Below are 71,143 nucleotides of genomic sequence, written 5' to 3' on the forward strand. Positions count from 1 at the left end.
TGTGATTCCACAACTGGACAACATTTGCTAAACAATCCTGAGTGCGCTAAGAATTACAGTGACAACCAATTTAAGATTATCAGTCATGCTCGCAGTGTGGTTCACATTCGTGTGCTAGAAGCTACATATATTAATGCACAGGATCCTGTCCTTTGCAAACAAAGAACATGTACATTTTTCAACTAAACAAAATAGGCAACAGCTATTCCCATGTACATCCCCCAGGGCAATGCCTTGACCAATTAGAGCCAACCTGTCTGGTTTGAATTAAAGTTTGAGTTAACTCTCAGTTATCAGTTAACTGGTTCATTCACCATGGCAACACCTCTACCAATCAGAATCCACTTGCCAAACAATTAGCACTCTCTTCTCACACAGTATGAATTGTTGTTCCCCTTACAATGTGGTATTCTTGCAAATTGTCTTGGGGAGTGCAAGACGAAAAGTTTCAATGTCTTTTTTCAGCGATACTCAATTCTATTTGTATGTCTTAATATTTAATTTACTTTCTGATTTAATCATGATTTATATTCCCTGCTTTTTACTTCCTGCTTTGCTGGCTGAGAATTGTTCTGTCTGATTGGATCATCAACCTGCCTGCTGTCTGCCCTGTTGCTGGATGGCACAGATCCCCTGTAGAAAGTGCCAAATTGAAACTGACAACTGACAGTGGAAAAGTGGAATTCTACACTCTAAAACCCAATTGATCTTCGTGGGCAGTTTTGTTTGAGGTCAGTAGCAAGTGTTGCCACAGGCCATTATTTCTGACAGTTGCCATAAAGACTGAAGTACTGGTACAGGGCCATCTGGAGGCTAGGGTTTGCGACTACAAACTAACACATTCTGAAGAAGGGTCTTACAGACTCGAAACGCTAACTCTGCTTTTCTCTCCACAGATGCTGTCAGACTTGCTGAGTTTTTCAGCATTTTCTGCTTTTCTTTCAAATTATCATACAGGATCAGCTATTGCTTTTGAAACTACGGCATTTACCAGAGAAATTGCTATTTCAACACCTCCCAAAGCATAATAGGTGATACATATTGGCATTTTTAAAATGGATGTTTCTATAGACAGACCCTGACATAGGAGTTTTCACAGTATTTTGAAATGAATGTTGTGACCCACTCAGCAATTTCATTATATAAAAGGGCTGAATTTTCATCTCAGGATGGAGGCAGGTTTGGAGAGGTGGGCGTGCTGGCAATTTCCTACCCCCAGCTGATGTGCCTGTCAGCCAGCAAAGAACCATAGAAAAGTTACGGCACAGAAAGAGGCCATTCAAGCGTTCATGTCTGCACTGGTCATTAAAAGAGTAAAGAAGAAGCTAGCTGTTCATTTTTAATCCCACTCTCCAGCACCTGGCCCATAGCCTTGAATGTTATGACGTGCCAAGTGCTCATCCAGGTACTTTTTAAAGGATGTGAGGCAACCCGCCTCCACCACCCTCCCAGGCAACGCATTCCAGACCGTCACCACCCTCTGGGTAAAAAAGTTTTTCCTCACATCCCTCCTAAACCTCCTGCCCCTCACCTTGAACTTATGCCCCCTTGTGACTGATCCTTCAACTAAGGGGAATAGCTGCTCCCTATCCACCCTGTCCATGCCCCTCATAATCTTGTACACCTTGATCAGGTTGCCCCCTCAGTCTTCTCTGCTCCAACGAAAACAACCCAAGTCTATCCAACCTCTCTTCATAATTTAAATGTTTCATCCCAGGCTACATCCTGGTGAATCTCCTCTGCACCCCCTCCAATGCAACATATCCTTCCTATAATGTGGCGACCAGAACTGCACACAGTACTCCAGCTGTGGCCTCACCAAGGTTCTATACAACTCCAACATGACCTCCCTACTTTTGTAATCTATGCCTCGATTGATAAAGGCAAGTGTCCCTTATGCCTTTTTCACCACCCCACTAACATGCCCCTCTGCCTTCAGAGATCTATGGACACACACGCCAAGATCCCTTTGTTCCTCAGAACTTCCTAGTGCCATGCCGTTCATTGAATACTTGTAAAATTACTCCTTCCAAAGTGTATTACCTCACACTTTTCAGGGTTAAATTCCATCTGCCACTTATCTGCCCATTTGACCATCCCATCTATATCTTCCTGTAGCCCAAGACACTCAACCTCACTGTTAACCACCCGGCCAATCTTTGTGTCATCCGCAAACTTACTAATCCTACCCCCACATGTCATCTATGTCGTTTATATAAATGACAAATAATAGGGGACCGAGCACAGATCCCTGTGGTGCACCACTGGACACTGGCTTCCAGTCACTAAAGCATCCTTCTGTCATCACCCTCTGCCTCCTACAACTAAGCCAATTTTGAATCCACCTTATCAAATTACCCTGTATCCCATGTGCCTCTGCCTTCTTTATAAGTCTCCCATGTGGGACCTTGTCAAAGGCTTTGCTGAAATCCATATAAACTACATCAACTGCACTACCCTCATCCACACACCTGGTCACCTCAAAAAAATTCAATCAAATTTGTTAGGCATGACCTCCCTCTGACAAAGCCATGCTGACTGTCCCTGATCAAACCTTGCCTCTCCAAGTGGAGATAGATACTCTCCTTCAGAAATTTCTCCAATAGTTTCCCTTTTCCGGCCACTTAACCAAGCTATTGATATAATTCTGGAGACAACAGCTATCCTCTTCACTATCAAAATTACTATCTAGCGTGTTCCCACTCTGACCCATGTTCAAGGTGGTGGCTTTTGGAGGTTACAGCTACCTGCTCACCAGCAGTGGGTAGCCAATTAGACCAATTAAGGGCACCCTTCACACGCTATCTGGATTTTCCTACAAAGCATATAGCCCCCCCACTACAATGTGGCTGGAGCCAATAGATGGAATGCTGGCCATCTCCCAGCTACAGGCTGGGGGAACCAGCAGCACATCCTGCAAAACAGCCAGCATGAACCCACTGGGCTGTGAGGGCCACAGCCAAGGTTGCAGGCCATCCTGTGGAGGGATTCCCCCTTGGCAATGATGGCCTGACAGCTGTGGCCAGAGTATAATTTGTACAGCTTGAGGCGTCCTCACAGTCCCCCACCTACAGCAGCCATGCCCATCTCTCTAGGGCCTCTAAATTAGCTACCTCCTTGAAAATCTCCTCCAGGGTCCCGTCACAGACACTTCCGGGTGCCTGACCCAGAGTTCATCCCAGTGTCAGGACCTGAACCCAGGAGCTAACATTCAGCCTAACATATATTCACGAAACTGGCATTTTAAATAGGCCTGCAGTTAGAAAGCACAATTGGGTCTTTCAGAATTAATGTAAATCAGCACGGAAACTAATAAAAAGGACAAGAAAATATACATACATTTGGCACACAAGTGGTTTTATTTCTATTTTGTTTCTTTTTCGTACGCTTGGGCCAAGCACTTTTTTTGTGATGTGGATTGAGATCTTGCACTCATTCCATATAGATTCTTACAGCAGGCAGAAAGGGAAAAGGACCAACTTCATCAACCAGAGTTACAAGAATAGTATACGAACCACCTCATCACACTGTTCAAAAATGCTACCATTTTCAAACAGATGTGCCATGTTCCATTATTGAAAAAATAAAGTTCTTGCATTTATATAGCACCTTTTATGCCTCAGGAATTCCCAATGTACATAGCACCCAATGAAGTATTTTTAATGAAGTAATTAATTCATAAATTAAATACAATACGATAGTGATGGCAGGACGTGTGTTTTGTTGCTGCTGCAGCATGTAGGTACTGCTGGACACCAAGATGATCCAGAGCGAACACATCTGTAGTAAGTGTTTGCAGCTTGAGGAACTTCAGATCTAGTTGAGGAGCTGGAGTCTGAGCTGCAGACATTGCGCCACATCAGGAAGGGGGTGCATTACCTGGACAATTTGATCCAGGAGGCAGTCACATCCCTCAGATTAGGTAATTCAAATTTGGACTGTGATCAGGGACAGGAGGGTGTGATTGCAGGTGAGGCAGGTATGGGGACCTAGGGGGTACATTCGAGGAGCCTCGGCCCCTGCAGTTGTGCAACAGTTACGAGGTTCTTGCAAGCTGTGTGGATGTGAGCAGGGACTGCAGGGAGGATGAGCGAACTGACGATGGCACCGTGGTATAGGGAGCCATTCAAGTAGGGGGAGGAAATAGGAATGTAGTAGTGGTAGGGGACATTATAATTAAAGGGATAGACACTGCTCTCTGCAACCGTGAGCATGAGTCCTGAAGGCTGTGTTGCCTGTCCAGTGCCAGGGTTAAGGACATCTCCTTAGGGCTAGAGAGGAACTTGTAGTGGGAGGGGAGGGATCCAGTTGTCGTTGTCCAAGTTGGTACAAATGACATTAATAGAAAGGAGGTTCTGCGGAAATAATTTGAACAGTTAGGAGCGAAATTAAAAAGCAGGACCTCCATGGTAATAATCTCGGGATTACTACCTGAGCCATGGGCAAACTGGCATAGGGTAAATAATGACAAGGAGTTAAATGTGTGGCTCAAAGATTGGTGTGGGATGAATGGGTTTCTGTTCATGGGGCACTGGCACCAGTACTGGGGTAGAAGGGAGCTGCTCCGGTGGGATAGTCTTCATTTGAACCGTGCTGGGACCAGTGTCCTGGTGAATCGAATAACTACAGCTGTAGAGAGGGCTTTAAACTAAATAGAGCAGGGGGATGGTCTGGAGAGGGGATACATGGGCTTACAAAGCAAAAGGATATGGCAGCTTTGCAGGGCAGCTATTTAGTTAATGATACCCAGAGTGTGACAGGAAGGGACAGAGTGTACAAACATAAAAAAAAAGCAGCAAATAGGATCAAAGAGGAAAAAAAGAGTGCCAAATGCAGTAGTTTAGGAGTGGTTTTTGATACCTTCATACCATGATGTAATTTCACAAATGAGACATGTTGATTGTGACAAGATAACAATAAGCTAGTTGCTGCTTGTATGATCTTGACTTGCGTGGCTGAGGAACTTACCTTGCTTATTTCTACACTGTGTTGCTGATCTTGGGGTTTTGAAGGATCACTAATAGCTTCAGCCACTTCCCTCACTGTGTCCTTGCTGTGGCACGGCTGCATCTATTGTAGTCTTTGTGAAGGTGTTCCCATCATGTGTTAGGTAGTGAATGCATGGAGATTGACCCAGCTTCTCTCAACAACTCTGGCACTGAGTTCCTGCTGCTTTGAGTTGAGAAGTTGTCTCCCCCAACAGTATCCAAAATGGTTTATCTATTAGAGAGGGGGATGGCCACAGGGTACTCCTGTACTACTCTACTCTGCCTGATGGTCACCCACTCCCTTTCTGCCTGTTCAGGCCTTACCTGCGGTGTGACCACCTCACTGAACGTGCTATCCATGATAATCTCAGCATCACGGATGCTCCACAGTGAATCCACCTGCAGTTCCAGCTCCGAAATGCAGTTAGCCAGTAGTGCAGCTGGACACACTTCTTGCACAAATGGTCACCAGGGTCACTAGAAGTGTCCATTACTTCCTACATAGCGCAGGAGGAGCATATCATGGATGTGAGCTCTGCTGCCGTGACTTCCCTTTAGATTAAGCTCCGTTATTCCCTTTAAAGAATACTAATTACGCTAGGGGCCTTATTCCACTCCAAACACTCCCACTACAGTCCAAAGTCCTCATCTTATTTTGTTTAAGCTAATGAACTGCAGCAGTTTAATTAATAGAAAAAATAGAAGTAGAAGTACTCACCTGACCCTGCTTACCAATCAGCTGCCTCCCCTGCATCAAGTTACTTTTTGAATCATGACATCCTCGCGCTGCTTTCAGCCCTGAGTCTGCCCGGAAATCTCACTCTGTCCTCGCCCCACTTTCAGCCCCGAGTCCAGTTCCCACTCTTTTTAAATCTCTGCTCTGACTCTCAGCTCCCGCTCCTTTAAAATCTTACTAAGGCTACCCGCCACTCTGGGGGACCACCAGCTGTTTTATCCGCTCCCTTCTCTCGCACTGTTTTATCTGCTCCCTCCTCTCATGCTGTTTTATCTGCTGCCTCCTGTTGCATTGTTTTATCTGCTCCGCCACTCTTGTGTGGCATATGCATCACGAGGAGGCCTCAAATTATACTGAAAATGGCACCGTGGTCATTATGGGTTGGAAATCGATCATGACAAGATCTGCCTTAACTTATGTGCCTCAAAAAGTAGAAAACCTATCCCAATTGTAATGATGTACTCGAAATGGTAACTAAACTCAAGGTCTCTACTTTTTCTATAATTCTATCACTGGATAGCTCTCTTTACAGCATATTTTGTTCAAAACAGCTGCTAGGTACGGCCTACGTACCTGGCACTACACCGGCATTGAAACTCATTTAGCACACTATTCATTTCTGTGGTAGGAAGAACATAATTTTGGATTGATGGCAGTATCCTGTTAGTGGAAAATACCACTGTGTCAATCCTGCATGGTAGCAGTGTGACATGGTCATACCTCCCAATGACTGGTGATCGTATCAAACAGCACACCCTTTCACCTGTTCACGACAGGCAGAATGCTGACTGTGCCCAAGCAGCCAGTGCTGGCAAGACTCAGAACATAATGTCTAATGCTAGATCTGATTCCGCGATTGTATAGCACATGCTGAACAAGCTCAAGGCCAGGATTTTGCCCTCGTCGGGTGGGCTCGGTGGGGGCGGGCAGGAGTGGTCGGGAAGCTGCCTGCCGCCCGTGATCAGGCTGCGACTACGATTTCATGTTGATGGGCCAATTAAGGCCCGCCCAGCGTGAAATGCATGCAGCAGCGCTCAGCGCTGTCTGTGGGTGGGGGGAGGAGGGTGAGCGGTACCTACACTACATGGACTGCAGCGGTTCAAGGAGGCAGCTCACCACCACCTTCTCAAGGGCAAATAGGGATGGGCAAAAAATGCTGGTCCAGTCAGCAAAGCCCACATCCCATGAATGAATAAAAAAAAAAACCCGCACTCCTCTGATCAAGGCTTGGAAGGCATCGTGTCTGAAGCAGGGTGCAGCCTTATTGTTGTGCATAAGGCCCAGGGATGGTTCCAGGAAGCACACCAGCCTCACCTCTCAGGTCTGGAAGGACATCACCAAGGAGGTCAGCGTGGCTAGCAGCCACGCCGGGAACGAGATCCAGTGCAAAAAGAGGATGAATGATCTCACCCGCTCCGCCAAGGTAAGTCACCCTTCAACTCCCTCTAATATCAAACTCTCATCATGCTCTCAAATGGTTACTCTCTTCAGGGGTCTCACACAACCATTACCAGGCAACACACATCAGCACTGATAGACTAAAGGAACCTTTTACATCACCCCGACCCCATCTATCATGCTGTGCACTCTCTATCCTCAGACCTGTTGGGGGCGTGAATCTTTGCTAACCTATGCCTTTCTTATGTCTTCATCAAGGCCAAGTTTGCCCACACCGGGTGGGAAAGTTCCCAGACATGGAGGGGGGGCGGTGGGGGAGCACGGCCAACATCATTGACTCACAGAGTTGGTGGAGGCTGCAGCCCAGATCGCTGGGGAGGACAGGGATCATTCCTGTGGGGAAGGGCAGATCAGATTGTCTCACCATCCCAGTACTGATCATACCTCCATGAGTTCATCATATCCTGACAATCAGTGAGTGACATGCAGTCTTATATTCTTCAAGCTCATCTACTAAAACTCCATTCTCTATCTGAAAGGCACCTGCAGATTGAGGCCCACAAGGGACACCACCAGGACTCCCAGCCCCCAGACCACGTTGAAGGTGGAAAATTATGAAGAACCGTCACAGCACTCACCCGTACCCTCCAGTAGCACATAGACACACACCTCGGTGGGGCACATCTCTAGATGAGGCTCGGGCTAACTTTCTGGAAGAATACTACACTAACACGTCCCCACAGAAGTCAGAGGCAATGACAGGCCAGGTCTCGGGGACTCAGATGGCTGCTGGACACCAGCCTCCCGCTCTGTCCAGGCCAGTTGATGAGCCTCTGGAAGTAGCCTTCCAACTCATGGTGGATAGTCAGCAAAAGGCGCGCGAACATCATGCCTTGAAGTCCTCAAAGAGGACGACTGCGAAGTTATCAAAGGAAAGAGGGTAAACAACTCTACAGACTGCCTCCACCCCTGCTGCGGATGTCAGGGCAGCACCTAGGAGTGGTAGACCTAGAAAATTCAAAAAACTTTGATCACAGCTTGTTGTATGGGTGAAGACAATATTTGTCACTAATTGAATGTCTGCAAATATATTCACTTTCACTGTATATTGTCCACTGTTTTCTTTCAGTGTCCTTCCACGCCCCCCCCCCACCCCCCCCTCTCCCCAAGCAGTTTTCTTGCACGCAGCCAATACTAAATCTGCAGGGTGAAGGATCTTTCAGAGCCTTATGCAAGGACTTTTAAAAAATTTGTTCATGGGATGTGGGTATTGCTGACTAGGCCAGCATTTATTGCCCATCCCTAACTGCCATTATTCAGAGGGCATTTAAGAGGCAACCACATTGCAGTGGGTCTGAAGTCACGTGTAGGCCAGACCAGGTAAGGACAGCCATGGTTTTGTGTTCATAATCAGATTTAATTCCAGATTTCAAATTTTATCATCTGCCAAGGTGAGATTCAAATCCAGGTCCCCAGAACATTACCCTGGCTCTCTGGGATGCTAGTCCAGTGACAATACCACTATGCCACTGCCTCCCCTATATTAGAGTTCTTTGAGTACAGTACATGTTACTTCTTCAGATTTCCAGAAGGCATTTGATAAGGCGCCACAAAGGTCATTGCAGAAAATAAAAGCTCATGGTTTAGAGGTTAACATATTGGTATGGATAGAAGATTGGTTAGCTAACAGGAAACAGTAGGCATAAATGGGTCATTTTCTGGTTGGCAAGATGTAACAAGTGGTGTGCCACAGGTACCAATGCTGATGAAGTGGTGAAGTTGCTAGATTTGCTGATGACACAAAGATAGGTAGGAAAGTAAGTTGTGAAGAGAACATAAGGAGGCTACAAGGGATCTGGATAGGTTGAGTGAGTGGGCAGGCAAGGATCTGGCAAATGGAGCATAATGTGGGAAAATTTGATATTGTCCATTTTGGCAGGAAGAATAAAAGGCATATTATCTAACTGGTGAAAGATTACAGAGCTCTGAGATGCAGAGGGACCTGGGTGTCCTAGTGTATGAATTGCAAAAGGTTAATATGAAGGTACAGCAGGTAATTAGGAAAGCTATTGGAATGTTATTATTTATTGCAAGAGGAATTGAATACAAAAGTAGACAGGTTATGTTTCAGTTCTACAGGGCATTGGTGAGACATCTGGAGTACTGTACTCATCTTATTTAAGAAAGGATGTAAATGCGTTCGAAGCAGTTCAGAGAAGGTTTACTAGGATAACACCTGGAATGGGCGGGTTGTCTTATGAGGAAAGATTGGACAGGCTCAGCTTATATCTGCTGGAATTTAGAAGAGTAAGAAGCAACTTTACTAAAACTTTTGATTTGGAGGGATCTTGACAGGTTAGACGTGGAAAGGATGTTTCCTCTTGTGGGAGAATCTAGAACTAGAGGTCACTGTTTAAACAGAGATGAGGAGAAACTTTTTCTCTGAGGGTTGAGTGTCTTTGGAACTCTTTTCCTCAAAAAGTGGTGGAACCAGTCTTTGAACATTTTTGAGGTAGATAGATTCTTGCTAAGGGGGTGAAAGGTTATCGGGGTAGGCAGAAATGTGGAGTTCAGGTTACAATCAGATCAGCCATGATTGTATTGAATGGTGGGGCAGGCTGGAAGGGGCCGAATGGCCTACTCTTGCTCCTAGGTCATATATCCATATGGTGGGATTTGAACCTGTGTTACTCGTCCAGTGACATTACCATCACCTCTCCAAATTATGCAGTTGGGTCGATTGAAGTCATCTATTACAATTTCCTGTTCTCAACTACCCTTTTTTTAAACTCCAATCTCTTTCTGGAGCAAAATACTTCCTTGTTATGCTTATTCAGTGCTATTTGAGAAAACCATGATTTTGTTTTTTATTCAAGTAGGACACCGAATTGACAAATGCTACATGCAAGATTACTCAGCATACATTTGCTGATCTTGTGATAATTCTTGTCAGTTTTGGTGTATTTAAATGTTGACAAAACAGTCACAGCTGGTGTTCACCAGTAATTGATAGAAATCAGAAGCGAAAATCACTTTTAAAAACAAATTTAAAATGGACAGTTGCAATAGCTGAGTTGAATCAAATTGTTGGTTTCAGCTGCTGTTTTGAATTTCTTTCCCCCGACCAATATAACATTTGCTAAAATAAATCAATTGTAATACAAGAACCAATATCCATCTCCCTCGATTAAATACAATGCTTATTTTGATTCTTGACCATTGCTTTTATGGTGTCCAAAAAACTTTTTCCTCAATGAGGCCTACCCCTATCTCAATTTGGAATAACAACTGGAATTTAAATTGATTGGGTTTTGCTAACTTTTTGTAAATGCCTCGATTCCTCCAGCATGGATACTAGCCCTGTCAAGTACAAATTACCGGCACTATTTCCTATTTTACAACAGTGACTACACTTCAAAACAAGTTTTCTTCTTTCCAAGATTAGCAACTTACAGTAAGAAAGAAAAAACACCAGAACTTTAACAAGGCCTATATGACACCTGACTAATAGTTAAGCACTTTCTTTAAGCTAGGAATAGTGCATTGCAAGATAAAAGGGGAATTAATAAATATATCTATTTTGCTACGCGTATCTCTGGATTTTTCCTTTTAAACATTAAATGTGTGAAATCTGGTTATCTTGTGTGATTCAATGTAGTGGTGGTGCTAGAGGATGCAAAATGCAAAAATGAGAAACTTAAGCAACACAATACATGAAAATATTATATCTTCTAAGTTTTATTGTGGTGGTATGAAGTGACAAAGTATACACCAGGGGGACAGTTCAACTTCAATTACAACAGAACTGTTCAACACATCAACTGCACACAAGCTTATAATTACTACATATTTAAACCATATAAAACAAACTACGCATCATCCTTACCACTGAAAACAAAACCAAAAAAACATGGAAACTGTTAGTTTTATAAAAGCATTTCTACAACACAAACCTCCAAAGCCATAGCTCAGTCATGCAAGCAGATTTACTAGGAATGACTGTAAAAGCACTGCATTAAAATTGCTGGCAAGCCCATACATAGAACTGCTTTTTTTGCTGATGCACAGCTGACAATGGACTAACTTTATATAAACCAAAGAAACCAATTCACATTCATCTTTATACTTGACAGACAAGTCACAGGTTCTGCAAAAGCACATGTTTAGTTGAAGTGAAGTTGCAGTATTGAGTTGCAAGTCCTTAGAAACACTGCTATCTATAGAATGTTGTAGGATCTACATGGCCCTCCAACCCTCAATGTTCCAAACTGGATGCAAGTTGAAAGTGATATCTGTTTACATTAGAATCTCTAAGTTTATAAAATTGGTTTTGTGCTAACGATTAAACAAAAGAAATGATGTAAAGGTTTAGTAGTTCTGGATAAATGCCACAAATGGGACCATTAACAATCAAATCAGTTTTAAATATGCTTAGACAACATGCCATTTGAGTGTAAAGCAGGTGAGTACTTTATTTACACTTACCATTAACTATATTTAAAATAAATTGAAACTTAGAAATCAGACATTGCTTTCTGCTAAGTCCACAGAAAGTCAACATTGTATTAACAATCTGGGGTACTATGCATAATGTTTTAAAATTCTCCACTGTCAAAATCTTTTTTATCCTTCTTTCCCTCTGCTTCCAATCCATCGGTGCCATCACTGTTGTCCCTCCTCCTCTTTCGGTTACGTACATTGAAACGTGGATTCATCTGAGGTAATGGATCCATTCCCAGGACTTTGTGAATCTGACGGAATGCTACTAATCTCAATGCAAACTGTAGAATGGAGAAAAAAAAATTATGGTTTTGATCTACTTTAATGTAAAGTTTTATACCTACACTGAAAAACAGATGTAGTACAGTACAAGATATGAATTCATCAACTTGCATTTATACAGAACCTTTAATGTAGATTCTTGAGCTTTCATAGAAGCAAAAGATGCAAAAAAAACCAAGGCAAAAGGAGATATTACGGGTGAAATTCATGAAACACGTTGTACAAACTTGTTTAAAATCCAAGATGATCTCAACATTTTGTTGAGCAGAAAAATGGCATGACGACAAAGCAACTTGGAGCAGCAGGAATGAAGGTTCATCCCATGCTGCACTGAATTCCACCTTAAGCAATGGTCTACAAAAAGAACATGCCCTTCCTCACGAGAAAAAAATGTGGATAAGGCAGAAGAGGTATCCTGGTCCGGTATTATTCACCAAACTAGCAAGGAGGCCATCAGTTACGCGCTTTCTCAAAAACAGAAGCAGAAGATTCAGTGATCAATGAGGGACGTCAGCAAGTATACAAGACAGGTTCTGAAGTATTACATGTAGTTCTCCTTTGGGCAATGACACAAAGGGCAATGACACAAAGTTTCTTATCAACCATTTACCTAATATAAAAGGCTATAGATTTCCCCAAATTGTCAATGATAAATTCTAAATTATAAAGCTTGAAGTTTGTTCTGATTGCAGCTTTGGATCATCAGGTTCCATGCACTTTTTTTCTAGTCGACAGATTGAACAAATATAGAAGTCCGAAGAATTCGTTCTTTTAGAATACTTAAATGTCACTCTCCCATTCTCTTGCTCCAAGTCAACAATTATCCAGAGTGATTTAATTATGCAGCTGAGAATGTCCACAAGCTGCACAAAACAGCCATTTTTCCATGATCAACAGTTACCTAATGTGCTCTGATGACATGGAGAACAGTGCAGTTATACTGAGAAATCAAGATGGAGGGACCAAAGCCATGGTAGGCATTTCCAAGTTTAATAAGAAAGCAAGAATGATACAGCACAGAAGATGGATAAATCAAGAAAATAATGGAGAACTGACAAAATTTGAATTTCACAAGCTTGAAGAAACCGGGGGCTAGGGGCAGGGAATAAATTTCTATATACCTTACTATAAAGTTGCTGGAAAGCAGAAGGGCAGAGCTGATAGGAAAGTAGAACCTGATACTGGACAGGATACAGGAGCAGAGTTTTGTGAGAGTGGTGACCAGAACATAGGTCTAGGAGGTGACTAAATCATTAATCAGAGTTTCAATAATAGATGGGCTGAGGTAGGGACGGGCAATGTTACAGGCAGAGTATTCAGTTTTTGAGATGGAGAGGATACGGAGTTGGAAGCTCATTGGAAAGACGGATGTTATGAACAGTCAAATTTAGCCCATAGCAGAGGCCACAAAGGCAGATAAAATAAACGATGATGGACAAACATGACACTTTGGTCCTCCAAATGTTTAGCTACAGGAAAAAGGTCATTTTTTTGGTGGCCTATTCAGATTTTAGAAGAAGTCTTTCCAAATATGGGTGCAGTACTCAAATCTTGGAGAGACTTGGGCCTTGTAGGGAGTTAAAGTAAAATAGCAGCATTCCAGGTGAATGATGAAACTAAACTTCAAGATGGAAAGGTGGAAATTCCAATTGAGCTCAAAAAGGAGACAGTGAGATCAATTATGTTAATTAAGTACAACCCAAAAGGTAAGATGTAGTGCTAATTAAGATTTGGGAGATGCAGAGAAATTGTATTTTAAGATATAAAAACAAGACTTTCACTACATTAACGAATAGCATGAAGAAAATGATGCTGAGATTCAAGCATCGCACTGCAAAAATAAAAATCTGTTCACCGAAGGCATGCAAAGCAAGTGTTTTCATTTTAGATTGATCAAAAAGTAGCCAGTTTTGGATAAATGGAAAAGGAAATTGATATTAAAAAAAGAGCGAATGGACTCGAAGTAGAAAACTGGTCCAACAATTAATCAACTACAGTACAGATAGAGCAACTGGAATGCAAATTACATGGTCATTAACTTAGCTTTGACAGAAGACAAATCGATGCTCATTGGGATTGCCAATTTTTGTCAGTAGCAGGTTAGTAAATTGGATAATTTTGTAATGAGAGTTGCAGCTCTCACTTGCAGATATAAAAAGATGTTACGCTTATTTATATCCATTGATACATATCATGTTAAGGCCCAGCACTGCTGTCCTTTATACAAATTAAAATTCAGTAAAGAACCTTTTTCAGCAAGGAGGACACTTTGTCAGACAATGGAATAGCTGTCTCCATCTATAATTTCTCAGTCCTGAGACAGACGCACTCTGGGACCAAAGGTTTAGTTGAAACATTTTCATGAGACTCTTGCATTCCTCATCGCAAGGACAGCTGACACCAAGTTCAGGAGCTTTAGATATAAGCTGTAAATAGAAACCTGCACCTGTTTAGGACAGTACATTTGAATAGCACAACTGTAAAAACTGACCGTTAAAATTACCAGAAGTAGTAGGATAGAATGACAGTGCAAATCCTGTTCTGGTTCTTCACCTTCTTCAAAAAAAAAAATCAAAACACCATACAAGCATTCCCGATATGTCTTCCTTTACCCTCAACCGAGGATTTCCATCGAAGTTGACAGCACCCTTGACCATGTCCGTTCCATTTCCCAAATTTCTGCTCACATCCCTCTCCTACCTCCCATAACCACAATAGGTTCCCTTGTCCTCACCTCACCAGCCCCCGTATTCAATGGATCATCATCCATTTCTGCCACCTCCAGTGTCATGTTTTCTGTCCCTCCTCTTAGTACTCCAAAAGGACTATACAAACTGCAACACCCTGGTCTACGCTTCAATTACCCTCAACATCCTTCTTCCTTTCCTATGGTATCTTTCCATGCAAATGCAGGAGATGCAACATCTGTTCTTTTACCCCCTCTGTTCTCACCATTCAAGACCCCAAACAATCCTTACAGGTGAAATAGCAGTTTACATGCACTTCAATTTACTATATTGTATTCACTACTCACAAAGTGATTTCCTCTTTATTGGGGAGACCTAATGCAGATTGAGTGACTGCTTTGTGGAACATGTACATTCAGCCAATAAGTGTGACTCTGGGCTACCAGTTGCCTGTTATTTTAATTCTCCACCTTGCTCTCACTGTCCTTTCTGCCCTCAACCTCCTACAGTATTACAATGAAGCTCAACATAAGCTTGAGGAACAGCACTTTATCTTTGACCTGGGAACTTTACAGTCTTGTGGACTCAACACTGAATTCAACAATTTAAGATTGTGATCCCTGCCCCATTGTGATTTATTTTTCATTGCTGGTTTGTTTTATTCCCATCTTGGTTTTTCTTTCACCCTTGCTTTGGCTTTCAGACAGCCATTATGCATGATCCTGCGATTCACATCTAAACACATATTTTGTTTCTTTACTTGTCTCATTAAGAACATAAATAGGTGCAGAAGCAGGCCATATGGCCCCTTGAGGCTGCTCAGCCATTCAGTATGATCAACTCCACTTTTCATACCCTTGATTTCCCTGAGAGATCAAATATCTATCTATCCCAGTCTTGAATATATTTAACAATGAAGCTTCCACAACTCTCTTGGGTAGAGAATTCCAAAAATTCAAAGCGTTTTGAGTGAAGAAATTTCTCATCCTCAGTCATAAAAGATCGATCCCTTATTGAGTCTGTGCCTGTGTCAATACCGCTATGCCATCACCTACTAGTCCAGTGACAATACCACTATGCCACCACCTCCCTTGAATTGCCCAGGTATGTCCTGTACACAAAAAGCAGGACAAATCTAATCTGGCCAGTTACCATTCCATCAGTCTACTCTCCATCATCAGTAAAGTGATGGAAGGGGCCATCAGAGCTATCAAGCAGCACCTGATTAGCAATAACTTGCTCACTGACACTGAGTTTGGGTTTCACTAGGGCCACTCAGCTCCTGACCTCATGACAACCTTAGTTCTAACATGCACAAAAGAGCTGAACTCCAGAGGTGACAGTGACTGCCCTTGCCATCAAGGCAGCATTTGACTGAGTGTGGCATCAATGAGTCCTAGCAAAACTGGACTCAATGGGAATCAGGGAAAAACTCTCCACTGGTTGGGAGTCATGCCTAGCACAAAAGATAATGGTTGTGGCTGCTGGAGGTCAGTCATCTCAGTTCCACGACATTACAGCAGGATTTCCTCAGGGTAGTGTTCTAGGCCCAACCATCTTCAGCTGCTTCATCAATGACCTTCCTTCCATCATTAGGTCAGAGTGGGGATGTTCACCGATGATGGCACAATGTTCAGCACCATTCGTGACTCCTCAGGTCCAAATGCAACAACACCCAGGCTTGGGCTGACAAGTGGCAAGGGACATTAATGCCAAATAAGTGCCAGACAATGCCCATCTCCAACAAGAGTGAATCTAACCATTGCCCCATGACATTCAATGGGATTACCATCGCTGAATCTCCCACTATTAACACCCTGGGGGTTACCATTGAGCAGAAACTGAACTGGACTAGCCATATAAATACTGTGGGTATGGAGGTGGTGGTGATGTAGTGGTATTGTCACTGGATTGGTAATCCAGAAACCCGGGTAATGCTCTGGGGACCTGGCTTTGAATCCGCTACCGCAGATGGTGGAATTTGAATTCAATAAAAATCTGGAATTAAACCATTGTCAATTGTTGTAAAAACCCATCTGGTTCACTAATGTCATTTAGGGAAGGAAATATGCCGTCCTCGCCTGGTCTGGCCTACACGTGACCCCAGACCCACAGAAATGCATTTGACTCTTAAAATGCCCTCTGAACAAAGGCAATTAGGGATAGGCAATAAATGCTGGCCTAGCCAACAACGAATAAAAATAGAGCAGGTCAAAGGATAGGAATCCTGCAGCAAGTATCTCACCTCCTGACACCACAAAGCCTGTCCACCATCTACAAGGCACAAGTATTACTCTCCATTTGCCTGGATGATTTTTTTTTTATATTCGTTCATGGGATGTGGGAGCCACTGGCTAGGCCAGCAGTTATTGCCCATCCCTAATTGCCCTTGTTTACAGAGCATTTAAGAGTCAACCACTCTGCTGTGGGTCTGGAGTCACATGAGGCCAGACCAGGCAAGGACAGCAGATTTCCTTCCCTAAAGGACATTAGTGAACCAGATGGATTTTTACAACAATCAGCAATGGTTTTGTGATTCCAGATTTTTGTTGAACTCAAATTTCACCAAATGCCATGGTGGGATTCGAATCTAGGTCCCAGAGAATTACTCTGGGTCTCTGGAATACTAGTCCAGTGACAATACCACTATGCCACCGCCTCCCCCAACACCACTCAAGGAGCTTGACACCATCCAGGACAAAGCAGCCTGCTTGTTTGGCACCCCATCCACAAACATTCACTCCATCAACCACCAACGCACAGTGGCAGCAGCGTGTACCATTTACAAGAGGCACTGCAGGAACTCATCAAGCCTTAGACACCACCTTTCAAACACACGACCACTATCATCCAGAAGAACACGGGCAGCAGACACATGGGAACACCACCACCTGGAAGTTGCCCTCCAAGCTACTCACCATCCTGATTTGGAAATATATTGCCACCGTTCCTTCACTGTCGCTGGGTCAAAACCCTGGAATTCCTTTCCTAACAACACTCTGGGTGTATCCACACCACATGGACTGCAGTGGTTCAAAAAGGCAGCTCATGACCACTTTGAGGGACAATAAATGCTGGCCTAGTCAGTGACACCCACATCCCAGGAATGAATAAAAAAGTAAAATACCAGAATCCATCCACACTAACACATCCACTTGCCCTCATAGCACTGATACCAGATCACTGAAGACAAAAATCCATGGTAAGTGGAGTTATCTCTGCAATTTATCAACTCTGCTTAGAGTTCAAATTGGAGACAACCACTGTTGAAGTTAACAACATCCAGTACCCATTTTGCAGCATAATTGCAACACTAAAGTTAAGCTTTAATGTGGCTATGTTCACATTTACAGAACCAGTGCCCTCTTTCCTCCCGAGATATACAGAAGCCAAAAACTTCAACTTATATAATTAGTTTTACTCAGTGAAGTGGATCTCAAGATTAAAAAAAAGAAACCAGTGTTGATTTTGACAGATATGTCTAACATCTTGTACCATATCAGTAGAAACACTTCTCAACAGTAAACAAAGAACATATGAAAATTAGCTAAAATAATAGCCAGAGTTTGCAGATCCTCATTACTCAAGTCATGGAGTTAAAGTGATCCTTCAAAAAAGGATATTTGGAGGGGATTTCTCATCTGTCACTTCTTCTGAGGGGTAGTAACTGCAGCTGTTAAATTCAGTTAAGATGAACAGGTGTGTTTTAGGAAAAGGAACCATGTCCAGTATCAAGAACTCAAAACACTGCTTTACTCAAACCTCAGTCAATGTGGGATTATAACTTGGTTACATTAAAATCTGGAGTGCAGATGAACAATGGCCCAGGTCTTCCTGTCTCCAGGTGGTCATACCCCAGAAGATCTGATGGGCAATTCCCCTCTGTCCGGAACCCTCCAAAAAAAGTCTCCAACTCTGAGTTATAGTTGGAGACATCAGAGGGTTCCAACTCACTTACCAGAGTGTTTACCCAAGAAATGTTAGATAGGAAAAAACATATCTAACTCCTGGGTAACTACACAACTGACACCCTATGCACAAACTACCCCTACCCACCCACCCCAGCACCATACCCCGCTAGCACCCTACCCACTTACTCATTCACTAACAGTGAAAAGCTATTTAAATGTCTGACCGCTATTCACTGCGCTAATGAAGACTTATCAAAGTATAGCAACTAGTGTCATAAAAAGGGGGCGTGACTTGGCTTCCCCTGACGATCCTACCCTACGAGGAAGGACTGCCAGACAGGTATGCTTTGCATTTCTGAAGAAGCCCAGTTTGGAAATCCGAACAAGAAATGCAAAGCTCCAGCTCTCTATAACAAAAAGAGAGGTGGTGTGGCAACCTGATGGTGATTCGTCCAAATCTTCTGAGGAGTGGCAATCTTTTCTTGATTCTTGGACTGAAAGTTGCGCTTTGAAAATAAACTGGGCTTCATAGGTCATTAACAGAAAATTGAGGATTCATTAATACTATTCTTACTCGCAGAATCATTCCCAACAGTTCTACTGTTCCCAGAAACACTTGGAAGTTGTTTCATCAAGCTGAATACACAAAGCTACTAAATATAAGAGATCCCAAGCACTAAGCACAGAGGTTAGTTACATTAAATAATTAGCAAAGATGCTAAAATTTGACCAGTGATATCAGCTGGTACCAACGTTTGAGTCCACTACTCAGACTACAATAAAAGCAATGACATTTTGTGATTCACTTCTCAATTTAGAACAAGTCACATTCCATTCCTCAAGTTCAGTATCAATGATGAAATAATGAAAAAGGTTATGATCACACATTAATTAAAAAGTATTATATGCAAAAGTCTATTAAAAGTGTAGGTTGTTATTAATTAACATAACTAGAAAACATGCAGCTATATTAGGGGATACAAACAGGTAAAAATGTGCAAATCCACATGGCTAAGGTCACATGGTTTTCAAAGCTATTACATGTTAAAGAGTCAAGAGGTCAATGATTTTCCTCACTTGGATGACTGCCATGTAGCCCTACACAGAGGTGGGGCAAACAAGAGAAAATTTGTTTAATTCTGAAAGAATTTCCCTTTAGTAAAGTCTCCATTAAATGGCATAAAGTAGGGTGACCACATAATTTAGAAACACATATTAAATCAATTGTGGGATGAAGTAAACATCCTCATCACACAGGAGCAGACAAGAATACACAATTTAATTATTTTAGTTAGTTACAGTCAAGTACAGGTTTTCACAAAAACTTTAAATTTTGTTTCTTATACTGGCCTACCCAATTACGGGAAACATACCTGTGCACTAGCCGTGATATCTTCCCGTTGTTGTCCAATCACTGAATTCAGTGTATCACTAGGGTTCTTTTCACAAGGATCATATAGTCCAGGACCTCCTAAAAGACAGTTAAGAAAATTGGCATCTTTCTAGCATTTAGAACCATTCCCAAATATCCTTTGCAGCTTCAGCATTTTATAGGATAGCCATTTACTTAATGGATTTACAAAACTGAAATCAAAACTAGCTAGATGCACAGGTGTGGCAACAATGGTAAAGAATAATTAGTGGGGTATCTCAACTATTTATGATCTATATTATTGACCTGGATGAAGGACAGAGTGTATTGTAGCCAGATTTGTTGAACAAAAATAGGTGGGAAAGCTAGATGTGAGGAAGCGAAAGTGTCTACAAAGAGTTATAGATTGGTTAACTGAGTGGGCAACAATTTGGCAGATGGAGTACAATGTGAGGTTAACCACTTTGGTAGTGAGAACAGAAATGCAGTATACTATTTAAATGGTAGAGATTGCAAAATGCTGCGATACAGAAGGATCAGAGTGTACTCGTACACGAATCACAACAAGTTTGCATGCAGGAACAGCAAGTAATTAGGAAGGCAAATGGTATGTTAGCTTTTATTGCATGGGGTGATGGAGTATGAAGTATGAAGTCTTATTACAACTATACAGGGAGACGATGAGAGCGCACCTAGAGTACAGTTTTGGTCTCCTTAGAGGAGGGATGTACTTGCATTGGAAGCAGTTCAGGGAAGGTTCACTTTTTTTTTTCAGCAATACTAAAGTAGTGACATTTTACTGAAGCTTTTCGTCTTGCACTCATCAGGACAATTCGCGAGAATATAATGCAAGAGAAAACAACAAATTTATGAAAAGAGTGCTGATTGATCGGCAAGTGGACTCCGATGGTAGAGGTGCTGCATGGAGGATGCACCAGTTGGTGGTGACTAACAGCTACCTATCAAGCATCATCTGAAATTTAAACTGGGCAGCTTGACTCTGATTGGTCAAGGCATTGCCCGGAGGAATGACCCAGCGAATGGTTGTCACTTATTTTGTTTAGCTGAAACAGGCGCAATGTGTGTACATATTCTTTCTACCTGCAAAAGAATAGGTCCCTACATACTAATAGCTTCCAGTACACTCAACCATGACTATGGCCATGAAACCATTGTCGATTGTCAGAAAAACCCATCTGGTTCACCATGTCCTTTAGGGAAGATAATCTGCTGTCTTTACCTGGTCTGGCCTACATGTGACTTCAGACCCACAGCAATGTGGTTAACACTTAAATGCCCTAGTAAGCCTCTCAGCTCTCAAGGGCAACTAGGGATGGGCAATAAATGTTGGCCCAGCCAGCGATGCCCACATCTCATGAACGAATAAAAAAAAATGCGCCAGACTGCGAGCCCAAGTGACAACCTTAAATTGGTTATCAGCATAATTCTTAGCACACTGAGGATTATTTAGCAAACGTTGTCTAATCGTGGAATCACATCGAACGTTGGACACTGTTTTGAGTTTTACAAGCATGGGCTGGTTAGGTATGGTCTGTACCTTGTCCACTGCGAACAATGGAAGGGATATGCTGTTTGATATGATCTGCCAGTCTTTGGGATATACAACCTACATACCTAGCATCGCACTGACACCGAAATTCGTATACCACATTATCTTGTGAATTGTCCTGATGAGTGCAAGATGAAAAGCTTTGACAAAATGTCCTTTTTTCTCAGCAATACTCAAGTTCTGTACTACCAAACGACCAAAACTGTACACAGTTCACTATGTTCATTCCTGGGATGATGGAACTGTCATATGAAGAGAGGTTGGGATTATATCCATTGGAGTTTAGAAGAATGAGAGGTGGTGATCTTATTGAAACATATCTTTTCTGAGGGGGTTTGATAGGGTCAGTGCTAAGAGGACGACGACTCTTGTGGGGAAATCTAAAAGTTAGGGGGCACTGTTTCATAAAAAGGGGTCTTCCTTTTAAGATGTAGATGAGGAGGAATTTTTTCGCTTGAGGGTTTTTAATCTTTAGAATTTTTTACCCCAGAGAGCAACTGAGGCTGGGTCATTGAATATATTGAAGGCCAAGCTGAACAGACTTTTGCTCTGCAAGGGATACATGGGTAATGGAGGGTTTGGGGGAGGGGGGCAGGCAGGAAAGATGAGGAGGAATTTCTTCACTTGAGGGTTTTTAAATCTTTGGAATTCTTTACCCCAGAGAGCAACTGAGGCTGGGTCATTGAATATATTGAAGGCCAAGTTGAACAGACTTTTGCTCTGCAAGGGATACATGGCTAATGGAGGGTTTGGGGGAGGGGGCAGGCAGGAAAGTGAAGTTGAGGCCACAATCTGATTTGCCACTATCTTACTGAATGGTGGAGCTGGCTCGAGGGGGCGAATGGTCTATTCCTGCTTCTAATTCTTATATTCTTAGAAATGAATAGAAGATACTATACCCTATTAAAAACATTTGTTTTAAGATTAACGAGCAACCTACTGCACATGATGTAACATAACACTACACGAGGCAGCATTTAGTCCATACAAGATAATCCGGTGTCATCAACTACAGAGTTACACTTACTCCTGAAGAATTGATTTATGCCTGCCTGAGCATGTTATTTAGTGATCACATTTCCTAAGCTTAATGTCAATGGTAAAATAATGAAAGTAAACATAGGAGATGGTGGAAGCAGATAGTGCTGATTAAATGCAAATTAGATATTCTGGCAAAATTTTATTTTTGATACACACCAAATGAATACTTGTTGAGACATCATTTCATCATATGTACTCAGTGCAGCATGCTTTTGGGGGGTGGGTGGGGGGTGCGTGGGGGGGCAAAGAAAGAACAGGACCTATGATTCCAAAACCTCTCCACCACTGAGATATTGCTCACCTCATGTCTGGTTCTGTTGTAGACTAATTGATAAGAGGTTGATTTTCATGATTAGACAACTTTTATTGTTGTATCATGTGACTATAGGATGGTTGAAGGCAGACTAGATGGACCTTGGGTCTTTTTATGTCCAGCAATTCCCATGTTTCTAGAATCCTCAAAGAATCCTCGAAGACGGAGACAAGAAAGATGGAGCCAATTACTGTAAACAGGGTTTAAATCTGAATTCCATGAAATAATTCAACCTCCAAAACTACCTTTTGACAGTTAAGACGAAGACTTATGAAAAATGTGCATTGTAGCATAAGGTCACAATTCAGTCTTGTGATACACCTGCACCACCTCTCCCTCACCCACCTCCAGGCACTTCTATGAGTTGTAAAGCGCCAGAATTAAATGTTCATGACTTAAAGGTCGTTACTCAAAAGGCTGATGGGAGTGTGGAATGTTTTGCCACATGTAGCAGTTGTGGCTGAAACCACTGCTGATTGTAAGGAACAGACAAATATATGCAGGTGAAGACTGAAGACTTTAGGAAAAGGGCATGATAGTGGGGTTGAAAGTTGGTAGAGACATTTGTTCTAATATCTACTGAACTAATTAATAACGAACTCTAGCACTTGGGGCGACTCTCTGATGTTTTGGGACCCATACAGATCTCACCTGGTAAGAGTATTCCAGAAGAGACACATTCAAAAACTCTCCGCATGGCATCACCAGGACTAAGAGGTCCAGAAGCACTGCTGATTACTTTTTCCACCAGCAACTCCATGGCCTATGTAAATTGCACAAGGATTAACAGAGAATAGCATAAAATAACCAATTCATATTGGGCTACTCACATAAAATAGCGTCTCAGAGCCTTTTACAAGGGGTGGGGGGGTGGCAGTTGCGGAGAAAGATGATATATGCTTGAGCATGAAGTAAAAGAATTTGAAGAGGAGATCAAACATATAATTGAAGAGATACGATTTTAAGAGAGAACCTGAAGAGACAGTAAGGCACAGTGATAAAAACTGTAAAGTGCTGGAAATACTCAGCAGGTCTGGCAGCATCTATGGACAGAGAAACAGTGTTAACGTTTTGAGTCGAGTGTGACTCTTCTTCTGTTGAGGTTGTCGAGCATGTCCAGCACTTCCTTTTTTTATTTCAGATTTCCAGCATTAGCAGTTATTTTATCAAGTAATAGTGCTTTTTTCTTAAAAAAGAGTTCCGTAGGAGACCAGTGGCTGCAAGAACAGCCTCAGATGATGTTGAAGAGAAATCAGAGGCATGGAGGGATGCAGGTTGAGGGCATACAGCTGGAGAAAGTTTCTCATTAGGACAGGGCAAGGTTGTGGCAGGATCTGCAAATATTAGACTTTTAAAGGTAATTCACTTGGCCATAGTAATGGGTGTGTGGCACCTGTACAGGAAAGGAAAGACCACAAATTAAGTGGAATTGGTAAAGGCAATAGGCAAGATCAATGAGGAAAGCGAAATCGATATTGGGGATACCAGAAATATCGTTCAAAATTTCAACAGCCGAACACTAACAGGGTATACTCCTTTCACAATTCAAAAAGTTACACTCAACTGAGAGTACCATTTCACAACATTCCAAATTGTCTGGGGTTAATGGACAGAAACACAATGCTCCCCCCACCCCCTTCCACTTTTTAAAAAGTACCATTTCAAAATACAGAACTGGTTAGCTGACCCGGTTAAAAACCTCTGCCTTTCGGCAATGGCTTTAAACCAAGACCCCATTTGTCTGCTCGATCGGATGCAAAAGATCTTATGGCACTATTTCAAGGAAGAATGAGGGAGTTATCCCTGATGTCCTGGCCAATATTTATCCCTCAATCAACATCATAAAAACAGATTATCTGGTCATTATCACATTGCTGTTTGTGGGAGTTTGCTCTGTGCAAATTAGCTGCCGCATTTCCAACATTACAACAATGACTACATTTCAAAAGTACTTCATTGGACTGTAAAGCACTTTCAGATGTTCAGTGATCATGAACAGTATTATTAAAACACAAGTTCTTCTTTTAACCCTTCAGATCCTTCCTCGCTGCAGGCTGAAAGCAAGATTTTTCCTTTAGTGTACAGCTAGTTTCATGACCTTGAACAGTTAATTCTGGTTACACCTGAATAGGCTAAAGAAGTTTATAACACTCCATGCTCAAGAGTAGTTTTTAAAAATGCTTTTATGGGATGTGGGCATCACTGGAAATCACTATTTGAAAAGCACATCTGCAAAAAAGTGTTAAGGAGTTTGCAAGCTACAAAGAAACTTTTGGTTTAATTAGGTCTTATTAAGATTTACAAAAACATTAAAACCACCAGCCAAGTACATCCTATACTCGGATAACCAATCATACAAAGGAGTTATGCTACCAGGCTGTTATTGTAAGTATTTTATGATATTCTTTCATTCCTACATCACAAATGGCTGCTATTCGGTGCTATTAGTATGTTCTCCTAAGCCCTGTTAAAGTTTGCCAGAGATGGTCATCAAGTATTTTTTATGCATCTAACTAAGTAAATGATAGGTGCACTCACCCAGCTTGGCAATGCTCCCCAGGTTGGTACACGCTGGCAGAGGTCGCGAAGGATGCGAATAATAATCACACAAGATTGCAAACCATTGGCTCTAGCCTAGAGCAGAAACAAAAATCTAAGTCATGTGAACGTTAACAAGTCTCCAGGCTAGAGACTAGATAATGGGAAAAACACTGCTGCTTCAAAACAAAAGCTTGTAAAGATGATGGATTAATTGAAAAAAATATATCCAGCACTTTACTCATGAGCCTACTCTCTACAGCAGAATTTTTCTGTTCTGTGGAAGAAATGGGGGTCAAAGTACACAGCAGAAACAGGAAGAAGCTGGCCTAGCTCATCTTCCTGGCCTCTTGAGAACTTCTTGTCCCTCACGTTCTTCCATTGTTGTATATCAAAAGAACATAGAATTTATACTGAAAAGTCCACAATTGCACAGAAGTTAAATTAAAAGGATCAATATAAATCACGGAACACAGAGTAGACTGCCTTTTCTTACTGCATATTTGCCACACTGCAAACTCACAGTAAGTTAGGGCAACTTCTCTGTCTCCCGCGCCACAACACAAGCATTAAATTTCCAAAATAAAATTATAAATGGAGCAGGTGAAGAAAAGTTTACAAAAGCTAAGCATAAAGCATTACAAATTCCCTTTCAAAAGCGGGTTAAAACTGCAGCCTTATGGAACAATTACATCAACACAATACTGATAAAGTGCAAACATTATGTAAAGCGACACAAGGATGCCTCATGCTACAGTCAATGACCAGAAAAAAAGTTAATGAACAATTGAAAAGTTTTAAACAATAGAAAATTAAATTTAAAAAACTGAAAAATAAAGTATAAATCAAAAATATTTTTCCTGGTCACTTAGGCAAAGGCACGATCAACGTAGGCAGCCTTGGGAATATTAGTTTTACTATGTAATAGCTCATTTTCATGGAAAAGTCATAAACTCAATTATCTCTCATAAGGCTACAAGAAGAAAGTAAAATGATGTTCCGAACCTGGAACCACTTAGCGTGGCGTAGAGCAGCCAGAGCGTCAAGGCATTTTTGCCTGTCCAAGACGTCCGGTGGATCTTTCACCATAACCGAGGTTACATCTAAAATGGATCGAATTGGCAAAGTGCAGTGAGGAATGGGTGTTTGACCAGGTAGGCATGTCATTTCAGAAACATAGCCATACTGCCACACATACTACCCAAAACTGACATTTCATGAGGGAATTATCGATACTTTTAAGAATCCAATAAATTCCAATTAAATGCATTATTATACTTTGAGTTTTTTGATGTCTCAAGTAACTCAACGAGCATGAAGTTGTGTTTTTAAAAAGACACATTAAAAACGGCCAGTGTAACCATACAAATAAAGACTCTGCTTCAAATATTAGTTTGTCCTAAAGTACAAAGGAGGACTAGTAGCCACACTTCACCAGCCATTTCAGAACATATAATAGAAGGGCCTCCAGAAATCCATGTAGAGAATTAAGAATGGAAGAATCTTGTAAACTTGAAATGGTCAATTGACAAGGTACGTATTTTAATTAGTTTAGTGGCATTTCATCTTTATTGCTTTGTTGGAAGGAATTTACTTTAAAGCCACTGTACATAAAAGTTTAAAATTTCATCTAAACTGGAGTTTCCATTCAATGCCAGTTACCATATATTGCAATAATCATGCAGTACATGATGGACGAGAAAAATGGCTAGGTAGCCAAGATAAAAAATAGGAATAGGAGGCCATTCAGCTCCTTGAGCCTGCACCCCATTCAATAAGATCAAGGGTGATCCAAATTGGGACCTTAACTACATTTTCCTGTCTGCCCCAATAACTCTCAACTCCCTTGATGATCAAAAATCTGTCTAACTCAGCCTTGAATATTCAATGACCCCGCCTCCACTGCTTTCTCAGGAAGAGAATGCCAAAGAATAACGGCCCTCAGAAAAAATGTCCTCCTTATCTCGGTCTTAAGTGGAAGACACTTTATTTTTAAACTGTGCCCCCTAGTTCTAGGCTCCCACACAAGGGGAAACATCCACCCAGTCAAGCCCTCTCAATCTTATATGCTTCAATAAGATCACCTCTCATTCTTCTAAACTCCAATGAGTATAGGCCTAACCTATTCAATCTTTTCTCATAACACAGCCCCTTCAACCCAGGAATCAGCCAAGTGATCCTTCTCTGAACTGCAATTTATATCCCTCAAGTAAGGAGGCCCAAACTGTACACAATACTCCAGATGCTCATGAATGCCCTGTACAGTTGTAGCAAGGCTTCCCTACTTTTATAATCCATTTCCCTTACAATAAATGCCAACATTCCATTTAACTTCCCAATCACTTGCTTTATCTGCATGCTAGTTTTTGTGACTGATGTACCAGGGCATGCAAATCCCTTCGTACCACAGGCTTCTACAGTCCCCCCCTCTCTCTCCATTTAAATAATATTTTGCTTTTCTTTCCTTCCAAGCTCACACTTTCCAACATTATACTCCATCTGCCAAATTTTTGCCTACTCACTAACGTAGTCATTAACGTAGACAGTAAACATTGGAGGTCCCAGCACTGATTCCTGTGGTGCTCCACTAATTAGTTTGCCAACCTGAAAATGACTCATTTATCCCGACTCTGCTTCCTGTTAGCTAACCAATTCTATATCTATGCTAACATGTTACCGCCAACACCACAAGCTCTTAGTTTGTATAATCTCTTATGTGCCACCTTATCAAATGTCTTTTGTAAACCCAAATACACAACTACTGGTTTCCCCTTTATCCACCCTGGGTTTGTTATAACTCTTAATAAGTTAGTCAAACACGATTTCTCTTTCACAAAACCATGTTGACTCTGCCTGATAGTATTACGAATTTCTAAATGTCCTGCTACCGCCTCATTAATAATGGATTCAATCATTTTCCCTATGATATCCAATAGGCTAACTGGCCTATAGTTTCCTGCTTTCCGTCTCCTTCCTTTCTTGAATACAGATGTTATGTTTGTGGTTTTCCAATCCACTGGGATCTTTCCAGAATCCAGGGTATTTTGTAAAATTACAATCAATGCATTTCCCCAGCCACTTCTTTTAAGACCCTAACATACAGACCATCAGGTCCAAGGGACGTGTCAGGCTTTAGTCCCAATAGTTTACCCAGTACATTTTCTCTAGTGATGTAATTGTTTTAAAGTTCCTCTCTCCCTTTTCCCTCTTGATTTTCTACTATTCTTGGGATACCTGGTGTCTTCTGCAGTGTAGACTGATGCAAAATACCTGTTCAATGCTTCTGCCACTTCTCCGTTTCCCCTTATAAATTCCCCAGTCTCCCCTTCTAAGGGACCAATGGTGACTTTAGCTACTCTTCTTTTTATATACTTGTAGAAACTCTTACTGTCCATTATATTTCCAGCTAGCTTTCTCATGATATATTACTTGATACATTTCAAAACAAATATCCCAAGATGAAAAAAAATTACAGTCAGCCTCATCAGTACCCTTGATTTTAAAAAGTTCTCTAAAATATCTTGCATTCAGAGAAAAGTGAAGCATCAAAATGAGGGAAATTTTAAACTGCACCCAACAAATACTACCAGAGCTGGAGATATGTACTGTCATTACCGAATATAATGCAGAGGCACGCTCATATTAAATCTCGAATGGTAAAACACTGGCATTGAAAGAGAACAACCTACCATGCCAGTTTCCAAACTATTTAGGTTTTATGATTTATGGCCTCAGATCCAAAAAGCGGTTTCAACTGTAAGATTTATCAACAATTGTTTTTGCTGGTTGATTTGAAAATTAGATTAAGCCTCTTCAGTTTGCTGACAGTTTTAGTTTAAGTACTGTACTTAGGAGAGCCATAAAGTCATCAGTAAGAGTTCGTAAGACATTTAGGTAACTTGCATAGTAAACATTTTATGCAGCATAATTTACCACATTTAAATACGCATTACTTGAATTACTAAAAAGGGATTCCAAAATTAAAATTTTGGAATTGGGTGATGGAGCTGTGCATTGGAATTAACTTGTTGCCTTATTGTAGATGAAGCATATCTGGCAAAAAAAATCACTAGTTAGGCAATTTAAACAGAAATTGTTCATGAATATACTGAAAATCTGGGTCAGTAATTAAGAACTCTTGAAAGCCCGGGAGGTAGATTATGGTAGTTTTATGCTAGCCTGAGATGATTTTGATCCTCGGTTCAAATGAAAGGGCAGTGATTTTACCCCAATACCATCCTGCAGCTCTGCAGCTACGTTTTATGTGCAAACTTGAGTTATTTTTCAATTTATTTAATTGACTGGCAGTTAAATTATCATTTTTTCATGCTACTAGGCAAGGGGAGGAAAGTAATACTCCAAGTTGGAGATATTACAATCCAGCATTTGGAAACTGTGGAACTGAAATTTTACCAGCTGGAATAATTGATAGTTACTGGACTGCTTTTCAAAAATGAATTTTTGTGGCCCTGCTAAAGTTTCATAGAAACAATTATCATGTGTATTTCAGCAGCGTCAAACTAAGTCAAAGAAAGCAGGAAAGGAAATGGAATTCTGCAAGAACATTTAAGAGATAGACCGATACCACATATCTGGCAGTGTATGTAATGCTGGCATAACATACCAGACATTTCCTTATAAACAAAATACAAAGTAATTTGGATGCCTTTAGTTTGAAAACTACACAATTATAGAAATTGAATTCTTACATTAGAACTTCAATTAAATGCAATTTTGCAGAAAAGGGCATTATGAAAGTGATTTACTTCATTTTAAAGAAAGCAAAAACATCTGATACCAACACTAAGTGGCATTGTTCGATCTCTAGATACATTTTATATATAAGCAAGGCTGGAGTGGCCCCAGTCCATCCAACAACTGTGTGGCAGGTGTGGCTAAGCTCTTACAAAAACCTTGGTCAAAAATCCTTCCGATGACGTGGCAGCAGCCCCTGAGAGGATTCGATTCTTGCTGTTGATGCTAGAAGGCTTTGGACTGAATCCATGAGCTATGGATAGATAAAAACAACCAACTTGCTGGAAATCTACATCCCAACAAAGGTCACAAGTAAGTTATTGCAGAGTCAACACCAGCAAAACACGCAGACTCAAACTGGCGGCAGTCTAACAATTAAGGGAATTTTTTCATTACACCCCTGTCCCTCATCCATCAGAGATTCCTCTCGCAAAGCCTTCATTAGTAGTGGTTTAGTAACTCCCCCAAGGATTTTCTGAAAGCCTAAAATGAAATCTGGCATTTTACATCACCAGGGCTCTAAAATTCGATAAAACTCAAGAATCTTGTGCTGTTCCTCAAGTCAGAAATTACAAAAATTTTGTTATAGAATAGTTTAAAAGTGCTTTTACTTAAAAAAGACTTATGATTACTTTGGTGCCTGGGTTTTATCTTTTGCTCCAAATTAAATACTTTTTAAAAGGTGTTTCCATTACTCTTAAAACTTTATTTTATGTTTTCAAGAGGCAAAAATTCAGCTTTACAGTTGTACATAGGTCAGCAACTCAAAAACAATAAAGATGCTTCAGCAGATTATTAAAGAGTTAATTAGCATTCCACAGGCCATTTATCAGTTATTTCACATCTTGGTTTTAACTTTATAGGAGTGTCTGTCACATCTACTAAGAGTTTCCAGACAGCAAATCTGAATTTAAGAGCCCTGTTCTGTTGTAAGGAATCTCATGAATTATGTCAAAGAAGTTTAAAAATATGAACACCAGCACACTTGGAAATTACATTACAAAATTATTCTTAAGAATACAGGGTTCAGCTTGCACTCAGGGGAGCTATATGTTGAATACCAAGGGACCTCAGAATAGTGAGTTCTACAACACTTTCCTTTACTATCACACAGGCAACTTCACATTTTGCACACGCTAACATGCTTTGAATTCCACTTTCTTTCAAGTCTCTTATATACTGAAAGTGTCATAGAGTAACTCCTAGGGCCCATTGGCATCTGAAGATAGCAGGAAGAAAACAGAAGAGAGAAGCAGACAAGTAAAGAATCTTAGACTTCCAACCTCCATCCCTCATGTTCTCCTCTCTAATGACCGGGGATGTAAGTGTGATGGTGACTTGCATTTTTGGTTCTGTATATGAAGTCAGAATTATGGCCGAGTCAGGTACACAGCACTTCACTTCATATTTCTCAGGAGTGGTTGCCTGTAATTAGATTTTAAAAAGTTAATTAGGAAATGCTGCACTGCCATACAGTCCAGCATTACAGAAGTCAAAACAGGAATAGAAAATGTAGGAAACGTGCAGTCAGGATCTATAAAGAGAAACCAAATGAACATTTTTCCTCTTTACAGATGCTCAAATTTGAAAATTGCTAGGAATTTTCTGTTTGACATTCCTAGCATTGGTAAATTTTTCCAGAATCTCCTTTTATAAAAAGGAGACAAAACAAGAGCAACCAAGCTTTTGTAGGAGTGGCACTTTCTAACTTCAGTTGAAAATTAGCACTTTTCTATACCCCGTTCTACAAAAATATCAGCCTATTAATATTGAAAATCTATCAATTGGTCTAATTTGCTGTGGTCAGAATTACTGCCAGCAAGCCACAGCTGTCTGCCAATTTAACAGCAAAAAATGTATTATTTGCTAATCTAACCCAGTCAAGGTGCTTTAACATAATTTTGAATCCTAAATGTTGAAGGCATTTTTTTAAGCAATACCAATCAGTTTTGTTTTGAGTAAAAGTACCATACCGCAAGCTGCTTTGGCAAGTTCTCTGCAATGCGATTTAGCAGTGTTCCAGTCGGTTTCTCTGCGCAGAGCAGAACAAGGTTCACATTTTTGTCCCCACGTAACAGCAACCCTTTGGCAAGCACACCAACTCGCATTACACCCTTCAAAGCTCTCTGGCTATCATCTCTTCTGTAGCAAGTGTGGGTAGGAGAGAAAGAAAAAAAAATGCAAATCAAGTTTCTGTACCTCATTCTGTCACTAGTAACTTAGCAAAAGTAATGGTTGCATTCAAGGCCAAGTGTCAAATGGTATTTCCCTGCAGGTTATATAATTTTTCCCCTTTATATGTCCCTCTCCACTCAGTTTCTCTGTAGCAGTTAATCTGCATCTTTCCAGCAAAGCTTAGGAAGGAATACTGATGTAGATTTTCTGATGGGACTAGAAACATTTTTAAAAATTCTTTCATGGGATGTGGGCATTGCTGGCAAAGCCAGTATTTGTTGCCTATCCCTATTTGCCCTTGAACCAAGTGGGTTTACTAGGCCACTGCATTGGGCAGTTAAGAGCCAACCACTTTGTTTCTATAATGCTATAGGCTCAATTTGTTGAAAACCACTTTATTCTGGAATTATGAATAGATTTGCATGCAGTAGATTCATGAAAAAATTTGGAGCTTTTTGAATTGAAAAAGATCATTTAAAAAAAAAAGCAAATTCTCTCTTACATCATTCACTGCAAACCATTTGCTTTCAGGGGCTGTTATAAAAATTGATTTTGCCTATATTCCACCATGAGCAACAGCCAGTGTGCTTTGATCGAGCACATCAATTGTCATGTGATCAGATCAAAAAGTAAATAGGGTAAAGTAATTGCAGAAAAGCCAGGCAGTCACAATTTTAAAAAAAAGTTTAATGCCATATAATTCTGATTCAGAAAATAAAGTAACAAGGGTAAATAAAGTTCTATCGAAATCGTGAACATATTACACTGTTCCCTAAACATTTTTTCTATTCGCCCATGGGTGTGAACCACCTTCTTGAACCACTGCAATCTCTGTAGTGCAGGTACTCCCACAATGCTGTTAGGCAGGATTTTGAACCAGTGATGTTGAAGAAACAGCACTCAAGTGCATTAAAAATCAACTTAATTAGTTTTAGACTAACAAAATAAATCTGGCAGCTAACTGTTCTTTGTACCTTATTTTATATCTGGAAAATATTACATCTACACTAATGGCTACTAGATATAAAGTACATAACGATAATCTAACTGGTATCAAAATTCTCACATTGATATCTGCACATCTCTGTGGACAAAAAGTGCAACCATAAATTGCCATACCTATCTTTAATTGCATCTTTCTTCTCATCCTCTTTGTTCTTTGGTTTATCTTGTTCCGTGATACAATCTGACACAAGTTTAAGAGCACGTTCAGTATGCGAAACTATCTTCTGGACGGCCTGCAGCTCATCCTCAGTTGGATAGATAGCAGCATGCTTTGTCATAACGTAGCGATCATCCGATGAGTCTGGACGCCTGGGAGGCTAAGCAGAGGTCAAAAGTTAGTGCCAAAATAACGTATTTCCTATGCTGCTTACGTCAGTCTGTTACATATACTGTATTCTACTATAACAGCCAGATTTTACCAGCTAATAATCAAAAAATATATTTTAACATTTTATTTTCGCCCTCTCAAGTATCTAAACCATAATCTATCTTTATCAAAAAACAATTGCTACAAGCCTTGATTTATTTAATAGTTGCAGAAGCAATGAGCAAAGGGTGCAAAACTAATCAATCTTCCTTCAGCTCAGTTAGCAAGTGCATGTGGACGTTCAAAACTAGCATGCAAAGGCAGGAAGAGTATGTTTCACAACAAAAACTCAGCATGTCTGACAGCATCTGTGGAAAGGAAGACAGAGTTAACATTGAGTCCGTATGACTCTTCATCAGAACTAAAGAAAAATAGAAATAAGGTGAAATATAAGCAGTTAGAGTGGGGTGGGACAGGTGGAGCTCGATAGAGGGCCAGTGATAGGTGGAGGCAAAGAGGTTGCCAAAGATGTCATAGACAAAAGGACAAAGGGATGTTGACAGTAGTGATATTAGCTAAAAGATGTGCTAATGGTGATAATAAGGGTAGAAAGCAGGATGAACAAGTGACAGATGGCCCTAAGTGGGGGTGGGGTAGGGGGAAGGGATCGAAGTAGGCTAAAAGATGGAGATAAAACAATGGATGGAAATCAATTAAAAAATAATAATAGAAATAGGTGGGAAAAGAAAAATATTTTAAATATATATATAAATTATTAGAAAAAAGGGTGATTGGAAAGGGGGTGCGGATGGAGGAGAGAGTTCATGATCTGAAATTGTTGAACTCAATATTCAGTCCGGAAGGCTGTAAAGTGCCTAATCGGAAGATGAGGTGCTGTTCCTCCAGTTTGCATTGAGTTTCACTGGAACATTGCAGCAGGCCAAGGACGGACATGTGGGCATGAGAGCAGGGTGGTGTTTTGAAATGGCAAGCGACAGGGAGGTCTGGGTCATGCTTGTGGACAGATCATGCTTGCGGACAGACCGAAGGTGTTCCGCAAAGCGGTCACCCGGTCTGCGTTTGGTCTCTCCAACGTAGAGGTGACCGCATTGGGAGCAACGAATGCAGTAGACTAAATTGAGGGAAGTGCAAGTGAAGGGCTGCCTCTCTTGAAAGGAGTATTTGGGCCTTGGAGATTGAGGAGGGGGGGGGAAGTAAAAGGGCAGGTGTTGCACCTTCTGCGGTTGCATGGGAAGGTGCCGTGGGAGGGGGTTGAGGTGTAGAGGGTGATGGAGGAGTGGACTAGGGAGTCCCAGAGGGAACGGTTCCTACGGTATGCCGACCCGGGGGGTGAAGGGAAGATGTGTTTGGTGGTGGCATCATGCTGGAGTTGGCGGAAATGGCAGAGGATGATCCTTTGAATGCGGAGGCTGGTGGATTTGGACAGATTAGGAGAATGGGCAAAGAAGTGGCAGATGGAATACAACTTGGGGAAGTGTGAGGTCATACACTTTGGTAGGAAGAATAGAGGCATAGACTATTTTCTAAATGGGGAGAGAATTCAGAAATCTGGAGTGCAAACGGACTTGGGAGTCCTAGTCCAGGATTCTCTTAAGGTTAACTTGCAGGTTGAGTCGGTAGTTAGGAGGCAATGTTGGCATTTATTTCGAGAGGACTAGAATATAAAAGCAGCGATATTCTGCTGAGGCTTTATAAGGCTCTGGTCAGACCACATTAAGAATATTGAGAGCAATTTTGGGCCCCGTATCTCAGGAAGGATGTTCTGGTCCTGGAGAGGGTCCAGTGGAGGTACACGAGAACGATCCCAGGAACGAAAGGCTTAACATATGAGGAACGTTTGAGGACTCTGGGTCTACACTCGATGGAGTTTAGAAGAATGAGGGGGGATCTGATTGAAACTTACAGAATACTGAAAGGCCTGGATAGAGTGGACGTGGGGAAGATGTTTCCATTAGTAGGAGAGACTAGGACCCGAGGGCACAGCCTCAGAGTAAAGGGAAGACCTTTTAGAACAGAGATGAGGAGAAACTTCTTTAGCCAGAGAATGGTGAATCTATGGAATTCATTGCCACAGAAGGCTGTGGAGGCCAGTTCATTGAATGTATTTAAGACCGAGATAGATAGGTTCTTGATTGGTAAGGGGATCAAAGGTTACGGGGAGAAAGCGGGAGAATGGGGTTGAGAAACTTATCAGCCATGATTGAATGGCGGAGCAGACTCGATGGGCTGAATGGCCTAATTTTTGCTCCTATGTCTTATGGTGGGGTGATAAGTGAGGACAAGGGGGACCCTATCATGGTTCTGGGAGGGAGAGGAAGGTGTGAGGGCGGATGCGCGGGAGATGGGCTGGACATGGTTGAGGGCCCTGTCAACCACCATGGGTGGAAAACCTCAGTTAAGGAAGGAGGAAGACACATCAGAAGAACTGATTTGGAAAGTGGCATCATCAGAACAGATGCGGCGGAGGCGAAGGAACTGAGAGAATGGGATGGAGTCCTTACAGGAAGCAGAGTGTGAGGAGCTGTAGTCGAGGTAACTGTGGGAGTCGGTAGGCTTGTAATGGATATTGGTGGACAGTCAGTCAATCACCAGAAATTGAGACAGAGAAGTTAAAGAAGGAAAGGGAAGTGTCAGCAATGGACCATGTGAAAATGACGGAGGGGTGGAAATTGGAAGCAAAATTAATAAAATTTTCCAGGTCCAGATGAGAGCATGAAGCGGCACCGAAGCAATCATCAACGTACCGGAGAAAGAATTGTGGGAGGGGGCCTGAGTATGTTTCAATTTGGTTAAAATTTGGAGAACCAGTCTCAGATAATGCACACAGATTAAGAAATCTGTCCTTCCAATTCAGTGAATTCCAACTTATTTCAATCCTCAATGTAAATATTTTATCTACACTTATTTATCAAATTAGGTTGATTATCATGAAAATCATCATACCAGTGGCCCCTGTGGTTGCATCATGCCTGGTCGTACACCAAGTAGGCCTGGTGGATATCCATCAGCCATTCTGCGACGGTCATCCCAGTAATGATGTTCCTCTTCCATCCTCCTCCAGTAGATGTCCTCTTCATATCGCCTGAAGAATACAAAAACCTTGCTCTTTAGTCACCCTTCAAAAAAAGACATTCATCCCAAATGGTCCAATCATTTGGAATAAATTCATTTTGTTAAGAATATCTTAAACCAAAGTAAATTAATATGCTACATCATAACTCTGAGAATAAGTACATTAGGAGGGGACAATTGTTCTGAAATATGTTCATTTTCAGACACATTTTGGCAGGGAACAAATTCACCTGAAGCATTAATAGATAATGGTGACCACCGCACAGTCATTCTGGAGACCAAGTCCCGCCTTCACATTGAGGATACCCTCCATCGTGTTGTGTGGCACTACCACTGTGCAAAATGGAATAGATCTCAAACAGATCGAGCAACTCAAGACTGGACATCCATGAGGCACTGTGGGCCATCAGCAGCAACAGAATTGTACTCGAACAGAGTCTGTAACCTCATGGCCTGGCATATCCCCCACTCTACCATTACCATCAAGCCAGGAGATCAACCCTGGTTCAATGAAGAGTGCAGGAGGGCATGCCAGGAGCAGCACCACCTAAAAATGAGGTGTCAACATGGTGAAGCTACAACGCAGGACTACTTGCATGCCAAACAGCATAAGCAGCAAATGATAGACAGAACTAAGTGATCCCACAATCAATGGATCAGATCTAAGCTCTGCAATCCTGCCATATCCAGTCGTGAATGGTGGAGGACAATTAAAACAACTCACTGGAGGAGGTGGCTCCACAAATATCTCCATCCTCAATGATGGGGGAGTCCAGTGCAGCAGTGTAAAAGATAAGGCTGAAGCATTCGCAACAATCTTTAGCCAGAAGTGCTGAGTGGATGATCCATCTCGGCCTCCTCCGGAGGTCGCCAGTCTTCAGTCAATTCGATTCGCTCCTCGTGATATCAAGAAACGGCTGAAGGCACTGGACACTGCAAAGGCTATGGGCCCTGACAACATTCTGGCAATAGTACTGAAGACTTGTGCTCCAGAACTTGCCGCGCCCCTAGCCAAGCTGTTCCAGTACAGCTACAATGCTGGCATCTACCCGGCTATGTGGAAAATTGCCCAGGTATGTCCTGTACACAAAAAGCGGGACAAATCCAACGCAGCCAATTACCGCCCCATCAGTCTACTCTCCATCATCAGTAAAGTAATTGAAGGGGTCATCAAGAATGCTATCAAGCGGCGCTTGCTTAACAATAACCTGCTCACTGATGCCCAGTTTGGATTCCGCCATGGTCACTCAGCTCCTGACGTTACAGCTTTGGTTCAAACATGGACAAAAGAGCGGAACTCCTGAGGTGAGGTGAGAGTGACTGCCCATGACATCAATGCAGCATTTGACCAAGTGTGGCATCAAGGAGCCCTAGCAAAACTGGAGTCAATGGGAATCGAGGGGAAAACTCTCCGCTTGTTGGAGTCATGCCTTGCACAAAAGGAAGATGGTTGTGATTGTTGGAGGTCAGTCATCTCAGCTCCAGGACATCACTGCAGGAGTTCCTCAGGGTAGTGTCCTAGGCCCAACCATCTTCAGCTGCTTCATTAATGACCTTCCTTCCATCATAAGGTCAGAAGTGGGGATGTTCGCTGACGATTGCACAATGTTCAGCACCATTCGCAACTCCTCAGATACTGAAGCAGTCCATGTCCAAATGCAGCAAGACCTGGACAATATCCAAGCTTGGGCTGACAAGTGGCAAGTAACATTCGCGCCATGCAAGTGTCAGACAATGACCATCTCCAACAAGCGAGAATCCAACCATCGCCCCTTGATGCTCAATGGCATTATCATCACTGAATTCCCCCACTGTCAACATCCTGGGGGTTACCATTGACCAGAAACTGAACTGGACTAGCCATATAAATACTGTGGCTACAAGAGCAGGTCAGAAGCTAGGAATCGTGCGACGAGTAAGTGCAGCTCCTACAACACTCAAGAATCTGGACATCATCCAGGACAAAGCAGCCTGCTCGATTGGCACCACATCCACAAACATTCACTCCCTCCACCAGCAATGCACGATAGCAGCAATGTGCACCATCTACAAGGTGCACTGCAGGAATTCACCAAGGCTCCTTAGGCAGCACCATTCAAACCCATGACCACTACTACCTAGAAGGACATGGGCAGCAGATAGATGGGAACACCATCACCTGGAACTTCCCCTCCAAGTCACTCACCAGCCTGACTTAGAAATATATCACCATTCCTTCACTGTCGCTGGGTCAAAATCCTGGAACTCCCTTGCTAACAGCACTGTGGGTGTACCTACACCACATGGATTGCAGCGGTTCAAGAAGACAGCTCACCACCACCTTCTCAAGGGCATCTAGGGATGGGCAATAAATGCTGGCCCAGCCAGCGAAGTCCACATCCCGTGAATAAATTTTTTAAAAATGCAAGTTTTTGTCGGTCTGCACTGTTTAGATTGGTCTGTCACTGGCTGGTGCCTGGTGCACGCAGAAGCATGTGGGGCACACAGAGGGCTGAAGCACGTGACAGAAGTTTAAAAAAAAATTGTTCCTGGAATGTGAACGCTGGCAAGGCTCGCATTTGGTGCCCATCTCTCACTGCCCTTGCGGTGGTGGTAGTCAGCCATCTTGAACCGCTGAAGTCCATCTGCTGTAGGTGCACCTACAATGCTGTCTGGAAGGAAATCCTAGGTTTTTGACTCAGCTTCAGCGAAGGAACGGTGATATACAGCTATACGTGGTTTTAAGTAGTCCCAAATAGAGTAGTTTTGTTATTAAGTAGTTAAGAGATGACTATCTATTTATTTGTTTCAAGTACCCCATTATAAAAAGTAGTTGGGAACCAGGTGCCAAAGATTTTTTGTAACTGTCTGCACAGTTACCAACTGGGTGAATCAATGAAAGGGCAGTTTCCCCATCCTCGAGAACTTTAGCTTAGGTTTTGCTCTCTTCCCCACCACCAGCCCTCCCGCCCCCGCCTCCCCACCAAAACTTTGGAACATGCACCTTCTATCGACAGCCAAGAACATATTCTTCTGGATCCATGCGGAGGTATCTGCATGTTCCACAACAGCAGCAGTGCCAGGTGAGAAGTTGGCCATGGCCACTGGCACTTGCCCCAGGAGCCTGATGTTCCAATGTGTCTGCTGCCTTAATCCTTCTAAGGGTTTGGAAGGTGATGCTTAAGTAGCCTTGGCGAGTGCAGCTGCCAACAGATAGTGGTGATGCTTGCAGACAGGGCAGTTGGTGGTGGTGCTTGCTGGGTGGGGGCAGTTGATGGAGAACAAAACAGCACTAAGTAAGGGAAGTCCAACAACAAAGTTACTGGCATTGTTCCCATAATCAATGGGATGCGATTTACGGGAAGGATGGGGAGGGCAAGAGTGGGATTTTTTAAAAATTCTCTCACAGGACGAGGACATCGCTGGCTAGGCCAGCATTTATTGCCCACCCTTAATTTCCCTTGAGAAGGTGGTGGTGAGGTCCCTTCTTGAACTGCTGCAGTCTATGTGGTGTAGGTACACCCATAGTGCTGTTAGAGAGGGAGTTCAAGGATTTTAAGCCAGCGACAGTGAAGGACGAGCAATATATTTCCAAGTCAGGATGGTGTGTGGCTTGGAGGGGAACTTGCAGATGGTGATGTTCCCATGCATCTGCTGCCCTTGTCTTTCTAGGTGGTAGAGGTCATGGGTTGCAAAAGGCATGGGGGAGTTGCTACATGCATCTTGTAGATGGTACACACTGCTGCCACTGTGCATTGATGGAGGGAGGGATGTTGAAAGCAGTGGATGGGGTGCCAATCCAGCAGGCTGCTATGTCCTGGATAGTGTCGAACTTCGAGTGTTGCTGGAGAGGCACTCATCCAGGCAAGTGGAGAGTATTCCATCACACTCCTGACTTGTGCCTTGTAGATAGCAGAGAGGCTTTGGGGAGTCAGAAGTGATTTATGCCCCAGACTTCCCAACCTCTGACCTGCTCTTGTAGCCACAGCATTCATATGACTGCTCCAGTTCGGCTTTTCGTCAACGATAACCCCCAGGATACTGAGAGTGAGGAATTCAGCGATGGCAATGCCGTTGAATGTCAAGTGGAGATGGTTGGATTCTCTCTTGCTGGAGATGGTTATTGCCTGCCACTTATTAACCAAAGCCCGAATGTTGTCCAGGTGTTGCTGCATATGGGCACAGGCTGCTTCAGTATCTGAGTCGTCGTGAATGGTGCTGAACATTGTGCAATCATCAGCGCATCAGCGAACATCCCCACTTCTGACCTTATGATGGAGAGAAAGTCATTGATGAAGCAGCTGAAGATATTTGGGTATAGGACACTACCCTGAGGAACTCCCACAGTGACGTCCTGGGGCTGAGATGATTGATCTCCAACAACCATTTTCCTTCATGCTAGGCGTAACTCCAACCAACAGAGAGTTCTCCCCAATTCCCACTGACTCCAGTATTGCTAGGGCTCCTTGATGCCACACAATCAACACTGCCTTGATGTCAAGGGCAGCCACTCTCACTTAACTCTTCTGTCAATGTTTGGACTAAGGCTGAAATGAGGTCAGGAGTTGGGTGGCCCTGGCAGAACCCAAATCGAGTGTCAAGTGAGCAGGTTATTGCTGAGTAATTTCCCCTTGATTGCACTGACAATGACCCCTTCCATCGCTTTGCTGATGATTGAGAGTAGACTGATGGGCGCAATTGGACGGTTTGGTTTTGTCCCACCTTTTGTGGATAGGAAGTTTTCCACATTGTCGGATGGATGCCAGTGTTGTAGCCAAGCTGTTCTAGCACAGCTAACTGTGCAGCTAGTTCTGGAGCACAAGTCATCAGTACTATTGCTGGAACGTTGTCGGGGCCCATAGTCTTTGCAGTATCCAGTGCCTTCAGCCATTTTTGATATCACGTGGAGTGAATCAAATTGGCTGAAGGCTGGCATCTGTGACGCTGGGGACCTTAGGAGAAGGTGAAGATGAATCATCCACTCGGCATTTCTTGGTGAACATTGAAAGTGTTTCAGCCTCGTCTTTTGCATAGATGAACTGGGCTCCCCAATCATTGAGGATGGGCTCATTTGTGGAGCCTCCTCCTCCAGTGAGTTGTTTAATTGCCCACCACCATTTGTTACTGGATGTGGCAGGACTGCAGAGCTTAGATCTGATCCGTTGGTTGTGGAGAAACTTAGCTCTGTCTATCACTTGCTGCTTATGCTGTTTGGCATGCAAGTAGTCCTGTGCTGTAGCTTCACCAGGTTGACACCTCATTTTTAGATGTGCCTGGTGCTGTTCCTGGCAAGCCCTCCTGCGCTTTTCATTGAGCCAGAGTTGACCCCGCCCCCCCCGCCCAACCCCCACCCCCGGTTATTAGCTTGATGGTAAAGGTAGAGTGGGGGATATGCCGGGCCACGAGGTTACAGATTGTGATTGTATTCGATTCTGCTGCAGATGACCCACAGTGCCTCATGGAGTGCAGTTTCAAGTTGCTAGATCTGTTTGAAATCTATCCCATTTAGCACGGTAGTAGTGCCATACAACATGACGGAAGATATCCTCAATGTGAAGACAGGACTGCATCTCCACGAGGATTGTGCAGTGGTCACTCCTACCTATACTGTCATGGACTGATACATCTGCAACAGGTAGACTGGTGAGGATGAAGTCAAGTGGGTGTTTCCCTCACCAGCTGCCGAAGACCCAGCCTAGCAACTATGTCCTTTAGGACTTGGCCAGCTCAATGAGTAGTGGTGCTATCGAGCCACACTTGGTGTTAGATATTGAATTCCCTCACCCAGGGTACATTCTATGCCTCTGCCACCCTCAGTGTTTCTTCCAAGTGGTGTTCAACATGGAGGAGGACGGATTCATCGGCTGAGCTGGGGGAGTGGGGGGGGGAGGTTGCAATCAGCAGGTGGTTTCCTTGCCCATGTTTGACCTAATGCCATGAGACCTCATGGAGTCCAGAGTTCATGTTGAGAACTCCCAGGGCAACTCCCTCCCGACTGTATACCACTGTGCCGCCACCTCTTGTAGGTCTATCCTGTCGGTAGGACAGGACATACCTAGGTATGGTGATGGTGGTGCCTGGGGCATTGTTAAGTATGACTATGTCAGACTGTTGCTTGACTAGTGCCTGGGACAGCTCTCCCAATTTTGGCACAAGCCTTCAGCTGTTCGTAAGAACTTTGCAGGGTTGACAGGGCTGGGTTTGCTGTTGTCATTTCCGGTGCCTAGGTTGATGCCAGGTGATCCGTCCAGTTTCTTTCATTTTTGTAGCAGTTTGATACAATTGAGTTGCTTGCTTGGCCGTTTCAGACGGTAGTTAAAAGTCAATTACATTGTCACATGAATACATCAGCAGTGATTCTATAGGTGAAGAGAATGATTAACACTATACCCTCCATAATTTTATAATTTTATTTATTTATTCTTTCATTGGATATGGGCAGCACTGGCTAGGGAAGCATCTGTTGCCCATTCCTAATTGCCCTTGAGGTGGTGGGAGCTTGGGCCATTGCAGTCCTTGTGGTGTAGCTATACCGAGTGCTATTAGAAATTAAAACAATTTGCATATTTTGATAGCTTCGTAACAAGTATATCACTGTGTGTTGACCAACCATTTAAAATACTCTACGCCTCAAAATCTGAAGATTGAATAAACACAGCAAGATGCTGTGCGGGTGTGGTTAATCCAGTTGTTGGGACACAAGTTTACAACTGCAGGGCGTTCTACACAATCTAATTCCAATGGACATGCCACCATGCAAATTTAGGCCCAAGGAAGCAGGAGGAATAATATTGCCACAAACTTGAATCCTGAACAAAGACTGTTTCATGGAACAAGATTGGAAGTTAGGAAACTGTTTCCTTTGACGATGGATAAATTTATGGCCAACATATTCCAGTAAAGACGAAGGGTGGGACCAACAAATCCAGGGAACCCTGGATGTCGAGGGATATACAGGATTGGATAAAGAGAAAAAGGGAGGCTTATGGCAGATACTGAGGGCTCAAAACAGCAGAAGCCCTAGAGGAGTATAGAGTGTGTAGGAGGGAACTTAAAAAGGAAATTAGGAGAGCAAAAAGGGAGCTTGAAAAAACATTGGCGGGTAAAATAAAGGAAAATTCAAAGTTATTTTACAAGTTCATTAAGAGTAAGAGGAGAACTAGGGAAAGAGTGGGGCCCATTAAGGACCATAGTGGCAATTTGCATGTGGAGCCGGAAGACATAGACAGGGTTCTAAATGAATACTTTTGTGTCGGTGTTCACAACTGAGAGAGACGATGTGGGTATGGAAATCAGGCAGAAGGACTGTGATATAATTAAAGAAATTAGCATAGAAAGGGAGGAGGTTCTAAGTGGTTGGGCAGGCTTAAAAGTATATAAATCTCCAGGCCAGGATGAAATGTATCCCAGGGTGTTAAGTGAGGCAAGGGAGGAGATAGCAGGGACGCTGGCAATAATTTTCAATACCTCTCTGGCCACAGGAGAGGTGCCAGAGGACTGGAGGACAGCCAATGTGGTACCATTATTCAAGAAGGGAGGAAGGGATAAACCAGGGAACTGCAGGCCAGTCAGTCTAACCTCAGTAGTGGGGAAACTATTGGAAGCAATTCTGAGGGACAGAATTAATCTACACTGGGAGAGGCAGGGATTAATTAAGGACAGTCAGCATGATTTTGTTAAGGGGAGGTCATGTCTGACCAATTTGACTGGATTTTTCAAAGAGGTGACCAGGTGTGTAGATGAGGGCAATGCATTTGGCGTAGTCTACTTGGACTTCAGCAAGGCTTCTGATAAGGTCCCACATGGGAGACTGATAATGAAGGTAAGAACCCATGGGATCCAAGGCATCTTGGCAAATTGGATCCAGAATTGGCTGAGTGGCAGGAAGCAGAGGGTGATGGTTGAGGGGTGTTTTTGTGACTAGATGCCTGTGTCCAGTGGGGTTCCACAGGGATCGGTGTTGGGTCCCTTGCTGTTTGTGGTATATATAAACGATTTAGACTTGAATGTAGGAGGGTTGATCAGTAAGTTCACAGATGACATGAAAATTGGTGGGGCGGTAAATGGTGAGGAGGATAGCCTTAGATTACAGGAGGATATTGACGGGCTGGTCAGATGGGCTGATCAGCGGCAAATGGAATTTAATCTGGATAAGTATGAGGTGATGCACTTGGGCAGGACAAACAAGGCACGGGAATACACAATGAATGGTAGGACTCTGGGGAAGTACCAAGGATCAGAGGGGTCTTGGTGTGCACGTCCACCAGTCCCTTAAGGTAGCGGGGCAGGTAGATAAGGTGGTTAAGACGGCATATGGGATGCTTGCCTTTATTGGCCGAGGCATAGGATATAAGGGCAGGGAGGTTATGCTGGAACTGTTTAAAACGCTGGTTAGGCCACAGCTAGAGTATTGCGTGCAGTTCTGGAATCCGCATTGTAGGAAGGATGTGATTGCACCAGAGAGAGTGCAGAGGAGATTTACCAGGGTGTTGCCTGGGCTGGAGAGTTTTAGTTATGAGGAGAGAATGGATAGACTGGGGTTATTTTCCCTGGAGCAGATGAGATTGAGGAGGGACACGATTGAGGTGTATAAAATTATGAGTGGCATAGATAGACAGGAAGGAACTTTTCCCCTTGGTGGAGGGATCAATAACCAGGGGGCATAGGTTTAACGAAAGCGGCAGGAGATTTAGAGAGGATGTGAGGAAGAATTTTTTCACTCAGAGGGTGGTAGGGATCTGGAACTCATTGCCTGAAAGGGTGGTAGAGGCAGAAACCCTCATAACATTTAAGAAGTGTTTGAATGTGCACTTGCGATGCCATGGAATACAAGGCTGTGGGGCTAGTGCTGGAAAATGGGATCAGAATAGTTAGGTACTTGTTTGGCCGACGTAGACTCGATGGGCCTTTGTCTGTGCTGTAGGCCTCTATGACTCTACATAAAGTACTGTTGCAATAAATATATTAATTTGATTGCAAATGCTCTGCTAGATATTTTTTTTCACATTCATTTTGGATATATTAAACTGTTCTGTAACATTAGTAAATTGTTCATGGGGTGCAGGAATCACTGGCAATGCCAGGACTCATTGCTCTTAAAGTGATGGTGAGCCCCATTCTTCAACTGTTGGCCATGTTAGGTGAAGGTACACCAACACTTCTGTTGGGTAGGTTGTTTCTGGATATTGACCCACTGTCAAAGAAAGAACGACAATATATTTCCAAGTCAGGATGGCGTGTGACTTGGAAATGGCAGTGTGGCCATGGTCCTGCTGCTGTTGTCCTTCTAGTTGGTAGAGAACATACGAATTTGGGAGATGCAGTTGAAGCAGCCTTGGTGCCTTTCTGTAGCGCATCCTGTAGATACTGCACACTGCAGCCATGGTGTGCTGGCGGTGAGAGAGACTGAGAATTTAAAGTTCTGGTTGGAGACCAGAGTCAGGGGACAAGTGGCAATATGGGTTGCTAGTTGACTTCAAGACCAAAGATAGTGGAGTAAAGAGTAGTTATTCAGAATTAGGGTGATTGATGTTACACTGCACACAGCCAAATGGGCTGCCGTAGTCATGTCAGAAACTGGTGCCTGGATTGAAGCAAAGTTGAAAAGTCCAATCTTATTTTCATTGTACTTTATCAAAGCTGTTTGATACAACTGGACATCTTGCTGGGCTACTTGAGGGGAAATTAAAAGTCAAACATATTGTTCTCATTCTGGAATCATGTATAGGTAAAACCAGGTAAATCCACCAAATCTTTTCACCCCTCAAAAGGTCTTACTGAACCAGATGGACTTTAGGACAATCCAATAGTTTCATGACCACCTTTACGGATACTAGCCTTTTATTCCATGTCTATTTAATTGACGGAACTTAAATTCCCTCGTTGTTGTGGTGAGATTTGAACTCATGTCTCCAGATCATCAGTACAGGCTTCTGGCTTACGAGTCCAGTAACATAACCACAATGTTACCATATTGACCATTAACCATAACATTCTGTAATGTATTTATTTGGTTCCTAAAATTGAAGCCAAACCATGAACATTTTAGAATATAATGAAACAAAGAACATGTCGTTCCAGAATTTTAATAGGTTTCAAAGATTACATAATTCTTAAATCTTCATAACTTTTAAAGGCACTTGGCATTCCTGATTATAAATGTAGAAATTCATAGTAGCAGATCAATCAAATCTCTTAAAATAAACTCAAAATGATCATCTGATTACCTCATCTCCATACGCCAGCGCTCCTCCTCTTCTCTCCGTCTCCAGTATTCTTCCTTCTGCATTTGTTTCCTCATTTTTTCTTCTTGGATTTTTCGTGCTCTAATGCTTGGCTTTACTTCAACTTGTAATTCAGGGTTTACTTTTTTCTTATTTAGAAGGAAGGAAGAAATATTTCACACAATTGTTGAAACAAAATTAATAGCTAATCATTTTTATTGACTTGGCACTCACTTTATACTGTAGTCTGTGTCTTCTCCCTTTCAAATGCATTTCCTTTGCATTAGGGTCATTGAAACTACACTCACACAGCTTACAGTGGAAACGAATCACTTTGCCTTCATCATTTCGGACCTTTCAAAAAGGAGGGAAATTTATATGAAACATTAATTTATGAAAAAACCCTTGATACTTTTGTTAGAAGCTGCCCTGGCTAGATGAAGCTCAAGGTCCCTGCATGAAAATGCACAGTGTCCAAGTTCCCAGCACCTATGCATTAGACTGAACTGGAAACAACCCAATGCATATTCTTAAATTAACAATTTTTTTTTGAGGGGAAGGACATATAGTTTGTTGCTCTAAAACCAATCCCTATCTGCGCACAAAATTTGTCAACAAAAATCCAACCCAGTTAGCAATAATTAATCCACATAGCAATCCACTCATGCAACATTATAAAGGGGGATTATACTCCCAATCGCACCACCTTGGAAAAACACAAATTACCTCTCAGTAAGTTTTAAATCCAGTAAACATTGTGGCAGAAAGACATTTGTTAAATGCAGTGAATTGTAAGGATCTGGGTTTAAGTCTGACCTCAGAACGTAAGTGCGAATTCTAGGCTGACACTTCAGTGTGGTATTGAGGAAGGTGCCTTCTTTTGGATGAAATACTAAACTGAGGTCCTGTTTGCCTGTTCAGCACTAATTGGACAGAGGGAGTTTACATGTTATATTAAACAATACATTTGAAAAGTCAAAGGCCAAAACCATAGGCTTTAGCCTGCTAGTGGTTTTCAATCCTCATATGATTTTATGGAGCTCTGTTCAGTCTCGATACAAGGAAAATAACTTCATGTTTCACCTATGCACACCCCTTCAAAGTACAAATAATTATGAACTGCAATTTTTACTCTAAATTTTCCAAAAGCCTGTAGGCTGACTGGCTTTTGAAGACAGTTCTGATTTTAAAACAGAAAATGGAAAGGGAGAGAAATTCATCCACATAATCTTAGCGTTCCTATAAAAGAGGCAAATTGCTTACTCCCCCACCCCCACCACCAATTTTGCCTCCTTCTCCCCACTACCCCGAGGAGTTGAATCTTTCTTGCGATAAAGAAACAGATTCTGGTACCTCACCCAAAGAGAATAAAGCAAGAGAGTGCAAGAGCAAGACAGTTAGGTCCCAAAAACAATAAATGGAAATAAAATGACAAATTAATTTTGATTACACGACGACAAAAACTGGAAGCACTTCCTGCCATCCTTTGAAAATGCCAAGGGCTTTAATGTTCACCTGAACAAGAACTTGGTTTTAGGTCATATTGAAAAATGGCACCTCCAACAATGTAGCAGTAAAAGCATCAGCTGAGAATATATGCTCAAGTCCAGGAGCAAGATTTGTACCCACAACTCTGATTCAGAGGTGCATGTGCCATCACTCCAACACTATGATTACATTACTCATGTAGTAGATTTGACAGTGTTGCCCAGGAACATCTCAGTGAAATCCAATCCCATTCATATCTAATACCCACATTTGCACACTTCTAGCATTGGTTCTGAACTGGCACAGCAAAACTGAATGCAATATCACTACCACTGCCCCAGTCAGGATCAGCTAATTCTGCAAAGGATCAAGATAGGCACCTTTCCAGTCTGTGCTGCACAAAAAATAAACTAAACAGATCAAATGTTAAAAGGGGTGCACAAGACAAAAATTCAGCATCTCAGCAATATAGCTACCCAGCTTCTAATATTCTGCAATGCACCCAAGGTATTCAACTGCATCACTTTGAACTGGATTCATCATTTGAATTTTGAGTTATGGCAAACGAGCAGGGTTGGGGGAGGAAGGGATCAAGAAGAAGGTTTCACCATTAGTGTCAATCACACAATACAACTTGATCAAGAATGAAGATCTGATTCTTTGATTAAAAATGATAGTCAGGTAGAACAGTAGAAAACTAGCAGTTACCTTTGACTTAACTAAAGTAGTCCTACTTTCAGATGTGAAAATAGGTAGTAAGAACAGAGCACACAGATCATTTCAGTGGAGTGCAAGGATCAGACAAGCTAATGACAAATCACTGTCAGCTTTGTGGACCAATGTAAAAGTATTTCTTTCCTACCAATCCTGGGTTCAATAACTCAATAACAAAAAATAGGTACAGCAACGAAAACAAAGCTCCATAGTACCGAAACATACAAATATTCAAATTAAAATGTATACATATTAAATAATCAAAGGCACAGCAGAAAAACCGGAAAAGGCAGCTAATCTGAAAAGGATCACCTTCCTGGAATCAAGCAGAATTCAGAAATGTGATACAGTTCAGATCTCAACAATTTACCCCGTACATATGCATAAAGTATGAGAAAGAAAAATGGTTTTCAATGCACATTAGATTCCCCCCCTCTCCAATTAATATTTTCACATTGCAATACATGAAGGAGTTTCATTATTTGGCATAAAATTGACAGGATCCTACAATGCTTTCCACTTACATTTTATAAACACCTCGTACCCTCCCAAATGTAGTAAATGCAAGTGTAAAAAGCGGGAACCAACATCATCAACAGGCCTCCATAAAATTACCTCTTCCACATAATCATGACCAACAGGCTGAACATCACTCTGCAATGCAGCAAGTGTTGTCATTGGCTCCACCACTGCCTCGGATTTGGTTTCTTGAACAGGTGGTGTTGCCACTTTAACTTCAGGTGTTTTGACTTCCTCGATTATACTGGTAGTTCCTGTAGTCTGCAACTTGTTACCACCTAGAAACAATTCAACACTTCAACCATCAGAAGTCGCGCAATTCATACATGAACAGTAGCTAATTGCTGTAATTTTACATGGCAAATGGGATTAAATGCATTACACTTAAAATTTAATAGTTATTACAGTACCATCACAGATCATCTTAACATTTTTTAGTCCAGATTTACCCAAGTAAACTCAGAGTAATGACATTCAGTGCAATAGGTTTTGTCAACACTGGCTTTCAGCATCCTAGGCAAAACCATTTTATATCAATTAGGGTTATTCTTTGTTCTTTCCCTCTACTCCCTTCAATCTCAAATGTAGTAACTGGATAGTCAGATAGCATTCTTCAGTTACGGCTTCTTGGTGGTTCTCAAGAAGTCAGCATGGGAGTTATACTTTCTACAGAGCAGCTTGTTGACTTAAAAGCACATGTTTTCATCCCAGGAATAGGTGGGCTGCCTTATGAGGAAAGATTGGACAGGCTAGGCTTGTATCTGCTAGAATTTAGAAGAGTAAGAGGGGACTTGATTGAAACATATAAGATCCTGAGGGGTCTTGGCAGGGTGGATATGGAGAGGGTGTTTCCTCTATGGGAGAATCTAAATCTAGGGGTCACTGTTTAAAAATAAGGGGTCGCCCATTTGAGACAGGTGAGAAGAAATTTTTTTCTGAGGGTAGTGAGTCTTTGGAACTGCCTCAAAACGCAGTGGAAGCAGAGTCTTTGAATGTTTTCAAGGTAGATAGATCCTTGATGAACAAGGGGGCGAAAGTTTATCTGGGGTAGACAAGGGGTTACAGTCAAATCAGCCATGATCTTGTTGAATGGCAAGGCAGGCTTGAAGGGGGCTGAGTGGCCTACTCCTGCTCCTAACTCATATGTGTTTGGTTGTTTTAAGTAATTTAATTATAGTACTTACCAACAAAAGTTATCTTCGGGGTTGGTGCTTTTTTTGCAGCAAGCAGCTTGTTAGCAACATTATTGACAGATACAGCAGCCACTGGATTAGGCTTTACAGCAGTAGAGACAGTAGCAGTTGCAGCAGCCATACCACTGCTGGATCCTGTGGGTGGGTTTGGAGGAGTTGGCTTGACCGAGGTTCCAGCTGTAGTTGTGGTCGTCGTCTGGCTCACCATGCTTGGCTCTGTTGAGGGAATGGGCTTGCCAAGTTTGGTATGTAACTTGACTACCTAGATGAAATCATTTTTAAAAATTGACTTTGCGTTCAACAGTGGCAATAAAATTGCTTTGAAACTTAACAGGTTTGACAAAACTCTTGTATTGTGAAAAATTCATGCTAATTATGAAACACAATACCATTTGCTAAAATCAAGCAAGAGTTGGTTTTAAAAATATGAAATATTTGAAAAACTCTAACCCAAGTATGTTACCATGAATAGCAGTAGTAATCTGTCTAAGGGAAGGTCCTTCATTTCTCCACATCTTGCAGTCTTGTGCTTTCCTCTTCGGTTGTTTCAGTTCCTCAGGAGCCCATTTTCAATCTCAAGTTGTTCATCATCGTTATCATTCTCTTTCTCCCTCCTGATCTACTCCCCTCTCATCTTCCTTAAATCACCTGCTTCAGCAAGTTCTCATTCTTAGAATATGGCCAACCCAACCTTGTTGCCTTTTCCTGGTGATAGTCACTAAGATTTTTCTCACTGTCACGAGAACTTATTCACTGCTCTTGTGTTTTCTCCAACTGACCCACTCAAAACTTCTTCAGAGCCACATTTCACAACTTTCTAGTCTTTGGATGTCCACTTCTCACAAGGTCCACATTTCAGCCCCGTATAACAAGACATTCTTAATCAAGGTCTTGATAATTCTTTTAAGATCTCTGCTCACTCCTATGCTGAGCAATTATTTATGTTTGGAAAACGCATTCTTTGCCATTGCTATTCCAGCTCTGATTTATGACAGTAACCAGCTTCTGACTAAAATACATTTCATGTCTAATAATCTTATCTCATTTGTTCCAATTCATTAGCTTCAGTGTAAAGAATTCACTAAAATGCAACCTGACTTTTGTTTCAACCTCCCCACCACCCAACTTTTATTTAAACTTTGTTCAATCCCAAACCATTTTGTTTTTATGCTTTACATCTGTCGACTTCTTAGCCCTACCAATTATTATACTTTGATCAAGGGGTATATTTGGAATCCAATAACAAAAACAACTTAAAAGGATTTTTACAGGTGTGACGTGATGGCAAAATTCAACAAACCAAAAAGTGTAATCTTAAATGCATAAAGTGCACACTATCATTGTCTAGATAAAGAAATTGATAGAAAAACAGATGCAACATTTGGATGTAGATCAAGTAGGTTGCACTGATTTTATCAGCCTGCCACCAAGTGGTGACTGACAAAGTTCTAAAAATTATACTAGCTCAGCCTAGACCAGAGCATTCCAGAGGATCCCAAGTTCAAAAGGTGTGATGATAATGCTACCAGAACTTTTTGTTACACCCCAGTCCATAGAAAAACACCGTCTGCTCATTACCCAAAGACCCTTGCTGTAAAGTGCATGCTTGGTCATTACCAAAGCAGTTTTTATGAATCAATGTCCACTCTTCATAACCCAATCAATCCAATTACCATCACATGTGCCTCGCTAGTAGTAAAACTACTATCACCCCTACTCCACCAAGGAAGCATTAACATTGTTTGACATGGAGCTATGTAAGGAGATATTAGGGCAGAGAGGCTGAGCCAAAGAAGCAAGTTTTAATGAGCGAATTGAAGGAGGAAAGAGAGATTAGAGGCAAAGAACTTTAGGGAGGAAATTCCAGAGATTAAAGCCTTCCCAGCTGAAGACACGACCACCATGGAGCAGTGATTAAATCAGGGATGCGCAAGAGGCCAGGATTGGAGGGGCACAGATATCTCCAAGGGTAATAGAAGGTAAGAGAGATAGGCAGGGGATGAGGCCATGGGGAGGTTCAAAAACAAGGATGAGAAATTTAAAATTAAGGCATTGCTAAATAGGGAGCTTATGTAGGCCAACGAGCACAGGGCTGAAAGTAAAGTAAATGGGACTTCATGCTAGTTAGACATGGGCAGCAGAGTTTTAGATGGCCTCAAGTTTACAGAAGTTGGAAGGCTAGCCAGAAGTGCATTGGATAGGCAAATCTACAGGTAACAAAGGCAGGGATGAGAGTCTCAGCAGATGAATTGAAGCATGGTGGAATCAGCAAAGGTAGAGAGGTAGAAATAGCCAATCTTGGTGATGGCAGATACGTGGTCAAAGCTCATTTTGGGGTCAAGTACAACAACAAGGTTGTGGACAGTCTACTTCAGCCTCATGGCAGGCAGGGAGAGGGATGGAGAGGGATGGCTATGGAACAGAGTTTGTGGTAGGCACAGAAGGCAATGGCTTTGTTCTTCCCAACACTTAGCTGGAGGCAATTTCTGCTCATCTAGAACTCATTGTCAGACAAACAGACAATTCAGAGACACTGGAAAGGTAAAGAAAGATGGTGGTGATGGAGAATTGGGCATCATCAGCGAGCATGTGGAAAGGGACGCAAAGTATTTTGTCAATACAACTCAGTAGTTGAGCCCGAAGTAGTTTTCCAGATTTGGAGAAAAATTGAAACTATGCCTTCTTGCCTAATGATCAGGATCACTGCTTTGCAATGACTGACGGCCAAATGAAGGACTGATGATATTTGTGGGTTTTTGTCTTTTATCATCTTCCAAGCATTGTCAAATTGAGGACTTCTGGAATTTATGACTATGTTTGGAAGATGATATTTGTGGGTTCTTCTCTTTTATCACCCATCCTCCATTTGGCAGTCGATCATTGCAAAGCAATGATCCTGATCATTAGACAGGCAGAAGGCATGGTTGCAATTTTTCTCCAAATCTGGACAGCTACCTCAAGCTCAATCAGCCAGTTATATTGACAAAACACTAACATTTTGCTTACCAGATCTGAAACTATCAAAAGTGGTTTTAAAACTGCTAACAACGCATTTACCTTCTGATGCTTTGCTCCACGAATATGAGCTGCATAAGCATCGGCTCCAGTGCAAGAAACATCACAGAGCTCACAACGCAACTGATTTTGAATGCCACGAGCTGTTCCAGTATTGCTGCTTTGATTAGTAGTTTTCAGAGCAGCTTCCTTCTTCTTGTGTTTCTGTCCTTCCAAATGTTCCCTATAAGTCTGGTGAAGGAAAAACAGATTTTTTTTCCCCTTGGAAATTCAACCATGGGTAACCTCTTCCATTTTGTACTGGTTAACGTAAAGCTGGGTTTTTCGCCAAACTCAGCATCAAGAATGCTGTCTGCACTCGGAAAAGGGCCATAGAAATTTACAGCACATATAGCAACTGTTTGGCTGACTGAGGCTGATCAAAACTCATGGAAATACCCTACAAACTTTTCCCGTAGAGGAAGATGCAGAGCCATCTCAAATATTTATTCAATTTTGTCTTAAAATACACACAATAGTTCCTGCCTCAATCACTCCCCGTCACAAAGTATGGAATGTGTAATGAAATTTCTACAAGCCCTTCATTTTGACAATTTTCAATTGAAAATTCCTCATCAGTTACTCCCCCAACTACTGGAAATTGCCTTCCCTTCTCACCCAAACAAGGTCCTGTTCAATCTTCAAAAGTCTATCTCCCCTTCATCTTCTTGGCTCTACTAGAAATGATTCCATTATCTCAAGTCTCTTCCCTGATTACAGTTTCTCATCCTTGGTATCATTCTGGTGAACCTATGCTATGATCTCTCCATAGCTATACTGTCATTTCTGTAATCAGGCAGTCAAACACATGCACAGAAAAAAGATAATGAAGGATCAGAAAGACAAGGACACTGGACTGGAAAAAGGCAATGCTCATAAGATGACAAGCAATTTGGCCCAAATTAAGTGGGCAGTTGGTTAATAGGGTGAAAGATCATTAATGGTGACAGAGTTATATACATGATATGACAAAATATATACATATATTATATGCCCTCAAGGTGAAAAGGCTGCAATGAATAGTGCTCTGTAGAAAAAGAAAACACACTTTAAAGAAACATACTTTACTTTTCTGCTAGTTCCCCAATTTGGCAAATCATCCTTCAGTCAGCAAAGCAATTCTAACCTAAGTAGGTCTGCATTTTTCCCCATTTATTTTGGGGCCCTGTGCCTGACTGGAGAATTCTTTGTCTCTAGATCTTCAGATCCTGGTTATTGAGGTCAGACCAAATGTGCTTGAGGTTGTTCAGGGCAACTCTTCACTCTCTCGCAATCTTATTCTTTACAGACTCTTGAACCTGCCTTAGCACTAATAAGATCACAGCTGATATGCAACTTGACTCCATATACCCATCATGTGTTTCATAATCCCTTGATACCAGTAGCCAACCAACATCCACTGATCTCACTTTTGAAAGCTTCAATTGACCCAACATCTCCCCAGACCTTTATCTGGAAGCAGAAAAGAAGCTTCAGACTTCTGCCATCCTTTGTGTAAAAGTTTTGATTTCACTGCTAAAAGGTCTAGCTGTAACTTCAAGAATATGCCCACTTGCTCTTGATTCACCCGAGAGTAATACCTACTCAGTGTATCTGTTCTTTCAAATCCCTTTATCTTAAGCATCTCAAAATTAGATTGCTACTCTACATTCAAAACTTAAAAGGGAATACAAAGTTCAGCTTCATAATTTAACCCATTAAGCCCCAGTATCATTCTGGAAAATCTGTGCTGTAATCCCTCCTGAGTCAATAGATCTTTCCTGAGACAGTACCTAAAACTAATGAGTTTTACGCAAGGCTCCAGAGAACTGAAGCTTAACTTCCTCATTTTTATATTGCGCATCAGCTGTTAGTGATTTGCATACATGGATAACACAACACATGACTCCCCCACAGTACCATGTGGCGTTATTCACAAAGTGTTGTAATTTGTCTTTCTCCTCAAATCCAAAGTCTATGGCCTCATGCTTCCCCACACTTCTCTTCCACATTATTGGCCTACTCAGTTTGTTTACGTGCCTTTGGAACTACCTGTTCCTCATCTACACAACTTACCGTGCTGCTGACCTTTGTATTACCTGCAAACTTGGATACAACATTTCTCTATCCTTTGTCCAAGACTTCGATATATGTGGTGAAAAGCTGAGGAAACCAACAGTACAGATCCCTGGGAAAAATTACCTGTGACATATCACCAGAGATTGTTTACTTTATCCCTACTGCCCGTCTCCTAGCTCCCAATCAATTTAGCAATCCTCATCACAAGTTTACCTCAATGTCATATGCTTTCATTTTTGCAAAGTTGTGTGGAACCTTACCAAAGGCCTTCTGCAAAAACCTTATTTACAATATCCACAGGCCCCCCTCATGCACTACATTAGTGACCCCCTTGAAAAGTTAACTAAAATCAGACATACATGACTCTCAAATCCATGCTGACCCCATGATCAGCTCAGATGGCCAAGTGCTCAGTGACTGCAGCCTGGGTGATAGATTTCAGTAACTTCCCCATAATTGATTTTAAATTGGTAGACCTTTAGTTACCTGGATTTTTCTTTTACATAAAAAGTAGCAGTCAATCCAAAAGAGAGAATTCTTGAATATGCAGAACTGGTCTATTTTAAGTCACTCTTTTCTCCATTACCTTTATTTTTTTTCTTACATTAAATCCATAAGCTTCCTCCCCTTAACTAATTTTAGGTTCCCTCGTACTGCTGGTATTTTGTTGTCGTCTTTTCTGAAGAATGGGACTAATATTAATTTAACAAGTCTGTTATTTCCATTCTGCCCATTATAGTCTCATCTATACTTGTCTTTAAAGGGTTCATATTGTCCTTCACCACACTGCTTCTCTTTTCCTGTTTGATATTCCATACAAGATTTTGTCATCTCTTTGCACATTTTATTAGTTTCTTCATTTTTTTTTTGCTTTTTATAGTTCCCCCTTTTCTTGCATTTATATAGACTTTTCTTTTAGCTTAACATTGTTTCTTATTTCATTTGTTGACCATGGTTGTTTAACTATACAAGTGGAACTTTGTGTTTGAGGGTATGTACTAGTTTTGTATTACACCATAAACATCTTCAAATACCTTCCCACTGTTTGTCTGCAGGCTAACCTATTAACAGCTCAAAAGTGGGTCATTTCATTTCACATCCTGCATAGTATGCCTTACTTAAAATTTAACACATTGGTTTGTGACTCTCCTTTCTCTGTCAAACCTAAAATTTAATTCAAATCACATTATAGTCACAAGATGTTCCCTTACCATAAGATTGTTAACTAATTCTACAATTTTACTCATCATTAAATCTAGCATGGGCTGTTCCGTTGTCAGTTTTAAGACGTTGTTATAGAATACTTTCAACACATTTGAGATTCATATGCTTTTACTGCTTCACACAATGTGAAAATGTAATCTCTCATTATATTCACTGCTTCTGCTGCATGCTTCTCTGATCTCAATTTATACATCACATCACTACTATCTAGATGTTTGTTGACAACTTACTAATAAGAGTTTGCATCCTTACTAAAATCCCTTTCTACTTCCACAATTGTGTCTATCAATTCTGTTCTACCCAATCTTTCCAATGTCTCTCATTTCTAAGGATCCTATAATCTGAAATATTTAGCTGCCAATCACATTCAGCCTGTAGCCAAATATCTCTAATGATGGCATTTAAGCTGAATTTTGTGCTCATAACACTCAGTCTGATTTCTAAACATTTTGGGCATCACAAGTAATGAAACACAATAATGTTTGAAGGAGTGAGCATGTGTATTAATTAATTCATGCTGGAAACGCAACTTCCAAATCAATTAATCCAGTTATGTCCAAATTGGTAAGTAAATTGCAAGCTAATAAAAAAAATTATGTCCGCAGTGCAATACATTCTTACCTGTGGCCCAGCACAACTGATCTTGCAAACATCACAGTAATGGATCTGAGGTTGTTTAGGTGGCTGCTTTGGTTTCTGTTTATTCTGGAATGGCACTTTCTTGGTGAAAGTAGTTCCAGCCCAAGCTGCTGCTTGTTTTTGTTGTTGCTGCTGCTGCTGCTGTTGTTGGTAATAAGATGAAGCAGCAGAATACACTGCAGCTTCATATCCAGCATACGTAGCTCCTAGAAAATAAGGAAAAAGGAAAAACACTATTGTTCAATCTTTTTTAAAACAAAATCACCTTAACCGAATTGCTATTCCCTCCTAGGTGCATTTTCATTTTGGGAGAATTACGACAAACATATGAAAGATGGACAGGGAAAGACCAGGTGACCTGTCAAGCCTACTCGAAATAAATTCTTAGATCATCGTGGCTCTTAATGATTTTCAATACCCAGCAGCAGTCATACGAGATCCTCAGAGTGAAAATAGAAACCCACAGGCAAGGGGGAAAACAAATCTGGACAATTTCTTTTGGGCCCAGGACAAGAGGTATAGGAAATCATGCAACTAATTCATGTTCAACCAGACAGAAAAATTACAGAATCCAATTATTGGAACGATTCCAAGGGTTTTGCTCCCACTACCCAGAAGATATTTCCATATGTTGATCAATGCTTGCAAAACTTCCTGACAACAGTCTTAAATGACATTAATTTGAACCTTGTCCTATGGTCACAGTTTAGCTTGAGGTGGTGTCCAAGATCTGTTTTTCCTTTATTGTTTAAAGAAAAACTTGCACTCATATTACACTCAAACTCCCCAAAGCACTTTACGAACGTCAAAAAAAATTACTCATGTAGACAAAATTTCTCTCTCTTCAGGTACTATGCCCTAAGAGGGCATTGGTGACCATGGACGCCCAGTTAATCTTGCTTTAGAAGGGTGGACCTTCATCGTTGGTGGTACATTCATCCAGTTTGCAAAGCTCTTTTAAAAAGACCTTGTCCACCTAGGTTTCTTTTACCACTGATCTTTCCCATCAGCATCAGACTTTGTAAATCATAATTTTCTTTTTGGATGCAGCTAGGCATTTTGTTTTCTTACATTCACGACTCTATCCAAAATCTTTTGAAGTTTCTCTTCAGAGGCGACAATAAGAACTGTGTCATCGGTACATCTTATATTATTAAAGTTGTAACTGCCAACCAATAATCCAGGAAGATCTCCAATCTCTTCAAGAATATTTTCATTACACAAATTGAATAAATCTGACCCCTCTTTTAATTGCTCTCAAACTTTTACAGTTGTAGTTTGTTCCCAATAAAGATTTCTTTCACTCTAAGATCTTTGCCATCAAGAGAAAGATACTCTTAACATGCCTTTCAGTTCATGTATCAAATGCCTTACTATAATCAATAAAACACATCAATACTTTTTACAGAGGAATTTGGCCATGATACAAGGAGAATCTTGCTGTTGTTCAAATAGCACCAAAGTTAGACTTTACTCTGTCCCTTAGAGGACACCTCATTCTCCAGGAACCAGTCCAAAGCTATTCTCAGCTCCCAAAGGCTTGCTTCCTTTTCCCACCAAATAACTTCTAACCCCAAAGTGACTTGCACATTCAGAGCTGCCCTGGAGATTCCTTCCTCTAACTAAAGCGTGTCGTATCTTGCAGGCTTGTTTAGATCCTAAAGAACTTGGGCCCTTTCAATCTGAGCCTGAGCTCTCGCCCACATTCTGCGTGCTGTCCAGCAGAGACTGGCTGTCTCTATCTTTGCTGTTGCTCTGATATTTGTAGCCTGGCCCGTTTCTATCAGGTTCAGTGATATCTTGTTAAATAGGGAAGCCTAGCTTAGAATATAGGTTGCCTACTGAAAAAGTGTTTATTCAATGTTGCTTTTAGTTGGTTTGTTACAGTAAGAGTCTTAAACCGTGAACTTTTGCCATGTGATCCTTCCAGTCAGTCACTGGAAATTCAAATATCTTTCTAAAAATTATCGATCTCTACGGGGATTGTAATATGTTGGCCTTGCCAGCAATGCCCACATCCCTGGAAAGAATAAATTTTTAAAAATTAACTTGCTTAAATTTGAAAAGTTGATAAAAATGATTTTTTTTGGTTTATTAAATAAAGTGCATTCGTTACATAAAATTTTAATTAAATAAAAACATTAGGTAGAGGTGACAGTGCAGGAGGTGTGCCGCATCTGCATCATGTGGAGAGCAGCATGATCCCAGACAAATATGTATGCAGTTAATGCCTGTATTTCTAACAATTTCGATCCAGAGTTGTTGAGTTGGAATATGAGATGCAGACAATATGATGCATTAGTTGGATGAGCAAGAGTCACCTTCAATCTGACAGGAGGCAGTCATAGCCCTTGGATGAGGTAATGGTTTAGATTTTGTTCCTGCTCAGGAACACAAGGATGTGACAGGGACTCAGGCAGGGTGCAGTGATGCAGCAGTGAAGGAGTCTCAGGCTTTTACTATTGTCCAAGAGACACCTGCTAATGGGGTGTTTCAGAATACCAGTTCTGCCTTAGTTGGCAGCTCCCTTGTCCATGAGTCAAAAAACTAAAGCATAGGAGCAAATGGGTCAGGAGCAAATAGGTCTTTTTCAGGATGGCAGGGTGTAACCCATGGAGTGCCACAAGGATCAGTGCTTGGTTCTCAGCTATGACTTGGATAAGGGGACCGAGTGTAATATATCCTAGTTTGCTGACAATATACAACTAGGTAGGAAAGAATACTGCCAGCAAGATTCAAAGAGACTACAAAGGGATATAGGCTGATTAAGTGATTGGGGAAGGTGGCATGTGGAGAAGAGTGAAATTATCCACTGGTACAAAGAACGGAAAACGAGAATAGTTTTAAAAATTGAGACAAGTTCAAGAGGGGTTCCATTTCGTTGGGCACTGGCATCAGTATTGGAACAGGAAGGATCTGTACCGTTGGGACAGTCTCCACCTGAACCTATCTGGGACCAATGTTCTAGCGAAAAGGGTAAATAGGGTGGTCAACAGGACTTTAAACTAGAAAGTTTGTGGGGGGGGGGGGGGGAGAGAGAAAGGTAAGGGTTAAAACTCCAAGAAGTATGACTAATGGGAAATAAAGCAGCAGGTTAGCATGTGGGGGGGTGGATTCAACTTCATGGAAAATTATAAAAAAAACTGAAAAGAAAGGAGAGCCCAGGAGAGGCTATTAAAGTCTCCAGAACACAAAATAGGACAGAGTGTTTGCAAAGGGCTAGGAATCTAACTTCAAGCACATCAGATAAAGGGATGACAATGAGAAGGAGGACAGGAAACACAGGACTGAAGGTGTTGTTCTGAATGCACGCAGTATGCGAAATAAGGTAAATGAGCTTGTGGCGCAGATTGAAATTGGCAGGTATGATGTGGTGGGCATCACGGAGACATGGCTGCAAGGGGATCAGGACTGGGAGCTAAATATCCAAGGATATACATCCTATCAAAAAGATAGGCAGGCTGGCAGAGGGGGTGGGGTTGCTTTGTTAGTAACAAATGAAATTAAATCGATAGCAAGAAATGACGTAGGGTCAGATGATGTAGAATCTGTGTGGGTAGAGTTCAGGAACCACAAAAGTAAAAAAACCATAATGGGAGTTATGTACAGGCCTCTGAACAGTAGTCAGGATGTGGGGCACAAGATACACCAGGAGACAGAAAAGGCGTGTAAGAAAGGCAAGGTTACAGTGATCATGGGGGATTTCAATATGCAGGTAGACTGGGAAAATCAGGTTGATAGAGGATCCCAAGAAAAGGAATTTGTGGAATGTCTACGAGATGGCTTTTTGGAGCAGCTTGTGGTGGAGCCCGCTAGGGAACAGGCAATTCTAGATTTAGTGATGTGTAATGAGGTAGATTTGATAAGGGAGCTGAAGGTGAAGGAACCCTTAGGAGGAAGTGACCATAATATAATAGAATTTACCCTGCAATTTGAGAGGAAAAAGCTGGAATCAGTTGTAACGATATGACAGTTGAATAAAGGCAACTACAGAGGCATGAGGGAGGAGCTGGCCAGAATTGACTGGGAGATGAGCCTAGCAGGAAAGACAGTGGAACAGCAATGGCAGGAGTTTCTGGGAGTATTTTGGGAGACACAGCAAAAATTCATCCCTAGGAAGAAGAAGCATACTAAAGGGAGGATGAGGCAACCATGGCTGACAAGGGAAGTCAGGGATAGCATAAAAGCTAAAGAGAAAGCATACAATGTGGCGAAGAGCAGAGGGAAGCCAGGGGATTGAGATTCTTACAAAGGCCAACAGAGGACAACTAAAAAAGAAATAAGGAGGAGAAGATTAAATATGAGGGTGAACTAGCCAGTAATATAAAAGAAGATTGCAAGAGTTTTTTTTAGATATTTCAAGGGTAAGAGAGAGGCAAAAGTGGACATTGGGCCGCTGGAAAATGACACTGGAGAAGTAATAATGGGGAACAAAGAAATGGCGGAGGAACTGAATAGCTACTTTGCGTCAGTCTTCACGGTGGAAGACACGAGTAATATCCCCAAAATTCAAGAGAATCGGGGGCAGAGGTGAGTATGGTGGCCATTACCAAGGAGAAGGTGCTAGGAAAACTGAAAGGTCTGAAGGTGGATAAATCACCTGGACCAGATGGATTACACCCCAGAGTTCTGAAGGAGATAGCTGAAGAGAGATTGGAGGCGTTAGGGGTGATCTTTCAGGAATCACTGGAGTCAGGGAGGGTCCCAGAGGACTGGAAAATCGTTAATGTAAACCCCCTGTTTAATAAGGGAGTGAGGCAAAAGACGAGAAATTACAGGCCGATTAGCCTGACCTCAGTTGTTGGTAAGATTTTAGAGTCCATTATTAAGGATGAGATTTCAGAATACTTGGAAGTGCATGGTAAAATAGGGCAAAGACAGCATGGTTTCATCAAGGGGAGGTCATGCCTGACAAATCTGTTAGAATTCTTTAAGGAGGGAATGAGTAGGTTAGACAAAGGAGAGCCAATGGATGTTATCTATTTGGACTTCCAGAAGGCCTTTGACAAGGTGCCACACAGGAGGCTTACTAGACAAGAGCCCATGGTGTTAGAGGCAAGGTACTAGCATGGATAGAAAATTGGCTGTCTGGCAGGAGGCAGAGAGTGGGGATAAGGGGGTCCTTCTCAGGATGGCGGCCGGTGACTAGTGGAGTTCCGTAAGGGTCAGTGTTGGGACCACAACTTTTCGCTTTATACATTAATGATCTAGATGAAGTAATTGAGGGTATCCTGGCTAAGTTTGCTGATGATACAAAGATAGGTAGTATTGAGGAGGCAGGGAGGCTGCAGAAGGAATTAGACAGGTTAGGAGAATGGACAAAGAAGTGGCAGATGGAATACAACGTGGGGAAGTGTGAGGTCATGCACTTTGGTAGGAAGAATAGAGGCATAGACTATTTTCTAAATGGGGAGAGAATTCAGAAATCTGGAGTGCAAAGGGACTTGGGAGTCCTAGTCCAGGATTCTCTTAAGGTTAACTTGCAGGTTGAGTAGGTAGTTAGGAAGGCAAATGCAATGTTGGCATTTATTTCAAGAGGGCTAGAATATAAAAGCAGTGATGTGCTGCTGAGGCTTTAATAAGGCTCTGGTCAGACCACATTTAGAATATTGTGAGCAATTTTGGGCCCTGTATCTCAGGAAGGGTATGCTGGCCCTGGGGAGGGTCCAGAGGTTCACGAGAATGATCCCGGGAATGAAAGGCTTAACATATGAGGAACGTTTGAGGACTCTGGGTCTATACTCGATGGAGTTTAGAAGGATGGATGGGGGGGGAAGAATCTGATTGAAACTTACAGAATACTGAAAGGCCTGGATAGAGTGGACGTGAGGAAGATGTTTCCATTAGTAGGAGAGACTAGGACCTGAGGGCACAGCCTCAGAGTAAAGGGAAAACCTTTTAGAACAGAGATGAGGAGAAACTTCTTTAGCCAGAGAGTGGTGAATCTATGGAATTCATTGCCACAGAAGTCTGTGGAGGCCAGGTCATTGAGTGCATTTAAGACCGCGATAGAGGGGTTCTTGATTGGTAAGGGGATCAAAGATTGCGAGGGAGAAGGCAGGAGAATGGGGTTGAGAAACTTATCAGCCATGATTGAATGGCGGAGCAGACTCGATGGGCCGAAGGCCTAATTCCTACTCCTATGTCTTATGGTCTTATGCTGGTATTGAGAGAGATTTGGGTGTACTTGTATATGAATCAAAGTTAAACATGCAGGTACAGCAAGCAATTAGGGAAGCAACTTTTATGTTAACCTTTATTGTAAGGGGGTTGAAGTGCAAGACTAAGGAAGTTTTGCTTCAATTATATAGGGCTTAGGCAATACCAAACCTGGAGTACCACCTAGAGGTTTGGTTTCCTTACCCAAGGAAGTCAATGAGAATCTGAAGGAAAACTCCTCGCTGGCTGATGTCCTACTGAGCACAAAGGAAGTTGGCTTGGTTGTTGGAGGCCAATTATCTCAGTCACATGATATCACTGAAGCAATTCCACAGGTAGTGTTCTAGGCCTAATTCTCTCCAGCTGCTTCATCAATGACCTTCTCTCCATCATGAGGTCAGAAGTGGGGATGCTCGCTGATGATTATACAATGTTTAACGCCATTTGCAACTCCTCAGATACTGAAGCAGTTTGTGCCCAGATGCAGAAGACCTGGACAACTACAAGGCTTGGGATGATAAGTGGCAACCAACATGTGTGCCACAGAATTTCCATGAATTACAATTTCCAACAAGAAAAAAAAGAGTCTAACCATCGCCTCTTGACTTTTTAAAACAAAAGTTCATTCATGGGATATGGGCATCGCTGGCTAGGTCAGCATTTATTGCCCATCCTTAATTGCCCTTGAGAAGATGGTGGCGAACTGCCTTCTTGAACCGCTGCAGTCCATGTGGTATAGGTACACCCACAGTGCTGTTAAGGAGGGAGTTCCAGGATTTTGACCCAGTGACAGTGAAGGCGTTGCAATATATTTCCAAGTCAGGATAGTGAGTGGCTTGGAGGGGGACTTCCAGGTGGTGGAGTTTCCATGTGTCCGCTGCCTTTGTTCTTCTAGATGCTAGCGGTCATGATGCCAGGAGTATTTCAGGTAAAACAGATGAGTTAAGGGTGAGCATTGACACGTGGAATTGTGATATAGTGGTAATCAGAGACGTGTTCGACAGCAGGATTGGCAACTCAACATTCTGGGATATAGAATCTTCAGGCGAGACAGGGGGAGGGGGTAAAAGAGGACGAGGCATTGCATTATTAGTTAAGGAGTCAGTTACTGCAGTAAGGAGAGATGATATCTTGGAGAGGACATCGAATGAAGATTTGTGGGTAGAGTTTAGGAATAAAAAAGGGGCAGCCACATTGTTAGGTGTTTATTATAGAGCCCCAGATAGTCAGCAGGAAATTGAGGAGTGAATGTGTGCACAATTTGCAGAGGTGTGTAAAAACAATAACAATAGGGTAATTATATTAGGTGATTTCAACTTTCCCAACATTAATTGGGATAGACATAGTGTTAAGGGCTTGGAGTAGATTTCTTGAAATGTGTACAGGAGAACTTTTAGGTCAATATATAGAGGGTCCAACAAGGGACGGTGCAGTGCTGGACCTAATTCTGGGGATTGAAGCCAGACAAGTGACCGAGGTGGTGGTGGGGGAGCATTTTAGTGATAGCGACCACGACATGGTACAGTTCAAGCTTGTTACAGACAACGAAATAGACAAGTTGCAAAAAAAATGTTTTGGATTGGGGGAGAGCAGATTTTAATAAAATTGGGCAAGATCTGACCAAGGTAGACTGGGAACAGCTATTTGTGGGGAAATCTACAGAAAAGCTGTGGAGGAGGGGGGGGCGTTCAAAAAGTAAATGGGAAGGGTGCAGGCTCAACATGTTCCCTCAAGGGTGATAGGAAGGAGTAACAAACCCAGAGAGCCATGGATGACCAGAGATATTCAGGATACAATGAGAAGGAAAAGAGAGGCTTTTAGCAGGTACAAGGGGAGCAAATCAGCAGGGGCATTAGTGGAGTACAGAAAGTGCAGGTGGAGCTTAAGAAAGCAATTAGGAGAGCAAAGAGGGGATATGAGAAAGCTCTGGCTGATAAAAGTAGGAAAAATCCCAAGATATTCTATAAGTATATCAATGGAAGAGGGTAACCAGGGAAAGAGTAGGGCCCATGCAACCACAGAAGGTGCAACACCTGCCCCTTTACTTCCCCTCCCCTCACTGTCCAAGGGCCCAAACACTCCATTCAAGTGAAGAAGCATTTCACTTGCACTTCCCTCAATTTCATCTACTGCATTCGCTGCTCCCAATGTGGTTTCCTCTACACTGGAGAGACCAAATGCAGACTGGGAGACCACTTTGCGGAACACCTTTGGTCTGTCCGCAAGCATAACCCAGACCTCCCTGTTGCTTGCCATTTCAACACACCGCCTTGCTCTCATGCCCACATGTCCATCCTTGGCCTACTGCAATGTTCCAGTGAAGCTCAATGCAAACTGGAGGAACAGCACCTCATCTTCCAACTAGGCACTTTACAGCCTTCCGGACTGAATATTGAGTTCAACAACTTGAGATCATGAACTCTCTCCTCCATCCCCACCCCCCTTCCGATCCCCCTTTTTCCAATAACTTATATATATTTTTCTTTTCCCACCTATTTCTATTATTTTTAAATGTATTTCCATCCATTGTTTTATCTCTACCTTTTAGACTATTTCAATCCCTCCCCCCCCCACCACACTAGGGCTATCTGTACCTTGCTCGTCCTGCTTTCTACCCTTAATGTCACCATTAGCACATTTCTTAGCTATTATCACCACCGTCAACACATCTTTGTCCTTTTGTCTATGACATCTTTTGGCAATCTCCACCTATCACTGGCCTCTATCCAGCTATACCTGCCACTGCCACCGCCACCGCCCCCCCCCCCCCCCCACCCACCCACCCTTAAACCAGCTTATATTTCACCTCTTTTCTATTTTTCCTTAGTTCTATTGAAGATTCATACGGACTCAAAACATTAACAGTATTCCTCTCCGCAGATGCTTTCAGACCTGCTGAGTTTTTCCAGGTATTTTTGTTTTTGTTTTGGATTTCCAGCATCCGCAGTTTTTGCTTTTATAAAAGAGTAGGGCTCATTAGGGACCAGGGGGGCAAGCTATGGGTGAAGCCAGAGGACATCGGTAGAGTGCTGAACGAATACTTCACATCTGTCTTCACCCAAGAGAATGGAGGATAAAGGTATGGAACTCGGGGAGAGAGACTGCAAGGTTCTTGGGCAAATTGATATAGGAAGTGTTGGCAGGCTTAAAAGTGGACAAATCCCCAGGTCCAGATGGTTTGTGTCCCAGACTGCTGAGGGAGGCAAGGGGGGAGATCGCAGGGGCTCTGAACCAAATTTTGAATTCCTCTCTGGCCACGGGGGAGGTGCCAGAGGATTGGAGAACAGCTTAAGCCAGGGAACTACAGGCCAGTGAGTCTCGCGTCAGTGGTAGGGAAACTAATGGAGAAAATTCTGAAGGGGAGTATCTATCTCCACTTGGAGGGGCAAGGTTTGATCAGGGATAGTCAGCATGGCTTTGTCAGAGGGAGGTTATGCCTAACAAATTTGATTGAAATTTTGTGAGGTGACCAGGTGTGTGGATGAGGGTCGTGCAGTTGATGTAGTTTATATGGATTTCAGCAAAGCCTTTGACAAGGTCCCACATGGGAGACTTATAAAGAAGGCAAATGCACATGGGATACAGGGTAATTTGATAAAAGGTGGATTCAGAATTGGCTTAGTTGTAGGAGACAGAGGGTGATGACAGAAGGCTGCTTTAGTGGCTGGAAGCCCATGTCCAGTGGCGCACCACAGGGATCTGTGCTCGGTCCCCTATTACTCGTCCTTTATATAAACGACATAGATGACTACGTGGGGGGTAGGATTCGTAAGTTTGCGAATTACACAAAGATTGGCCGGGTGGTTAACAGTGAGGTTGACTGTATTGGGCTACAGGAAGATATAGATGGGATGGTCAAATGGGCAGATAAGTGGCAGATGGAATTTAACCATGAAAAGAGAGAGAGAGAGGTGAACACTTTGGAAGGAGTAATTTGACAAGGGAGTATTCAATGAACAGCATGACATGAAGAAGTTCTGAGGAACAAAGGGACCTTGGTGTGTGTGTCCATAGATCTCTGAAGGTGGAGGGGCATGTTAGTGGGATGGTGAAAAAGGCATATGGGACACTTGCCTTTATCAATCAAGGCATAGACTACAAAAGTAGGGAGGTCATGTTGGAGTTGTATAGAACCTTGGTGAGGCCACAGCTGGAGTACTGTGTGCAGTTCTGGTCGCCACATTATAGGAAGGATGTGATTGCACTGGAGGGGGTGCAGAGGAGATTCACCAGGATGTTGCCTTCATTTAAGTTATGAAGAGAGGTTGGATAGACTTGGGTTGCTTTCATCGGAGCAGGGGAGACTGAGGGGCAACCTGATTGAGGTGTACAAGACTATGAGGGTCATGGACAGGGTGGGTAGGGAGCAGCTGTTGCCCTTAGTTGAAGGGTCAGTCACAAGGGGACACAAGTTCAAGGTGAGGGGCAGGAGGTTTGAGGGGTGGGGGGGGGGGGGGGGGGGGGGGGGACTTTTTTTTACCCAGAGGGTGGTGATGGTCTGGAATGTGCTGCCTGGGAGGGTGGTGGAGGCGGGTTGCCTCACATCCTTTAAAAAGTAGCTGGATAAGCACTTGGCACGTCATAACATTCAAGGCTATGGGCCAAGTGCTGGTAAATGGGATTAGGTAGGTAGGTCAGGTGTTTCTCATGTGTCGGTGCCGATTCGATGGGCCGAAAGGCCTCTTCTGCACTGAGAGATTCTGTGAAAGGTGCTGCCTAAGGAGCACTGGCAAATTCCTGCAGTGCATCTTGTAGATAGTGTACACTGCTGCCACTGTGTCAATGGTGGAGGGAGTGAATGTTTGCGGATGGGGTGTCAATCAAGCAGGCTGCTTTGTCCTGGATGGTTTCAAGCTTCTGGAGTGTTGTGGGAGCTGCACTCATTCAGAAAAGTGGAGAGTATTCCATCACATTCCTGACTAGTGCCTTGTAGATGATGGAGACACTTTGGAGAGTCAGGAGGTGAGTTACTCGCTGTAGGATTCCTAGCCTCTGATCTGCTCTTGTAGCCATAGTATTTATATGGCTAGTCCAGTTCAGTTTCTGGTTAATGGTAACCCCCATGATGTGGATAGTGGGGGATTCAGCAATGGGAATGCCACTGAACACTAAGGGGCAATGGTCAGACTCTTATCTTGCTGGAGATGGTCATTATCTGGCACTTGTGTGACGCAAATGTTACTTTCCACTTGTCAGCCCAAGCCTGGATATTATCCAGGTCTTGCTGCATTTGAACATGGACTGCTTTATTGTCTGAGGAGTCGTTAATGGTGCAAAACATTGTGTAATCACCAGTGAACATCCCCACTTCTGACCTTACGATGGAAGGAAGATCATTGATAAAGCAGTTGAAGCAAGGACACTACTGAGGAACACCTCAGTGATGTGCTGGAACTGAGATGATTGACCTCCAACAACCACAGCCATCTTCCTTTGTGCTAGATATGACTCCAACCAGCACTTTCACCCAGATTCCCACTGACTCCAGTTTTGCTTGGGCTTCTCAGTGCCATACTCTACCAAATGCTGCCTTGATGTCAAGGGCAGTCACTCTCACCTCACCTCTGGATTTCAGCTCTTTTGTCCATGTTTGAACCAAGGCTGTAATGAGGTCAGAGCTGAGAGACCCTGGCAAAACCTATATTGAGAGTCAGTGAACAGGTTATTGCTAAGGTGCATCCAACATGCATTACAATCACCCAACCTCCCATCATCATTCTGGGGGCACCACTGACTGGAAGCTTACCAGGGCCAGCGATATGAATACTATATTTACAAAGCAGTTCAGAGGCTGGGTGACTGACTCACCCCATCTCTCCAAAGCTTATCCACAAATACTGCATACAAGGCAAGTCCAGAGTGTGATGGAATTCTCTTCACTTGCCTGGATAAATGCAGCACCCACAACAGTCAAGAGGCTCAACACCATCCAGGACAAAGCAGCCCACCTGGTTAGCATCCTTTTCAGCACCTTTACAATTCACTCCCTCCACAATTGGTGCACAGTGGCAGGATTGTGTACCAACTCACTAAGATTTCTTTTATATCACTGCTCAAATAAAGCGACCTCTACCATCTAGAAGGGCAAGGGCAGCAGTGCTTGGGATTATCATCTGCAAGTTCCCCTCCAAGTCACGCATCCTTTCTTGGAAATATCTTGCTGCTCCTTCACCTTCTCCCATTTTGCTTCGGGTTGCCACAATGCTGGTTGGTCCATCATCCCCTGTCAGTCACCCATGTTTCTTCCAATCCCTCTATATTTAAGCCTCTCGATACATCAACTTTCATCTGGTCTAAGGCCTTCCCCTTCTTCCTGCTAGTTCCACCTCCATCACTCGCCTCACCTCACTTCCCCTCTATTGCTCTGCAACAGATGCTGTAAGATTTCAATCTCATCTTGGCTACTTTCTTCAATACTCCCAATAATCTTCACTGACGCCTCCCCGCCCCACCTCACCTCCCCCGACATGCTGGTTCCTGATTTTGCCCTTTCTCATTACTCCACACACCCATCTCAGCATCCGCATCTCATTAGTATCCAGTTTTTATTCCTCTCTTCTTGATGTTGCCCAGGTTCCTGTACCATATAGCGAAGCCAGACTTACCATTGTCTTGTAGATTCTTCCTTTCAGTTTCAGCGATACTTTTCTATCCATAACACTCTACTGCACTTATCCCAATTACTTAAACCAGAGTTAATCCATTGCTTAATGTCCACACTTCCATCTTCTGCCACCACTGACCCCAGGTATTTGAATCTACTAAATTTCTCCAAGTCTTGACCCATAATCTTTACCCCTTCACTCTGATTCTCTTCCCTGGACACAAACTGGCAGCCCATAAATTGGGTCCTTGGTTTACCAACCTTCATATCCCTGCCTTCTAGTGCTTTTCTCCAGTTCTCCACTCTCATCTGCAACACCATTGCCCATGGCACTTCCCGTGTTACTTGCTCATGACAATCAGAAAGGGTAAGAGGCTGATCTTTGGTGCAATCCAACCTTGGCTTTGAAACTCTCACTCTCCCCCACACTGCTTCTTACTCTTGTCTGGCACTCCTTGTACATGTCCTGTAATAGCTCTATGCAATTCTCAGGGAACTCATGAATTCTAGCACATCTTCAGACTTCCTTCCTAGGCACCAGGTTCAGGTAAGCCTTCTCTAGATTGATTAATACAATTTTCATGTTGCATTGGCCACCCAATATGTCTCCAACACTTA

The 71,143-nt window shown here is 42.4% G+C and overlaps 1 protein-coding gene across 2 annotated transcripts; it reads right to left on the reverse strand.

Annotated features, from left to right (window-relative positions):
* Positions 1–10,842: 10,842 nt before the first annotated feature.
* LOC144676025 (zinc finger RNA-binding protein-like) lies at positions 10,843–59,519 on the reverse strand. Of its 2 annotated transcripts, none has more exons than XM_078536548.1 (15): positions 57,745–59,519; positions 53,845–54,033; positions 50,779–51,049; positions 49,691–49,872; positions 47,108–47,227; positions 46,877–47,022; positions 36,543–36,681; positions 33,386–33,588; positions 32,065–32,230; positions 31,375–31,516; positions 26,342–26,439; positions 25,337–25,432; positions 23,450–23,561; positions 19,876–19,973; positions 10,843–11,903 (listed from the first exon to the last, which is right to left on the reverse strand). In XM_078536548.1, the coding sequence occupies exons 3-15, from the start codon at positions 50,993–50,995 to the stop codon at positions 11,718–11,720; spliced, it is 1,905 nt and encodes a 634-aa protein (XP_078392674.1). In that variant the 5' UTR covers positions 50,996–51,049; positions 53,845–54,033; positions 57,745–59,519; the 3' UTR covers positions 10,843–11,717. The 2 variants fall into 2 exon arrangements, with proteins under 2 accessions (XP_078392674.1, XP_078392673.1); XM_078536547.1 differs by having other exon boundaries at positions 32,065–32,233.
* Positions 59,520–71,143: the final 11,624 nt, after the last annotated feature.

Source organism: Cetorhinus maximus, unplaced genomic scaffold (assembly GCF_964194155.1).
Source record: "Cetorhinus maximus unplaced genomic scaffold, sCetMax3.hap1.1 HAP1_SCAFFOLD_1298, whole genome shotgun sequence".
NCBI classification, from domain to species: Eukaryota; Metazoa; Chordata; class Chondrichthyes; order Lamniformes; family Cetorhinidae; genus Cetorhinus; species Cetorhinus maximus.

Bases quoted from the DNA above. Each gene is read 5' to 3' on its own strand.
- LOC144676025 (XM_078536547.1), bottom strand. From the start codon at position 50,995: ATGGTGAGCCAGACGACGACCACAACTACAGCTGGAACCTCGGTCAAG. The intron at 47,228-49,690 runs GTAATTTTATGG...CCTTTTTGAAAG, and splicing joins GTCATGATTATGTGGAAGAG to GTCCGAAATGATGAAGGCAA. The intron at 19,974-23,449 runs GTGAGATCTGTA...ACTGTCTTTTAG, and splicing joins TTCTGGAATACTCTTACCAG to GAGGTCCTGGACTATATGAT.